Source organism: Rhizophagus irregularis, chromosome 14, assembly GCF_026210795.1.
Source record: "Rhizophagus irregularis chromosome 14, complete sequence".
Classification (NCBI taxonomy): domain Eukaryota; kingdom Fungi; phylum Glomeromycota; class Glomeromycetes; order Glomerales; family Glomeraceae; genus Rhizophagus; species Rhizophagus irregularis.
The window spans coordinates 1-69046 of record NC_089442.1 but is presented as its reverse complement, the minus strand read 5'-3'; the positions used below and the strand labels follow the sequence as shown (position 1 = coordinate 69046).

General features: G+C 30.7%; 17 protein-coding genes across 17 annotated transcripts; 8 read left to right on the top strand and 9 right to left on the bottom strand.

Annotated features, from left to right (window-relative positions):
* Nucleotides 1-830: 830 nt before the first annotated feature.
* OCT59_005731 (uncharacterized protein) lies at nucleotides 831-1121 on the top strand (the record flags this gene model as incomplete). The annotated part of the gene is made up of 1 exon (XM_025324585.2): nucleotides 831-1121. The coding sequence occupies one exon, from the start codon at nucleotides 831-833 to the stop codon at nucleotides 1119-1121; it is 291 nt and encodes a 96-aa protein (XP_025185291.2).
* Nucleotides 1122-13311: 12190 nt separating this feature from the next.
* On the top strand, nucleotides 13312-13962 carry OCT59_005730 (uncharacterized protein; the record flags this gene model as incomplete). The annotated part of the gene is made up of 1 exon (XM_025314310.2): nucleotides 13312-13962. One exon carries the CDS (start codon nucleotides 13312-13314, stop codon nucleotides 13960-13962), a length of 651 nt encoding a protein of 216 aa, XP_025185292.2.
* An 8288-nt stretch (nucleotides 13963-22250) lies between these two features.
* Nucleotides 22251-23271, top strand: OCT59_005729 (uncharacterized protein; the record flags this gene model as incomplete). Its single annotated transcript, XM_025310163.1, has 3 exons — nucleotides 22251-22464; nucleotides 22531-22886; nucleotides 23008-23271. 3 exons carry the CDS (start codon nucleotides 22251-22253, stop codon nucleotides 23269-23271), a joined length of 834 nt encoding a protein of 277 aa, XP_025185293.1.
* Nucleotides 23272-35573: 12302 nt separating this feature from the next.
* On the top strand, nucleotides 35574-36031 carry OCT59_005728 (uncharacterized protein; the record flags this gene model as incomplete). The annotated part of the gene is made up of 2 exons (XM_025324586.2): nucleotides 35574-35667; nucleotides 35871-36031. The coding sequence occupies 2 exons, from the start codon at nucleotides 35574-35576 to the stop codon at nucleotides 36029-36031; spliced, it is 255 nt and encodes an 84-aa protein (XP_025185294.2).
* Nucleotides 36032-36400: 369 nt separating this feature from the next.
* OCT59_005727 (uncharacterized protein) lies at nucleotides 36401-36634 on the top strand (the record flags this gene model as incomplete). The annotated part of the gene is made up of 1 exon (XM_066140800.1): nucleotides 36401-36634. The coding sequence occupies one exon, from the start codon at nucleotides 36401-36403 to the stop codon at nucleotides 36632-36634; it is 234 nt and encodes a 77-aa protein (XP_065997650.1).
* Nucleotides 36635-38247: 1613 nt separating this feature from the next.
* Nucleotides 38248-39171, bottom strand: OCT59_005726 (uncharacterized protein; the record flags this gene model as incomplete). The annotated part of the gene is made up of 2 exons (XM_066140799.1): nucleotides 38248-38387; nucleotides 38589-39171. The coding sequence occupies 2 exons, from the start codon at nucleotides 39169-39171 to the stop codon at nucleotides 38248-38250; spliced, it is 723 nt and encodes a 240-aa protein (XP_065997649.1).
* A 1050-nt stretch (nucleotides 39172-40221) lies between these two features.
* OCT59_005725 (uncharacterized protein) lies at nucleotides 40222-40863 on the bottom strand (the record flags this gene model as incomplete). The annotated part of the gene is made up of 3 exons (XM_066140798.1): nucleotides 40222-40343; nucleotides 40419-40533; nucleotides 40636-40863. The coding sequence occupies 3 exons, from the start codon at nucleotides 40861-40863 to the stop codon at nucleotides 40222-40224; spliced, it is 465 nt and encodes a 154-aa protein (XP_065997648.1).
* A 1852-nt stretch (nucleotides 40864-42715) lies between these two features.
* Nucleotides 42716-44192, bottom strand: OCT59_005724 (uncharacterized protein; the record flags this gene model as incomplete). Its single annotated transcript, XM_066140797.1, has 4 exons — nucleotides 42716-42949; nucleotides 43024-43431; nucleotides 43499-43735; nucleotides 43827-44192. 4 exons carry the CDS (start codon nucleotides 44190-44192, stop codon nucleotides 42716-42718), a joined length of 1245 nt encoding a protein of 414 aa, XP_065997647.1.
* A 2903-nt stretch (nucleotides 44193-47095) lies between these two features.
* Nucleotides 47096-48526, top strand: OCT59_005723 (uncharacterized protein; the record flags this gene model as incomplete). Its single annotated transcript, XM_066140796.1, has 6 exons — nucleotides 47096-47245; nucleotides 47335-47359; nucleotides 47425-47573; nucleotides 47653-48068; nucleotides 48167-48395; nucleotides 48467-48526. 6 exons carry the CDS (start codon nucleotides 47096-47098, stop codon nucleotides 48524-48526), a joined length of 1029 nt encoding a protein of 342 aa, XP_065997646.1.
* Nucleotides 48527-48560: 34 nt separating this feature from the next.
* On the top strand, nucleotides 48561-49354 carry OCT59_005722 (uncharacterized protein; the record flags this gene model as incomplete). Its single annotated transcript, XM_066140794.1, has 3 exons — nucleotides 48561-48650; nucleotides 48726-49109; nucleotides 49181-49354. 3 exons carry the CDS (start codon nucleotides 48561-48563, stop codon nucleotides 49352-49354), a joined length of 648 nt encoding a protein of 215 aa, XP_065997645.1.
* A 1488-nt stretch (nucleotides 49355-50842) lies between these two features.
* Nucleotides 50843-51538, bottom strand: OCT59_005721 (uncharacterized protein; the record flags this gene model as incomplete). The annotated part of the gene is made up of 3 exons (XM_025328955.2): nucleotides 50843-51109; nucleotides 51237-51431; nucleotides 51497-51538. 3 exons carry the CDS (start codon nucleotides 51536-51538, stop codon nucleotides 50843-50845), a joined length of 504 nt encoding a protein of 167 aa, XP_025164544.2.
* Nucleotides 51539-52255: 717 nt separating this feature from the next.
* Nucleotides 52256-52823, bottom strand: OCT59_005720 (uncharacterized protein; the record flags this gene model as incomplete). Its single annotated transcript, XM_025328954.2, has 2 exons — nucleotides 52256-52620; nucleotides 52715-52823. The coding sequence occupies 2 exons, from the start codon at nucleotides 52821-52823 to the stop codon at nucleotides 52256-52258; spliced, it is 474 nt and encodes a 157-aa protein (XP_025164543.2).
* Nucleotides 52824-57848: 5025 nt separating this feature from the next.
* OCT59_005719 (uncharacterized protein) lies at nucleotides 57849-58514 on the bottom strand (the record flags this gene model as incomplete). The annotated part of the gene is made up of 3 exons (XM_066140793.1): nucleotides 57849-58043; nucleotides 58105-58408; nucleotides 58483-58514. 3 exons carry the CDS (start codon nucleotides 58512-58514, stop codon nucleotides 57849-57851), a joined length of 531 nt encoding a protein of 176 aa, XP_065997644.1.
* Nucleotides 58515-59406: 892 nt separating this feature from the next.
* On the bottom strand, nucleotides 59407-60025 carry OCT59_005718 (uncharacterized protein; the record flags this gene model as incomplete). Its single annotated transcript, XM_066140792.1, has 2 exons — nucleotides 59407-59835; nucleotides 59942-60025. 2 exons carry the CDS (start codon nucleotides 60023-60025, stop codon nucleotides 59407-59409), a joined length of 513 nt encoding a protein of 170 aa, XP_065997643.1.
* A 517-nt stretch (nucleotides 60026-60542) lies between these two features.
* Nucleotides 60543-61106, bottom strand: OCT59_005717 (uncharacterized protein; the record flags this gene model as incomplete). Its single annotated transcript, XM_066140791.1, has 2 exons — nucleotides 60543-60904; nucleotides 60968-61106. The coding sequence occupies 2 exons, from the start codon at nucleotides 61104-61106 to the stop codon at nucleotides 60543-60545; spliced, it is 501 nt and encodes a 166-aa protein (XP_065997642.1).
* Nucleotides 61107-62232: 1126 nt separating this feature from the next.
* OCT59_005716 (uncharacterized protein) lies at nucleotides 62233-63063 on the top strand (the record flags this gene model as incomplete). Its single annotated transcript, XM_066140790.1, has 1 exon — nucleotides 62233-63063. The coding sequence occupies one exon, from the start codon at nucleotides 62233-62235 to the stop codon at nucleotides 63061-63063; it is 831 nt and encodes a 276-aa protein (XP_065997641.1).
* Nucleotides 63064-63561: 498 nt separating this feature from the next.
* OCT59_005715 (uncharacterized protein) lies at nucleotides 63562-64096 on the bottom strand (the record flags this gene model as incomplete). Its single annotated transcript, XM_066140789.1, has 2 exons — nucleotides 63562-63659; nucleotides 63733-64096. 2 exons carry the CDS (start codon nucleotides 64094-64096, stop codon nucleotides 63562-63564), a joined length of 462 nt encoding a protein of 153 aa, XP_065997640.1.
* Nucleotides 64097-69046: the final 4950 nt, after the last annotated feature.

Below are 69046 nucleotides of genomic sequence, written 5' to 3'. Positions count from 1 at the left end.
AATTATGAAAATCAATTTAATAACTCCTTTTAATGCAGAGTAAACAAATCAGTCCATATGCTAAAATGATTGTAGAAAGCGTAAGTTTTTAAGAGATAACTCTATTAAAACAGGATCACATTGATGATTATGGCTATTGTTAAACTTTGTAAAATGTATATCAGCAGCACGTTTGCTAAAATAGAAATTAGCTTGCCAAGGATAGTTTGTTTTAGTTGAACTACTCTCATGATATAATGTAATATTTAAGGTTGCTTGTCTAAACCTCTTCAAAATTCTACGATTAGTTTTATCAAAATTTTACTATAAATTTATTATAGTTTTGGCAGAATTTTGGCAGTTTCAGCATTTATAATAAGTTTTGGCAGTTTCACCTTTTTCCAAAGTTTTGCCAGTTTTTTAATATAACTTTAATATAGTTTCAGCAGAATTTCGCTTTTCGGCGAAATGCCATCTTGCCTAAACCCCTAAGTTTTGGCAAGTAACCTTAGTAATATCCTTTACTTTTTTTGGATTATTAATTCCAGCTTTCTAATATTGATAAATACGATGACGAGTAATAGTTTTATCAATAATATTAAGATCTTTATGAAATTTAATAGCAACAAAACCATTGTATTTGGCAAACATATTAACAGCAATTTTAACTGCATCCTAATCATTGAAGGTATCATTAATATTTAATATTTCAGTCGTAATTGTTGTATCATTAATATCATCAGTTATATGATTATTATCATTCGTATTATTTTGTTCACAATCAGGTTCAGTAATTATATCTAAAGATATCACTACTTGCTTCCCTTTATTTTTTGGATGAAATTGGTCAGATGGTTGGCCTTGATATTGATAATATTCGTAGTCCATCAATTGAAGATAAGACGACAATTGGCCTTAGTTTTAATATTCATAATCTATCAGCTGAAGACCAGATGATAATTGGCCTTGATTTTGATATTCGTAATCTATCAGTTGATGATCAGATGATGGTTGGCCTTGAGTTTGATATTTGTAATCCATCAGTTAAAGATAAAACGATAGTTGGCCCTGATTTTGATATTCATAATCCATCAATTGATCAGATGATGGTTGGCCTTGGTCTTGATATTTATAATCCATAAGTTGAGGGTTAAATAGTCAGTTTTGATATTCGTTATTCATAATTAATATTCGTAATTTATAGCTTGATTATTAATATTATGGTGGCTGATATCTAACTTTAAAGTTGTTTATGAGACTAGTCGTGAAGACAATTAAAAAAGAAGCTTAAAAGAACCTAAAAAATTGGAAAGAGTATTTGTGGGAAAAATCAAGTTAGTTACTCTTTGTAAAATAAAGTAAGTATTAGTTCTATAAAATGTACTAACTTGTTAAACTTTTGATATCCTAACTTCAAATTTTTTTTTAAATGCTAACTATGAAGCTTAAAGAAAAGACGTATCTAAGAAAGAAGTGTTTATAGGAAACACGTTTGTGAAAAGTTTTGTAAAAAAAGAGTAATTTAACAAAACAAACAATGATGAAATAAGTCACGTGATAAAGCGAACTATATCTTTAGTAGTAAGATTACGCAAAAGTAGTTACCAGTGATGATCACTGGTAAATAAAGTTAAAATTTAATTATATAATATCGGTGATGATCACCACAGGTGATATGTAGCAATTTTCATTTTAAATATATTTAAATATATTTAAAATATACTTAATTGCAATTTAAATATAATTTAAATATAATTTAAGTGTAAATTTTACATTTTAAATATACTTAAAATTGCAAGTTTAAATATATTTTAAGTACATTTTAAAGAAATTTTTTTTTATAGAGAATATAAATAAAAACAAAAGATCAGTTATGTTTAAAAAATTTTAAAAAACTGCTTATAACTTAAAATTTTATCTATAAAACTATCTTAAGTACATTAAGTAAAAGTTTTTCAAATTAAATTTTACATATAAAAATTAGAGCTCCGAACAGGTCAGCCAAATTCAGGTAACCTGACCTGACCTGACCTGAAATTCAGGTCAGGTATGAGATTTTTAAAAAAAATTCAGGTCAGGTATGAAGATTGACCTGACCTGATTGACCTGTTGACCTGAAACTATTGATTCTACTATATAATAAAAGTGAGTTGCAGTATTGCGATTCACTTTTTTATATTGATTTTATATAATAAAAGTGAGTTGCGGTATTGCAATTCACTTTTTTATATTGATTTTGTATAAAAAAAGTAAGTTGCGGTATTGCGATTCACTTTTCTATATTGATTTTATATAAAAAAAGTGAATCGCAATACCGCAACTCACTTTTTTCATATAAAATCTATATAGAAAAGTGAATCGCAATACCGCAACTCACTTTTTTTATATAGAATCTATATAAAAAAGTGAATCGCAATACCGCAACTCACTTTTTTTATACAAAATCAATATAAAAATGTTGAATCGCAATATTTTGAGAAAAAACGTTGCGAAAATGTTTTTTCATAATATTATATTAAAAAAATGTTTTGTAACGTTTTTTTTTGATATTTCAATAATAACGTTGCGAAAACATTTTTTTCATAATGTTATATTAAAAAAAACGTTTTGCAATATTTTTTTTCAATATTTTAATAAAAAAACATTGCAAAAATGTTTTTTTTCATAATATTATATTAAAAAAAAAAAGTTTTGTACCGTTTTTTTTCAATACTTTAATAAAAATTTTTCAGGTTTCAGGTCAGGTCAGGTCAAACAGACAACCTGATATAACCTGACCTGACCTGACCCATTCGGAGTTCTAATAAAAATCTTATTTATAAAATGTATACTAAATTTATTATTAAAAAAATAAAAAAGAAAGTTATAAATAAAATAAGTAATACATAAATACAGTATATTATACATTTATTCTTAATAAAAAATAACATAAAAATGCAATGCTTATTAAAAAATATTCATTATTGTTTATGTTTAATAAATTATGAGATCTACTAATTAGTAAAAATATTATTTAATTATATAAAAAAAAATTTTTGCTAAAATTATAAAATCAAATTAAAATTATAATATATGATGGGTTTAAAATTTAAACACATTTGTGTTTAAACACACCCCATAATATAAGTCAAAAATGAAGTTTTAAACCCCTTTTGTCATAGTAAGTAAAGTTGTAGAAGAGGCAAAAATATATATATAATGTAAATTTATTTATAGATGTATAAAGTATAAATTGTGTTTATTCAAAAAAATCAGAAATTCACCAGTATTATGTGATAAAATGATCTGCATTTTTATTATATAAAAATTTCCAAAAAAGGGGTGCATTTAAAACGCAGGTGCGTTTAAATTTTAATCCTATATATGATATATAAAATGAGTTAAATGACAAATAGAATTTTTATACTAAAAAATTCTAAATTTCTAAAATATATAGTAAAATAAAAATAAGAAACATGTAATATAATATAACAAATTACTATAGTAACTGTTACTTATAAACTACACTAATATTATATAACTTTAAATTTTTATAAATTGTAAATTAAATAGTAAAAAAAAAAAATTAAACTGATAAAATAATAGAGTAATATGTACTGAATATTTCTATTAGATTATTTTATAAAATTTAATAAGAATTTTAATTAATATTATGGATTAAAGTTGGATAATTTTATTAAATAGTAATAATAAAAATATAAAATTTTGGACTAGTTTTCATGTAATTTTTATGGATTTTACAAAAATTTCATGAAAATTCACAAGAATTCCATATAATATGACAAAAAAAAAATTTGCCACTTACATAATAATTAATATTTTAATAAAGTACTAATATTTTTGCAATATTTTTATTAATAAATATTATAAGAATAAATGTATTTATAATATATCTTATTTGTAACATTCTTTTTTTTATTTTTTTTTAATAATAAATTTAGTATGTGTTTTACAAATAAAATTTTTATATGCAAAATTTAATTTGGAAAACTTTACTTAATGTACTTAAGACAGTTTCATAGACAAGATTTTAAGTTATAAGCAGTTTTTTGAAATTTTTTAAAAAATTCTTTTGTCTTAGTTATACAACTGATCTTTTGTTTTTGTTTACATTACGCCTGATCTTAAATTTTAATTGGATAAAATTGGAGGTTATTACAAATAAGATGCATAACATGCTGTTACAATTAGATTTATCCATATTATAAAACTAAAAAATATTTTTGCAACATTATTTTTTTTTTATTAATTTTTTATTATTAACTAATTAATAAATCAGTTATATTTTAAAAGTTTAAAACTTTTACTAGCTATACACCCCCTTAAAATGGCAAATGATAAACATAAAAATATATATAAATTTGTAATGCAGGGTGCAGTGAATACATTATTTCTTTATTAATAATATATATAAGGGCGATGACATTTATTACGTAATATTTTAGGGGGTGGGGGGTCACGAAAAATCTTACGTTAATATGGATCACGTGATATCATTAAAAGTATATAACCGATTTAGTGGCTTAAAATTTATTAGTCATTTGTGTTACTATGGTTTCTCACATTAACAAAATAAAATTTGTTTTTAGGTCACTATTAATGGAAAAATTTTTCCTAGTTGTAATTGCGAATGCATTGATATTTTTCGTTTAATTACAATATTAATAAAGAGTTATTAAAAAAAAAAAATTTTGTTTTATATCCATGCATTGTATCTGAGAAACAGTAAGCTATATACAATCATTCATTATCTGACATATATTCCCTTAAACACATTTCGTTTTGTTGTGAAGTAAGAAGAGAGGAATCATCAAGAGAATTTGAATTATTCTTGGATTTTCCCTTAAGTCGTCCCCGGCTTGCTGGATGCATTGCTTTTTTATGTTTTGTCAAATAAGCAAGAGTTGGAAAGTATTTGTTGCACACTGAGCAACAAAGGCGCGAATAGGTTGTTTGATCAAGCGACGGGCAATGTGAATCATACCCAGCAATTCTCAAGAGGTCATAATACTCAAGGAGATGTATGGGATTTGTGAAATGTCCGTCTTTAGCTTTCGTAATTGGGGGCAAAAAACCATTATTCAAGAGAAGAAGTTCTGTAGCTTCTTTTGCACGAGATGGCCCACAACAACTTGCATTTGTACAACGTTTAATATCGAGAGAATACTGACATAAATTACAATGGTTTTCGATCCATGACCATGGAACAAAACATTCCGGTATGTCATTTTCATTTTCTTGTTTCTTTTTTTGTTGTTTTCGCTCTTCTTCTTTTTCTTTGACTGTTCCCTCAAACTCTAGGTTTTCAAATAGATTAGTAAGCTCTTCAACATACTGTGCATCAACGCTTTTTCCAAAAATCAGATCTTTACGCTAAATATCGCAAAGTGATTCTCCAGCGTATCGAAAGTTTTGAAGAGCCAACTCCGAATCGATTACTTTGCCTTGTGTATTTAAGTGTGATTCAAAATGATCAACCAGTAGCGTGATACCAGCCAACTTTCCGGATAGTGTTGCCATGCCTCTTTCAACCGGATTATACTTGGACTGACCTGGAGCATATGTTCGCACAGTTAGGTAATCTAAGTCGAATTTTCGAAAAAGTTGGCAGTAGTTTTTAATGTTTTTTAGATGTCTTGGATCTTCGTCCGGACCTCCATTCACCAATAACACCCAAATAGGTCGAACCTCCCCATTTGTTTTCAACACATCACTATATTTAGGATTCAAAGCAAGGTTTTTGAGGTCTTGCATATGTGAAAGCGAGGATGTACCAAGGGACCATTGACGACGTACAAAGATGGCAAGTTGTCCCGTTCGTAACTCATCATTCGATTCATTTGGTTTCATCATAAGGTAAACTGATGGAACTAATTTCTGCCCACTTCCTAGAGGAAAATCATAGTCGGCCACACCAACCGGCCATGCGTACGATTGTGCGAAATGTCCTGACCTACAGCGGGTACTCCAAGACCTATCTTCGCCTTATCATCTTGCGAAATAATAACGGCTTTGTCAGCAAAAACGGTGGCAAATTGTCTTGCGCTTTTAACAGATGCAAGGCAATAATGACCATCAGGATGATCCCGTATTTCGGTACGTGAGACACCAGCTACTGTGACCCATGCTGGATGATGATGCGCTCTTGCAGCGATGGAGTTGGATTGCCGAGGCAACAAGTAATTATTCAATGTGGTTCTCGCCATATAAATGTGATAATTTTCTTCAAGGGTTTTGCGCAAATTTTCAATGATCCGGACTTTGACAACTTCTCTTCGTCATTTTTCGTCAGCCGCTCCAAATTTGATCAAATCATGGATATGATCATGTAAATTCGGATGTTCAAAAAGAAGTGAAGGACGACCAGGTTTGTCATATTGTATTACTTCCTGATTTTCGTTAAGTATTTTTCTTTTTTTTTCTCTGCACTTTTGAGAATAACTAGCATTTCTCTTTAATTTAATGATTCTTTCCTTATTAGATCTGATTTCATCTCAAAGATCTCCTATTTTTTTATAAGTATCAAGCCGAAATTGAAAATCGGTTGTGATGTTGTAGATCTGCTCAAACTCGGTAAGCTTTTTTTCAGCTATTTGTATATCGTTTACTGCCTTTTTTTGAGCTGATGCATTAATAGAGATTTCCTGAACAGGATCCACTGTATGAAACGTGGGAAGATTTGGAAGGGATTCTTCTCTAGACCTGGATGATTTTGACCTTACTGTTTGTATATCACATAGATTATATGGCGTGGCCAGGTAACCTCAAATAATGTCATAAATTTCCAGTTTATCCTTTCTTTTAATATAGTTCCATTTTTTAGTTGCTGATTCACAAAGTTCAGCGCGGTTAGGGTCACCGTTTCCAGTCTTAACCATAATACTATATACGTAAGCATTGGTGAATTCCTGGTACTTATTTGTTTGTAAATTATAAATCGGTTTCTTATTAAACTTGGGGCTAAGAAAGAAGGTTTGACGGTTCATTTTAAGCTGTAACTACTCAAGTTTCTTGTATTTTAATGTTAATAAAGAAAACAGCTTGCAAAGTTTTGGGAATATAAAATGGGAAAAGATTTATTGACGTGTTGAGAGTTTAAAACCTAAATATAACTGGATGAAGTTTTGCGGCAAATTCAATTTCTCCTTTTGTAATGAGAAAATGCGAATCGCAACTACAAACAGTAATAGGTGTCGCAATCGCTATACTATATATTTCATGGAATATCATTGATTCATTTGTGATTAATGTCATATTTTGATTATACGGACGTTTAAGATTTTTGGACTTGTTATTTTAGAATTTAAGAATGTGGGGAATTGAGAATTTTATATATATAAACTTGTGAATATAAATAAAATGGTTATATCAAACATTGTTTCATATCATTTTTATTTATCGTGTTTTATAGTATTAAAAATAATGAAATTGAATTTTAAACCGATTATTTTTTTTTTAAAAAAAAACCGATGAAATACTGATGAAATACTGATGAAATATTGATGCACGATTCTATAAAAGGAAAGTGATCTACAGTCACGTGATCACAATATCTTACCTGAGGGTGGGGTAAGCGTCTATAATAAAATGATATTACGTAATATATGTCGCCTGCAGGAAATAATAATTTTACGCAGGGAGGCGTTGCAGTAAATTTGTCGATTATTTATGATTACATTATAATCAGCAAATTTACTATTTAATGATTTCCAAAAAAGGGTAATGTGTTCAAATGCAGGTGATTCAAATTTTAAACCATATATATAATGCTAATTTTATATTATTTTTAATTAGTAAATTTTAAAAAAAAACTTTTGAAAAACTATATAAATTAAAGAAAATTTCTTAAAATACACTAGTGTGTGAAATACGGGTTACATGACTTTAATTTGTCACCCATGTCACACCCTTCTAGTTTTCCATTTTTACTATTTATTCTAGGAACTTAGAATTTTTTCAGTAAAAAAAACCTTATTTGTTACATATTATATGTCGCTCACTATAATTTTGGCTAAATTTATAATTCCAGCCAAAATTTACCTGAATTTCCATTTTTGGAAACTGGAGTAACGTTACATGACCCAAAAAGGAAATTTTTATGTAGATCACCAGAAAGTATGATAAACACGTCGCATACTAGTGTACAAATAGAAAAAGTCTAAATTAAAATTTAAATTAATTTTAATTTAAAATTTATCTAAAAATTATTTTTTATTTTAATTAGTATTTAATTACTTTAGTAAATTAATTTTATTATATTTTACTTACTATCTAATACTGCATATAATATTTTCTTTAAAATATTATATTAGAATCCTACTTACTTATAAGATAGGTTCTATCTCAATTATAAAATTATAATTAGAATGTTGCTAATTTGCATCGGGGTGAAATCACCTAAAGGTGATTTCACCCAGGTCACGATTAATTTATTAAATTTATTAAATTTGATTAGTGTAAATTTAATATTTCTCACTTCATAATTTGGCATATAAATCCCCTATAAATTTTTTAAAATTTTTTGATTGGCTAAATTTTTTTAAATATACTGCATATGGGCCGATTCTTGGAATCTAATTTTTTTACACAAAAATAATTTTATTAAAGCAAATATAAATTATTATTTATATAAGAATAATAAATTTATACTAGATAATGCAAAAAAAAACTAATTAATTATATAATTTTTAATTTTTTTTTAATATAAGATATCATTAAAATTTAAAGGATCAAATATAACTCACATGACAAAATCATTGATAATTCTTTGTAGAAATAAGCTATACAAATAAATTTACATTCATTTGAAAGAGAAAATCGAGATCTATCCAATGAATCTAAAATCAAGTGAATTGAATTACTAGTTGTTCAGTAGTCACATTCAGTATATTTATTGAATTTTATCTAAATTTGATCATTAATTACTTTACATGTAGTGATTCAATTTGAATGATCTTTGCTCCCTATGGTGATGCCAACCTTTATCTTTAAAATAAATTTAAAATAATTCGTTTAATATATGTAAATGTTTAGGAATCATCAATTATATTATTAATATAAAATTTTATAAGTTTGATAAAATCTGATATAAAAAAAATTATTAAATACCTGTAGATGCAAGCTACACGAATGAAATTATATTCATTTAAAAGAGAAAATTGAGGTCTATCTAATAAGCCTAAAATCGAATGAATTGAATCACTGGATTGTGAATAATTACGTCTAATATATTTATTTTTAATTTTTAAATTTGATTTGACTTTGATCGTTAATTACGTCTCATCCAGTGATTCAATTTTCCTGATCTTTGATTCTTATGATAGAGCAAATTCTCAGCTTTCAAATGAATGTAAAATGATGACGTTAGCATATCTCCAGGAATAATAATGCACGATTTTGTCACCTGCATAAAGTCCGATCTGAAAATTTTATTTTTACCAAAAAATGCTTTCATAAGAGAATTCCAAATTTTTTTACTTTATTTAAAAGATTTTATTTGCTATTTAAGGATTTTAGTAGAATAAATCTAATAAAATAATTTTAAAAGATAAAAAACAAATATATAATTAGTTATTTTGAAAAAAAAAAAATATCTTATTATTCATTTTACAACTATTTTACATCATAATTATTTTTTATTTGCATGTATTTTTTACAAAAAAAAAACAATAAATTAAAGCTAAAAATTATGAAAAAATATGTCTTATTTATGTATATAAAATATTAAGTTTTTTCTTTTACGTACCACTTAAAAATAACTGCTATATTTGCTTATAAACTTTTTTGTCATATTTAATAAAAGTAAATAGAAAAATAATGGAAAAGTGATGGGCAGTGATGGAGAAAAAGAAGTGGTTATTACCGTTATTTTTGAATATTGATTAAAAAAATTTTTCTTATTTTTTATTAAATCTGAGTTACGTAAATATGTAACACAAATTTAATTTAGATTTGTGTAATGTTAATCTTACTAAAATATTAAATTTTTATAAAAATCTTAATTTAGACTAATTCCAAAAATTGGCACATATGGTATAATAAACGTGCTTAAAATACTTTCGCACTAAAAGTTTATAACAATTTATTAATTTTTAATAGATTACATGATTTAGGGGCGTGCCAGAAATTATGTGATTTAGTCCTGCAATCAGGTGTCACAATATACCTTTTATGGTAATAGTATATCTTTTATAGTAAATAATATATAATTTGTTTAATAAGAAGCTTTTTTTGCAATTATCTCACCATTTAAAAGTCCAATTTTAATGAATTTTTTTTTGTTTTATAAAGTATAAAGAGAGCTACAAAATAAAAAAAAGTTTATGCAAATTGAATTATTGGATAGTAAAATAATTGTATTATAATATATATGTAATATATAGTATGTAATTTATTTATTAAAAAGCTTTTTTGCAATTAACTTACTATATAGCAGTTCAATTTTAATGAATTTTTTTTATTTTATAAAGCATAAATGGAGCTACAAAATAAAAAAAAGTTTATGCAAATTGGATTATTAGATAGCAAACTAATTGTATTATAATATATATATTAATATAATATATTATATATTACATTGTATGTATTTTTTTAGCCAATCAGAATTCAATCACATGGTGGGTAGGAGGAATCAGGTCTCTAATTGAGCATAATCACGTGATTTCTGGCATGCCCCTTATTGATTGAAAAAACAAACTCATACTATTCAAAATTCTAAATTTTTTGATAGGAATGAAAAAAAAATGAGTTACAACGATAAAGAAAAGAGAATATATGAATGAAAAAGGGAAAAAAGAATGAGGGTAAATGAAAAAAATAGGAAGAGTAAAAGGGAATGAAAGAAATGAAGGAAAGTGAAGGAGAAATGAAATGGAGTAAAGGGAGAGTGAAAGAACGAAAGGAACGAAAAAGATAAAGTGGAAATGAAAAAAAATGAAAAGAATGAAGGGGGACAAAATGGAGCAAAGGGGAAATAAAAAAATGAAAGGAATAAAGGGTAGTGTGAAGAAATGGAAAGGATGAAATAGGAATGGAAAAAAAATGAAAATAATAAAGGATAGTGTAAATGAACAAAAAAGATTAAGTAGGAATGAAAAAAAATGAAAATAATGAAGGGCAGTATAAAGGAACGAAAAAGATGAAGTGGGAATGAAATAAAAACAAATGAGAGGTAGTGTAAATGAATGAAAAAGAAGAAATAGGAACAAAAAAAAAAGAAAAGAATGAAAAAAACAAAGTGGAAACAAAAAAAAAAGTGGAAACAAAAAAAAAATGAAAGGACCGAAAAGGAAATAAAAATAACAGAAAAAATGAAGGAAGAGAAGAACAAAAAGAGTAAAAGAAATGAAGAGACGAAAAGAGAGCAAAAAATGGAGAAGGGACAAAATGAGATAAACAGGGGACCAAGTAACAATCAAACCCATAAAATAAAAGAAGAAATAAAGTTAGTAGGAAGCGGAGATTATATGTAATAAATAAATGAAAACAAAAAAATAAAAACATACCTAGTAGTTGCAGAGAAGAACTGAAAGGCTTAAAAAGAACGAAATATAAAATGTAAGAAATGAAATACAAGAATGAAATAAAAAATAAGAAGAAATGGCCATGTAGTGCTGGATATACTTAATTGCAAAACCGAAAAAGCCAAAGGACCTAAAAAAATGAAATAAAGTTAGTAGGAAACAAAATGCAAGAAGCAAAAATGAAAAAAAAGAAGGGTGCCATGCAAAGGAGTGAAAGGACCTAAAGAAAAAAAGATTATCTGAGTACATTTAAAAAAAAATAAACAAACATAAGTCAGAAATGATCAGCACATTAATTAGCCAATAAAATTTAATAGAATGCACGTATACAAATTTAATAATAAGGTGATATCACCGGGTAAATTATCTGTTATATAAAATTATCAGGTTAAATCACTCTAAGTGAAAATAATTAAAATCACCTTGAGTGTAAATTAATTATATTCTTATAATTATATATAAAATTCTTGGCAGATTTTACTATAAAAAAATTTTTTATGTTATATTATTATAATTTTTTCTTTTTAGCTAATTAGCTAATAGAATTTAAAATAAAAATAAAATAAAAATTATAGTAAAAAGTCAATTTTCTATAGTAATTTTTATTATAAGTAAACAGAATTCTATCATATTTTACTTTATAAGATTTAGATATTTTACTAAATACTAGAAAATGGAAACTATTAATTTATTATTATTTTTTTTTTTAAATATTATCTTTTGTATCTTTTAAGATTAACTAAATAAAATAAAAAAATAATTAAGTTTAAATTATATTCTTATGAAAAAATATTAAAAATATCTCTTTAAAGTTAAATAAATAAAAAAATCCATTCTTTTCAATTTATCTTTAAATTAATGTATATAAAATCCTAACATTTTTTAAAAAATAAGAAATGAAACATTAAAAATATAAAAAAAAAAACTCCTGTACCGTTTACGTCCATTTTTTACATAAGAAATATTATGCTTTTTTATCGTTAAATTACTAGAAAAATAGCTCTTTAGTATTAAGACAAAAGTGTTCCTTGGTTTAACCAACACATTTTTTATTATCACTCTTTTCAGTTCGAACAAGATCACAAGAGCTTAATAGTTCTTTAAAGACATAAAAGTTTGTTTTCTTGCAAAATTTTTTCAAAAGAAGGCATAAATACAGTGCACCAATTAGATAAAGGATGTCAAATAAAGAAATTTTTATCAGCTATACTTTTTTCCGTCTAGAAAAAGTGAAATGGTACACAGGAGCTGATACGCTATATTCCACCAGAAAAGGAAAGTCCTATATCCTTTTACATGTGGATTCATTATAGAAAGAGAAAGATATGTTGACGATTGTTACTAATAATAGACATATAATAAAGAAATATAAAAGGCCTTTTTTGATTAATTCAGATTAGCCTATGATGAATACTAAATACAGGATTTCAAAATACTTGATGAGTGTATTTTGTGGATTACCTATTGACATAGAAACTAGAAACAAGTATTTTTTAAGAATATGCCAATTATTATTGGATAAACTTGTTGTTATTGAAAATAGATTGAAGAAACAAGAAAAGAACAGACAAACTACAACTTATATTAAATTTGGTCATGGTAGATGAATATAGTATTTGGGGTTTTATATCCCATGCTCGTTCTGTAGTAACGTCTATGCTTATGTTATGTCAAGAAATAGAAAAGTTTGTCAAAATTGTCGTTCGAAGGTGATAGCAACTCTTATACCTCCACCACAAAATGTGTTTGAGAATTTTAGTCAAGTTAAATAAGTAAACGCGTAGGCGTGTCTTATACAAAAAAAGTTTCGATGGATGGTAAAGCAAGTAAATATGCAGTTACGTATTCAAATTTACGTGTAAACAAGCAATTTAAAACGTTGAAAGAACAAGAAAAGTATAAAAAGAGGTTTAAAAACAGTCTCAAAAGTAATAAGAATAAATGGCAGTTTACAAATAATGGATTTGAATCAAAGGTATTCATTTCTAAACATAGGTTAAAACATAGATTTGATATTCTTAAGAAACATTATATATCAGAAAAAGAAATGGAGTTTCTGGTAGATCAAGTTACAAGTAAAAAAGGATACAATATGTTAAAAGATGATATTTTTATAAATCATTCTTTTAATGAAGAACATTTTTTTGAATTAAGAAAGAAAAAAGAAGCTTCTTCAGAACAGTTGAGTAGTGCTGGTCAAAGTGCTATGATAGACAATATTATTACAGACCTTCAGGAAATGGAAATTAGTAGACAGGATAATGTCGCTCCTTGGCAAGAAATACTCAGAAGACGAGAATCTATTACAAGGGCAGAATTTCATCAGGGTTTGAATAGTATTAGAGATAAACGTCTTTTAACGACATATTGTAATGGGGTTAAAAGAAAGAGGTGTGCACGTGGTGTTACTTATGACTACGTGGTTAATCAGTGTGCAATTAAAGCTCGTAAATTAGAGTAAGGTATGTTATATTAAGTGGACATAAGTATATAATTAGTTATTCTTGTTTTGTTTTTCTATTTTCTTTTGTGAGATGGCTAATTATTAAGAAACAAATTATCAAAAGGGAAAAAATGAATAATTATTTTAGGATTTTAGATCATTCCTTATCTGATAATATTTACATAAGGCTATTTGGTTAGAAAGAAAAATATATAGTCAGATTGTCTATTGAATTTATTTTTTTGTTTCACACCATTCCATATTTGATTATATTTACATATGGCAAATTTTATTTGAAAGAAAAATATATAGACTTCTTCAGTAGTTTTAACGAATTATTTAGAAAATTTTTTTTCGTTTATTTCATCATTCTGTATTCGATAGTATGTACATACAGCTTTTTTAATAAAGAAAGAATCATACATGCATGTTATTTATAATGTGTGGTAAAGGAAGAAAAGCGGTGCGGTATTAGCGGTAAAGATAAAAAAGCTAAGTCACATAGTAAACGCATTGAAGTGGGTGTCAAAGATGTTGACTGTAATATGTTAGAAAGTAATTAGAATAAATGGAATGATTTGGCATTCCCTCGTGATGGTCATTGGGCAAATTTTTAGGTAGATCATGACAGTCACCTTTGAATTTGAGGTCGCATCATAGTTTTTAACAATGATGTGATCGTTTAGGTGACAGGTCGACTTGTTCTTTATGAAAAGTAGTCTTGTTTCATAATGCTTAATTCTTATATGTATTTGTTTATCTTATATTTGTAAGTTTATATATGTAAGTAAGCGTGATTATAATAAGACATAATCGCATCTATAATAAAGTTTTTTTTTAAAAAAAAAAAAAATATAAAAAAAAATAAAATAAAATTAAACAAATAAAAAAAACTCCTTTTCTTTTTAATTTATCTTTAAAGCCTAATATATATAAAAAATCCAGAAACCTTAGAAAAGAAATAAGAAATAAAACATCAGAAATATTTCTTTAAAATTAAACAAATAAAAAAAAACCTTTCTTTTCTATTTATCTTTAAAATCTAGTATATATAAAAAATCAGTATCTTTAAAAAAAAAAAAATATTAGAAATGTTTTTTTAAAGTTAAATAAATAAAAAACTCTACTTTTTCTCAATTTAATTTTAAAGTTTAGTATATACAAAAAATCTGGAAACTTTTTTTTTAAAAAAAAGTAAAATATTAAAAATATTTCTTTAAAGTTAAATAAATAAAAAAAGCCTTTTTTTTTATTTACTTTTAAAGTCTGGCATGTACAAAAAACTAGCATTTCTAAAAAAAAAAATAAAATATAAATAAAATTGCTACGAATCACCAGCATCACCGGTATTACGTGATTTTTAAAATTTTGGCCGGAATTAGGTGATCTACATAAAAAATTCCTTTTTTGGAATCTTGTGTAATGCATTTCTCATTTTTTATGAGAAACAAAATTGCCTTTAGATTGTGTAACGTTACTCAAACTCCATAAAAGGAAATTTATATGTCAATTCCTTAATTCCGACCAAATTTTATAAAATCACGTGATACCAGCGATGATCACCACCAGCGATAAATAGCAAACTCCAAATATAAAATATTAAAATGTTTTCAAAAAACTAGTATTTCTAAAAAAAATAAAAAATAAAAAATAAAGTATTAAAAATGTTTTTTTAAAGTTAAATAAATAAAAAAAAAAACTTTTTTTTTTCTAATTTACAGTCACACCTCTATAAATGCATTATTCTTTATAAGTGCATTTCTTTCCTATATGTATGTCATAGCTTGGTTCTAAGTTAGAAACTTAGAGCTAAATGCATATCCTCTATATTTTACATATATATGTAATTCTAAATTCTAGGTATATTAGAAAAATGCATTCATGTGATAATTATATAATATTGACCAATTATCAATAGCTGTTTAGTTTTTTAAAATAGATAAATTTGATGATTTACATTTTTTTGAATATTATTTTACATCACAGATTATTTTTGTATATGCAATTTTTTATTCTTTCATTAAAATGAAAATATAAAATAAAAGTAAATTCAAATAAATGGAGTCTTTGCAATAGAAAGATATGAAACTCAAAAAAAAAATTTTAATTTTACTTTATATACTAATTATGTTTTTTTTACTGAAATAAATGCAAATTTAGTATTAATTCAATTTTTGATATTTTTTGAGTTTCGTATCTTTCTATTGCAAAAACCCCAAATATTCTTTCTAATTACTAATATTAATTTTTCTATTGTCTGTTCTTTAAGTACACATTCTTCTTAACTGCATATTCATGGCTAAACTTCAGGTGTATGCACTTATGGAGGTATGACTGTACTTTTAAAATCTAATCTATATAAAAAATTTGGAAACTTAGAAAAAAATAAAAAATAAAATATTAGAAACATTTTTTTAAAATTAAATAAATAAGAAAAGCCTTTTTTTTTTATTTATTTTTAAAGTTTAATATATACAAAAAATTCAGTATTTTTAGAAAAAAAATAAAAATAAAATGTTAAAAATGTTTCTTTAAAGTTAAATAAATAAAAAAACCCTACTTTGTTCTAATTTATTTTTAAAGTCTAGTATATACAAAAAATCCATAAATTTTTTTTTAAAAAAAAATAAAAAATATTTTTAATTATATTACCATTATTTTATTATATAAATTATTATATTAATTAAATTTTAATAAAGTAAATTTAATGCTTTTATATTAATACTTTTTAAAACTATAAGAAAATTTAAAAATTTCATTAAATATTTGAGATTTTTTTTTCTTATTTTTTATATTTTGCAATTTATGATATATTATAGTAAAATTTTTTGAATACTAATTTTTAGTTAAATATACTTTTAGTAATTTTATTAATAAATTTTATTTAAAATTCTACAGATAATAAAATTTTAATATTAAAAAATTTATTTAAGATTCAATCCGCGTATGATTGACAGAAAATTACTATATAAATTCAGGGGAAATTTTATTGCAAAAAATAAACTAAATAGGCAAAATTTTGCCAATCAAAATTATTACAAATCATGTTGTAGTACCAAGTCATGTGATGAAACTTAAAAATACCAAAAAAAATATTGAGAAAAATATTTTCAAATAGAAACTCGCAATAAATGCTAAAATCTGGCACCTATCGTGTCTTAAATATTCATTATTCAGTAAAAATTGCTTCATGCATGAAAATTACTCAAATATTATTGTTAAAGGAATGGTTTTTTGGCTAAAAATAAGCGTAACTAACGTACAAATAGAAAAGATCTAAAAATGAAAAATTCAACCTAAAATAACCTATCTGCTATATAAATCCTTCTAAAGGCCATTATTACCTATTGTTCTGGTAATTGTATGTTATTTTTTTTATATTATTGTTACTAAGGTTGCTTGCCGAAACCTGTTTGGCCTAATGCCGAAAGGTGAAACCTCTTATATAGTGCCGAAACGCCGAAACGCCAAAACTGCGAAATCTGTCAAAATTGCGAAACTGCCGAAACATGCCGAAACCTCTATAATAGGTTTTTCTGTAGTTTCAGCATAGTTGATCATAAGATTTGCATATAGTTACGCCAAGTTACACCAATTAATAATATAATTTAGATGATCAAATAATCTACAGATAAAAGATTAAACTTCAATATTTTACCGTCGTCTTAGTTCTTTTAAGCTTTATCTAGTGTTAGAATTTTCATTTCTAACTCCCATATTAATATTATGATATTACACGTTTTTACAGTTTTTTTTTAAAGGGCTTATATTCATTAAAGGAAAATGCGTAACATGCATTTAATAAACCCAATACCGTCATCTCCTTTAACACTGAACTAAAGTTTCTTTTACTTTCTTCCGTTTTCTTAATAATAATATTAATAATAAACTGTTTCAAATGACTGATCACATAGAAGATTCATCCATTAAAATGAAAAATAGAGGAGGTCGGCCACCTAATAGCATTTGGGAAGATATTAATAAAGGAGAAGCTGTTGGTTCTGGCAAATTTGCCGCCTCCTGCAAGTACTGTAAGAATACATGGTCACGCGGTGAAGTTTCAAAGCTCAAAGAGCATCTTTCAAACCATTGTCCAGATGCGCCAGCAGCAGTTGTTAGAAGGTATATGACTAAAGTAATGGAACGGCAAGATAAGTCCAAGTCATCCAAAAAAGAAAATACTCTGAAGGTCAAAGTAACATGGATGATTACCATGATTCAACAGAGCTTAACGAACAAAGATGTACACGAATTAATCGTGCATTAGTTAAATTTTTTATTGTGTGCGGAATTGCGTTTAGAGTAGTGGAACATCCCTTTTTCATCAATTTTATAAAAGAGCTTAATGCCGGGTACAATACACCAACAAGGGAAGTATTAGTAAATCAACTACTTGAACGTGAATTAGCTCAAGTGAACTTCAAAGTTAATTCTGAGCTTGAAAAGGAAACGAATTTAACGTTAGGTTTGTTAAATTAAATAGGCTATCATACGTCATTTTTATTTAATCTTACTTACTATATAATATTAATTTATAATTTAGCCTTTGATGGTTGGACGTCTGGTACACATCATTCAATTTGGAACTTCATTGTAATGACTCCGTCGCGTAAAGAATATCTTTATCAACTTTCTGATTTGTCTGAAAATTCGCACACTGCAGAATATCTAGTTACGGTAATTGAAAAAGTTATAGAAGGTATTGGAGAAGATCGAATATGTGCTGTAGTTTCCAATAATGCGGCCAATGTTCGTAATACACGAAAAATTATACATGAGAATCATCCAAAGATTGAGAATGTGCGATGTGTTGCACATTCTATCAATTTAATTGCATGCGACATCGTCAAGGAGAAGTTTGGGGAACGTTTATTAAAACGTGTTAATATTTTGACAACCTTTTTTAGAAGTTCTCATCAGGCTAATGCAAAACTTGCTCAAATAATTAAAGAAAAAGGAATTAGTGGAGGAGGATTAAAATTATATTGCAAGACACGCTGGACTACTGCTAGTGAATCCGTAAATTCAGTAATAAATTTGGAATCAGCACTAGAAGAAATGGCCAGCGATCACGATAAAGTGCTAACAAATGATAAAATAAAACCGATTATTCAATCGAGAAATTTTTTTTCAAATTTACGAGTTCTTGGATTTGTTCTGGATCCTCTAAGAAAAGCGGTACTTTCATTAGAATCGAGAAGAGCTACACTTGCAGATTGTTTCCCGAGCTTGGCAAGACTTGCATCTACATTAAAAAAGTTACCCAAATCATTAAATCCTGCATTCCGAAGTCATTGTATCAAAGTAATAAATGAAAGATTTGATGAATTCGATGATGATAAGTATATTACTTGTTTTTTTATGGATCCCAGATTTAGAAATGCGCCACTTAAAAAATGCGTCCTTATGAGAATTATCAAATGTGCAGCTTCAATCGGGAAAATTTAGGTTTCGACCGTTATGAAGCTGAAACTTTATGTGATCAAATACAGAAATATATTAATGAGCAAGAGCCATTTGACCTAGATATCGGTTTTGCTAAAGATAATCCCGTGAATTGGTAGAAATATATTAATACCGAACCAGAACCAGATGTCCTGCCAAGAATTGCAAGTTATCTATTTGCAATATGTCCTAACTCAGCAACTTGCGAACGTGGATTTTCGACTTTAGGATGGCTATTTCATAAACGTCGCTTAAATCTTAATGTGGATAAACTAGAATCCATGTGCAAATTAATTTTGTATTAGAAATCCAATTCAAAAACTGAACTTGGATTTTATGGAATTGATCAAAAAAAGAATACTCGTCTTAGTGATGATGAGATCAATATACGTATTGCAGAAGCTTTTGCAGAAGATGACGATGAGGAATATAATGAGGAGCAAGCTTCTACTCAGAGATTAACTACAAGCGGCGAAACAATACCCGAAGACAATTGCCGTGTAGTAATCGAAAGTCTATGGATTGATCAATTTGTTAATTTATCGCATGATTCAATTACTAGTGAAATCAGCGATATTCCAAGAGATATATTGGATGATTCAGATGAAAATAATGCGGAAGATGATGAAGTTGATGATAGTGGTAATAACAAGAGACCCGGAGAAGGTGACTATGATTATGATATAGATGATGTATTAGGTATGGATGACGGTGATAATAATAACGATAATTATGATGATAATGAGAAATAATAATAATGAGAAATAATTACAATAGTTAATCCAATGAGAATTAATTCTAATATCATGTGATTTAAATAATGATACTATTTAGGAAATAAATGATGTAATTATGCAGGGCAAAATATTCGCGATCAAAGTCCAGTTAACATATAATTATGCAGGCAATGCAGGCAATTGTAATTTTATATTATATTTTAAAACATTGCAATTTAATTAAGGAATAAGGATAAGCATATTATATTTTAAAAATAGTGCAATTTAATTAAGGAATAAGGATAAGCATATTATATTTTAAAAATAGTGCAATTTAATTAAGGAATAAGGATAAGCATATTATATTAGAATCAATAAGTTTTAAGGACTTCGTTAATTAAATTTATTACATTAGATCAATAAATTTTAAGAACTGCGTTACAAAAAAAAATTTAGAACTGCGTTAATTAAATTTATTACATTAGAATCAAAACTGTGTTTATTTTGTTACAAATACTTTAATTATATAGAATGTTATTATGTTCATCAGTTCATGTTTTAAACATTATAACGAATTTTAAAATTATTATAAATATTATGAAATTTGAATTTTTTTTTCGCAATTCAAAACCAAATTGTATTTTAATTTTCAAATTGTATTTAATTTTCAAATTTCAAGTTACGAAAAAATCATAAAAATAAAAAATGGCAGCATTAGTACCTTTGTCCCACCGCCACCACCAGTATTCCAATGGACGATTAACGCAGCTAGGCAATTAATCGCGGAGCGGAGAAACTTACATCAGCAATTCGAAAGAATTGCAAACCGTCATCATGTAAATGCATGGACAATAATAGCAAATAGGGTGTTCGTTGCAATGGGATTTGCAGCGACACCCAGGCAATGCCAAACAAAATGGAATGCCCTCAAACGAGGTTATGAAAACCTCAGTAGGATAATAAATAATAATGATGACGACATTCCTATTATAAGCCCAAATAGTTTCGATAGAGCGTGTTTTGCTGATATGAACGATGAATTCTGGTTACAAACCGGTAATTATTATTAATTATTATTTTAAATTAATTTTATTTAGGCAATTCATTCAATTCATTAATATTTTTATTGGATTTTAGATCTGTTTAGACGAGAGTATCGATGGCAGCATGCTGCGCATGATCAACGTCGATATGAATATAGATTGCGAAGGAAAAGAAGAAGGTCACGATCTAGGTCTTGATCAAGAAGTAGATCAAGAAGTAGAGATAGAAGACGAGATAGAAGTAGAGATAGAAGACGAGATAGAAGTAGAGATAGAAGACGGGACAGAAGTAGAGATAGAAGAAGAGGTAGAAGCAGGTCCCCACATAGAAGATAAAGATATTATTAAATTTTAATTTTTATTATATTTTTAATCATGTATTTTATTAGTTTAATATTAAATATTATAAAATAAATATTTACATACAAAAAATCATATTGTCTTTATTCTTATAAATTGTTTAAATGCTGAAACTCTAATTAAATCATATAGAAAGTATTGCCGAAATGCCGAAACAGTTTCGGCAAGTTACGGCAGTTTCACGATTTTGATAGGTTTCACAGTTTCGGCATTTCTTGATGATTTCGCGAAACTAGTTTTGGCAGTTTCACATACGCCATTCTGCCGAAACCCTCTAGTTTCGGCAAGCAACCTTAATTATACTAATATGATTAATCAATCAATTGTCCTTTTTCCATTGCAATTATCTGCAAAAACCTTTTCATTACCATTTGTATAAGTTCCATATGTCTATATGATTCATCAACTATGTAAAGTTCAAGAAATTTCTCTAGCTAAACTAATAAAGCAATTTTCTAAGGTTATAATAATTAAACTGATACTTATAATTGAATACTTATGAGTCAAAAGTACTAATAATACTAAAAGTAGTTAATTAATATAAATAACTAATAAAACTAAAATATATTATAAGAAATGTTTCATATTGTAATTAATTCAGCCATAATCATAGAATTTCTGTGTACTACATCATGTATCTTCAATTATTTTTATGAATAACCTTAACAATAATCTTTAATTAATTCTATCTTAAGCAAAAATTATAGTAACACTAACATACAAACCATCCATAGGTATTAAAATGTCTGAAAACTTATCTGAAACAAGTCATTGGCATGAAGAACTTGTTGTGAAAGAAAATAGTGTATCTAATTCCCAAATGTCTGATACAAATTTCACCTCAAAACCTGAAATGATGAATAATAATACTGTTGAAAGTCCAGATCTCGAAAGCTACGCTAAAAAATTAGGCTTTAATTTTGCAAATAATAAAGATGATTTGAAAAAATTTTATGGTATATATAATATATAACAAATTTATTTCAGCTTGATTACATTTTTACTGACATATCTTTGTTTAGACTTTGCTGGCCCTGACTTCATTTGGCCATCTACAATGACTGAATATGATTGCCATGATATTTTTTATTATATTACTGATTCTGAATGGGACCCAGTTGGAGAAGAGGTCGCGACAAATACTATCGCATATCATCGTTTAATCGAATCTGAAGCTTTTAGAGATAAGCCAGAAGGAATGCATGTATTAATTGTTCATGGAAAAGTTTTAAATTATTATGAAAAAGATGTATCATGGGAAGAATATGAAGAACTTGAGAAGAAATATCCAGGAAAGTATTTTGCACCCATCACTGAAAAGACTGTTTTATTGCGCAGATTCTTTGCCAATGATGATACAATTAGGAAAGAATGGCAGGTGAGTTTATAACTTATACACAATAGGTCACTGACAGATATTGTTTGGATATGCTTTATATTGAATAATGTCTGCCAATGATCTAAAAATGGGTATTACTTTGCCAAAATAAATATATTAGGTAAACATCTGTCTTCAGAGTACAGTAAATGTATTAAATGAGGCAAGAATGGCAAGTATCGATAACGGGTTTTGTATGGTTATTGATATGGGAGCATCAATGACAACCATACCATTCTTTTTAAGACAAATGTTACAAAGCTTCTATAAGGGTTGGAAGACAGAACATATCACAGCAACTGGATACAGTAAAGGTATAAGACTTTTTCAAGCTTCAAGACCATGGTTAGTCTGCATTGGCAACAGAAATAACTGGTCAAACTGATTTTGAATACAGGAGATTTTTTCATGGTAAAGAGATATCTTAAACAATATAGACTGTGGTTTGATGGATTACGAAATTTTCAATAACATTCCACATTATAAACCTATTAGAAGTCCCTACATCTTTCTGAATGATAACAGTATTTTTAATTGATTACAAGAGTTTGAATAACTATTTTTTCTTTAAATATATCTGATTAAGTTCTGTACTAAGAAATCAGGCTCTCAATACCTTTATCCTAATGATTAAGTTGGATTTTTAGAGCCTTATATCTGATTTATATAAAAAAAAGTTCTTTTGTTTGTTATTTATACTATTATGGGAAATTACTTGTAATATATATCAACATTAGAACATCTGCAAAGTGATGTACTATATATATATGTTAATAAAGTATTATTTGATGGTTTGCATACACCAGACTTTTGCAAATACAGTCAACTCTCTTTATAGTCACACATTTGGGACAGTCCATATTTGGTGATTATAAAGAGATGTGACTATATAAAAACTTTCTTATATTAGTATATCATAATTCCGGCCAAAAATTAACATAATTTTGGCCAAAATTATACTTAAAACTTTATTGTATCGTAACTCCTCCAATATTAATCGTAGAGAGATGATCTTACCGCCATTCGATTCGTCTTGATGAGACGGTTCTAATGGTATAAAATAAATCGAAATCCAATCACTAGATTAATTTCCGAAATTAAAAAAATATTAATGGTTTTTGTGTAATAACTCTGCCAATATTGATCCTAGAGAGACGATCTTACTACCATTCGATTCGCCTTGATGCGACGAATCTAATGGTATAAAATACATCGAAATCCAATCACTAGATCAATTTCCGAAATTAAAAAATATTAAATAGTTTTTAAGTAGTAACTCCGTCAATATTGATCATAGAGAGATGATCTTACTACCATTCGATTCGTCTTGATGAGGCGATTCCAACGAGCTATTAATCGTCGTTTTACAATCACTAGGTACCGAGATATTTAGCAAAATGTTAAATGGCGCAGTAAACGTAAATCAAGGAATATAATAATGCCGATGCTTAACATTTTGTTGAATAACTCATCAGCCAGTGATCATAAAAGGATAAAACTCACACTGGCCTTCGGGTAAAGTTGGGGTATGCGATTCTGTAATAGTTCAGTTTTTCTTTGCTTTAATTTTATTTTAGTTTAGATTTCTTTACTTGTATGAGTCGTGAAGCTACTCTTTTTTATTTTTTATTAGTTTATTTTCTTATTTTTGTAATATTGTTCGATTATTTTTCGAAGTTCAAAGTATAAATAAAAGATAAAGTCATAAGACTGTTTGCACAGCATAAAAGGATAAAACTAAAACTAACTCTCTCCCGTTCTGCTCACTTGACAATATTTACGAAAAAATAAAAAATTTTTTCGGAGTTTTTTATTACTTTTTCTTTATATTTTCTTTATTTTAGATAACTACGACACTCTATAAGATGACTACAGACAACAAGAAGAAAAATAAAAAGTCTAACAACGATACTACTTCTAAACGTCCTGCCTCTAGCTCTCCAACTGGCAACGTTTCTGGTCAAGGTTCCTCTATGTCTAGCCCTTCGAACACTCCACCTTCGACCACCTCTACTAATAAACGTACCAGAGTCAGTGCTGATGACTCTGTCATGGATGTTGATAAACCTCTCACGCCTTCTGGCCCTGTTGAGACAACTTCCGCTGAGATACCTTCTCAACCTGCTACCTCCTCTCTTGACGCTTCTCAGCACGCACCTGCTAATAATAACGATAAAGGCAAAAGCCCTGAAATTACTCCCGCAGTCTCTTTCCCTGAACGTGCTGCCTCTCCGGACGCGTCCCAAGCTGCAGTACAATCTCAACCTACTCTTTTCTACGCCTCGGCCGCTCTTAATGATGTCGATGGCTTTTGGACTCACTTCGCTTCGAACCGCGACGCGTGCGACGCGGTTGATCGACAACTTTCCTTGTTCTCCTCTTATGGTAGTCGTGCCACGTGTAGTGGATCCAACGATTTGAAGAGGATCATCGTTCACTTCCGAAAAAAGGAAGATCTTGTCAAAGCCACAGCCTCCCCTATGGATTCTTTGTTTGGCTTGCATTTTCATGCATATGACCCCCAGGCTATTAAAGCTGATGAACACGCGCGTACCCTGGTGGTTACCGATATCCCCCTTTTTCTAACTGACGCTCTTTTGCGTGGTACCTTTTCTCGTTACGGCAATATTACTCGTTGCCATACCCGTTTGTCTAAACTTTATCGTACTGCATACATTACCTTTGAATCTCCTGGTGCTTTACAGAACCTCGACTCTACCTGGGGCGTCCTTTGTGGAGGACATTGTTTACGAATTTGCCCCGCTTCTTTCTCTCCTGAACAACGCGCTGAAAGACGCGCTTATGTTGCTTTACTTGCCGGTCTCCCGCGTGGTACTATAGCGGTCGATCTTGCTGAAATTGCCGATGAAGTTTCCGCTAAATCTATCAATGTTCCCTTCTCTATGAATTCATACAATCCCAAACCCTACGCCTATTGCCATTTTGCCTCTGAAACTGCTATGGAAAATGCTAAATCTATCTCATGTGCCCTTAAGAAAGTTGGCCTTACCTGGCATTCTCCGGATGAAGTCACTTCTCTTTGTCATCGATGTGGTCGCCCTAATTGTAACCCTGATCAATGTGGTTCTTCATCTAGACCTAATCGCTCTTCTCGCCCTTGGCAATCTAACGATAAACTACGTGCTTTATATAATAAGCATCTACCTCCTTCTCATCCTGCTAAACGACATAACCGTTTTGCCCGCCCTGATAACAATAATGATGAACAAAGCCGTACCAATGCTTCTCGCCATCGTTCTAAATCCAGACCTAATAACCGACAACAATCTCGTTCTCGTTCTCAACATCGACCATGGAATCGCGCTAATGTTAATAACAACAATAATAATCAACGTCATCGTATTCCTGACGCAAATGAACTTGATTACTATATTGATGGCATGGACGTTACATACCCTGCTCCTCCTACTGTGCTTACTGATTGGAAATCTATTGGTGCTGCTCTTGAAAAAGTAGTTGAAGAATTAGCCCTTCTTACCACACAATTTGCTTCTATGAACAGCCGCATCACTAATTTGGAATCCGCTATGGCTGCTCGTACTCCTATTCCTGGACCTTTTGTCGCTAAACCTGCTTCCTACATCCCTTCCTCTATGCAAGGATGGGATGATACAGTGAATCGAACTGATAATAATATCCTTGTTGATGTTAATTCTCCCCCTTTGCAATCAACAAGTGGTTTTTCCCCGATTCCTCATTTTGCTCCCATTCCACCTTCCAACGTCGCTCCTTCCTCCCCTATTGATATGGAACAGCGTCTCTCCTCTCTTTCCGATACTGTTGCCTCTTTGGCTGGCTCGATTAAAGAAGGAATCCAACAAAACAACCTCATCTTAGCTCGGCAACAAAGCCAAGCTAATCAATAATTGTTCTCTTTTTCCCCCTTCTTTATTACCGATTTATCAGTGTGTAATAATGACGGACAACAATAAACATAATTTTTCCCCTCACCCCTCTCCCCTTATTAAATTTGGTCAATTGAATGTTAATGGCTTATGTTCTCCAGTTCGACAACAACATTTACTTAATTTTTTTCTTCACTCTTCCTTTGGTGCTCTATCTGTTAATGATACGCGTCTTTCCCCTTCAAATGCTAAATTTATTTTCAAAAATGAACACTCCCAACATCATTTTAAGTCTTATTGGGCTTGTTCATCTTCTTCTCGCCCTCATGATGGTGTTGGTATTTTGCTACGTAATCCTCTTCATAAGCATGTCCAAACAATTGATCCTTGGAAAGGTCGACTTCTTAAATTAGATTTGTTCTTTCATCAAACCAAAATCTCTATTATTTCTATATATTACCCTCCTTCTGGTTCTATTCATCAATCTATTTGTAATGATCTTATTACTAAACTCCTCTCCTGGCTTGATTATGCCAGAAATAATAATTATTTTGTAATTATTCTTGGCGACTTTAATATTGATGAAGTCGCTCATTCCCATTACACATCTAATCATTTTAAGCTTCTTCGCTTGCTTTCTTCTCGGTTTTTTACCGATCATCAAGCTCATTCTTCTACAAATGGTCCTGATCCCACCTTCTTTCATGATAATGGGTCTTCTAGACTGGATTATATTTGGTCTTCACCTGGTTTTCCTGCCCCTGGTTTTTTTTCGCAAGTGGTTACTTGCCCGAATCTCCTTGATCGTCCTTTTACAGATCACAAAGTTCTTACAACTATCTTTGACTTCAGTTCTTGCCTGGCTGTTTTGGCTAAATCTCGTCTCAAACAAAAAAAAGAAATGCGTACCATTTTCTCTTACGCTTCCACTTCAGTTAAACAATGGAATAATTTTACTACTGAAGTAGATGATTCTCTTGGAGTTTATTTAGATAGACAATATCACCCTAATTTTGATTTCTCCTCTCTTTCTCTTGATCGTATGTGGCATGCATTGAAAGCCGCCGTAATTAGTGCTGCAATTGAAACTTTACCCTTTCAAAAAGTCTCCAATACACACTGACATTCGTACTCTCCTGAATTAACTAAACTTATCGCTATTAACAAGTTTTTAGATCGATTTTTATATCGCCTTACTACTCGTCGTTCTAATCGGCCTACTCAGATTGCGCAAATGACTGCCGCTTTGCCCTCCCATCTTGATAATCTTGCATCCTTACTCCCTGACTATTCAGTTCCTACCTATTCTACTACCCCTGCATCTGTATTTAAATCGTTCTTACGATCACAGAAGAATTTAGTTTCTGCCTTTTTATCTACTAAATTTGCCCAACACCTTACGGACTCCGTGGAATATTATACTGCACTACGTGACGAACACTTTTCGAACTCGCTTGGCACCTTTATAGATTCTGCCCTATCAGTAGAAAAACGCTCGATTGTTCTTGACCGTGTTCTGGTCGTTTTGGACTCAACTCCTACTTTACTAACGGATCCTTCGGATATTAAACATGCAGCTGTCTCTCATTTTCGATCTATTGTTTCTCCTCCGTTGACCCGCTACTCTTCCATCATTTCATTTCCCGCCCGATGGCAACGAGCTTACACTCCTCTTGCTAATGTGTCTGCTTCACTATATGATCCTGTTTTGGCGCCTATTTCACTACAAGAATGGTCTACTGTGATTTCCTCCATGCCAAATAACAAAGCTCCCGGTCCTTCAAAAATTTCTTATGAAATGATTAAACATCTGTCCGGTGAAGCCTTGGATTTCTCTCTTTTACTGGCCAATACCTGCCTTTCTCGCGATGATATTCCTGCTGACTGGCGTGAAGCTGTGGTTTATCCTATTCCTAAACCTCACGAATTTGATGCTCAACTCAAGAACACTCGACCTATTACTCTTTTGGAAACAGTTCGTAAATGTGTAGTTAAGGTCGTCACGAATCGTCTCTCCAACATTCTTGCTGATAATAAAATCCTCCAAGGTGGTAATTTTGCTGGCTTACCTGGTGGTTCTACTGATGTCCCTATCAAAATGCTTGATGCGATTATCCATCAACATAAACATGACTCTACTGATGATCAGGAACTATGGATCGTTTCTCAAGATATCTCTAAAGCTTTTGATTCTATGGATTTAAATATGCTTAAATTAGCTTTAGATAGGTTACATATCCCTGCACTTTTAGTGCGATTTATTTTAAATCTTTTTACACGACGAAATAATAAGATAATCACTTGTCATGGCGATACAGCTGCTTATAGAGTACGTGTTGGTATCGATCAAGGAGAAATCATTTCCCCTCTTCTTTGGGTTATTTATTTGGATCCCTTACTTACTGTCTTGAATCAAGAAGCACGAGATCCTTTTATTTTAAAATCTTCAGCTCTTTTACATTATTCTCCACTTGAATTTGAACAACATTCTTTACCAGTTTCACATTTAACGTTTATGGATGATTCTACACTTATTGCCTCTTCCAAATCTGGAATAGAAGACCGTCTTTCAATTACTGCTGAATTTTATACTTTAAATAATGTTCAAGCTAATTCAGCAAAATATGTTCTTCTTTCATCCTCTTCGCCTTCTTCAAAGATTATTTTTGAATTTTTGCCTTCTTCTTTAGTTTCCGATACTTCTCTTTCCCTTTCCTCTTTATCTCTTAATACTTCATTTCGCTTTTTAGGAGTTTGGTTTTCCTTGTCCGCCTCTTCCGCCTTTGTTTTGAAACAAGCGCGCTCCATGGTTAAAGATATGGCCGCTCTTCTGGGCCCTAAGAAATTATTAGCTCAACATGTGGCCTATCTCTATAATGCTGTCCTTCTTCCGCGATTGGAATTTCGTCTTCAAACTACCCTTTTCTCTGAAAGTACTATTCAATCAATTGTTAAACCTATGTTTTCAGTACTTCGCAGAAAAGCTGGGCTTGCTACGACTACTCCGTTGGCTTTGTTATTTCTTAAACTTCCCTTTTCGATTCAGAATGCTTTTTATCGATTCCTTTCCTCCCATATCGCATCTTGGCAAAAAATTTTCACTCATCCTGATTTCAAAGATTTTGCCCTTTATGCTATCTCCTATCTTCAAGGATATTTGGGTGCTGAAAGTTGCCCGACTACTATTAACTTAGAACCATGGTCACAGATCGTTTCTTTGCGAACGCACACTTTGTTTAATTCGTTATTGTTTTCTTCGCGTTTGAACATCACGTGGTCTTTTTCCTTCCGGCCTCCGAGGCATGATCTACAACCTGCTCTGCCACTCCGATCTATTCTACCTCATTCCATTTTTCAATCGAGTTGGAAACTTTGGAAAAACTTGAATATATTTGTGCTTGCTCAGTTGGTTTCTCCTTGTGGACGTTATCTTATGAATTGGCCTGACCTTCGTTATCTTGGCATTGTTAGTCGTAAAGGACGGATCCCTAATTGGTTTACTTTTATCAATAATAATTTTCTCTCTTCTTCTTCTTCTACTTTACTTTTACCTTCATATTTTATTAATTCTTCTTTTACTTTAGCTTCTCCTTGTTTATTAGATCATACTGTTAAAGATTATTCCTTTTATCCTCAATGGGCTATTAATTTTGACTCTGCTACTCAAACTTTATCTGTTGGTCGTGTGTGTATCACTTATAAGAAACAAAACTCGGCTATTATGTCTCATTGGCTTCCTGTTTCTACCTCGGCTGATGAACGATCCTATGACCCTTGTCCCGGTTGTGCTTTTAACATTCCCGCCTTATCCATGAAATCTGCCATCAGACAACGCTGTAATAGCGAGAAATGTTTTTTTAACGTCACCTTATCGGATACTGTGGGCTATCCTACCAGAAATGCCAAAGTTTTCGCGGCTTACCTTCCCATTACTCTATCTACTTCATGGAGTTATGCGACTTCCTTGGCTCTTGTTCATTTTTCAAACGCGTTTCCCGCTTTTTCTCCTTTCTTTAAGGATAGTATCGATAGAATTGAAGATAATATTCTGCCGCTTTCTGTGCAATCTTTGTACACAGATGGTTCGTTCCATCCTACCAATGATTCTTCGCCCTCTTTCATGACTTCTGCTTGGATTGCTTTTGATGATGTTGGACTTGTTCTGGAATCTTCTTCCATGCATCTCCCTTCTTACTTTCCTTCAGCTTTGCGTTCCGAAATTTCTGCTGTACTTTTAGGATTGAACGCCCTTTCCCGTGATTCATCAATCTCTATTCATACTGATTGTAGTCAGTTAATTTCACTGTGGACACGGTTTGTTGATGCTCCCTTTTCACCGAAGTTGCTCCGAGAACCTAATCATCTTCTTTGGCTTTCTATTCGACAACTTATCATGGAGCGTAATCTTCATGTCGATTTGATTAAAGTTCCTGCTCATGGCGATGATATCTACAATATACAAGCAGATTCTTTGGCAAAAGATGCTCATTCGTCTTTACAACCCACTGCTATACCTTCAGCATTTTGTTATGCCCCATGCTTGTTGACTTTTAACTCCTTGCCTATTGACGTGAATATCCGACATTTTCTCCGCTCTATTGCAGATGCTCGTGCTCTTTTATCTTTATGTTCACTAGCGCGTTTTACTGCTCTTGGTTCTCCTTCACTTTTTGATTGGGCTGGTATATATTTTTGCCTTTCACAAATTAAAGGTTTTGCTTCACATAGGAATGGTCGTCCTGAATTTTGGATCTTCCGCATTAAACTTCTTTTGGATATGTTGCCTACCTTAACTACCCTTCAACAACGCAAACCTTACTTATATTCTCCTGACTGGCTCTGTCCGCAGTGTAATACTGCTCCTGAAGATTTGAATCATCTTTGGACTTGTCCTTATATTTTACCGGAATTAAATCCTTGTTTAACACACCGGTCTGAAGTCATTAAATTTAGAGATTCTTGTTTATCTTCTTTTCTATCCTTGAAATCTTTGGATATTTCTTTTCAAACTGAATTTTCTGCTTTGGATTGCTGGAATTACGAAGTTCCTTCTTCATCCTGTCTTTGGCTTACTCGAGGATTGTTGTCTGCGCATTTAACGGCATTTTTGAATCGACACTTTCCTCTCTCTGTTATATACAAGATTATTTCTCCCCTTCTTAATGACTTCCAAGTCGAATTATATGGTGAAATTTGGCTGTGTCGGAATGTTCTTTTCCATGCTTGGGAAGAGTCGCAGGGTATCTCGGCTGCTTCTAAATTACGTGGCCCATCTACAAATTCTTCTCCTAATACTACTTCTCCACATCAACACAACTCTTCTTTGGCGTCAGTCTCTCAGGATTCCTGGATTTCTTGGATATCCTCTTCTATAATTCGGGGTGGATCTTGGATCTCGCACTTGGATTTTCTGCGCCGCTTAACAGTTCAACCTCTTAGGATTTCTTTCTGGTAACGGACTGGATTTTTGGATGTTGGATAGTTGACTCACACTGGCCTTCGGGTAAAGTTGGGGTATGCGATTCTGTAATAGTCTAGTTTTTCTTTGCTTTAATTTTATTTTAGTTTAGATTTCTTTACTTGTATGAGTCGTGAAGCTACTCTTTTTATTTTTATTAGTTTATTTTCTTATTTTGTAATATTGTTCGTTTAAATTCTCAATGTTTAAATATAAATAAAAATAAAGTCACAAGACTGTTTGCACAATAAAAGGATAAAACTACCACCATTCGATTCGTCTCAGTGAGACGATTCTAACAAGCTATGGTACGTCTTTGTACGATTATTAGATGCCAAGTTATTTAATATATTCTTTATATAACTGTGATTATAAACGGTTCTTTTTAATATAAGATTTTTGAGGATAGGTGTGATAGTGACTATAGATAGATTGTGACTATATAGGATAGATTTTAATAATAAAGTGTTTTGAACATTCAACTGGTGTGTCTATATAGTAGAATGTGACTATAACGGGAGTGACTATAGAGGGAGTTGACTGTAGCTGTAACAGTAATGCATGTGTAATCGTGTATCAGAAAAATATCAATTAATCGTCATGCAATTAATTCTCAAATGTATATATTGAAAATAATAATATACGAGAAAGTAAATACTATGACCGACCAGATAAAAAATGATTTCACATAAATGATTTTTTATTTGATTTTGTTATCATATGGATCATAAAAATAAATATTCTTTTTCATTTGACGTAACATACTATGGATTGAATAACCCTCCTTTTAACTATATATGAACTTCTTGAACTTAGATTATTTGGAAATAAAAAAGCACTTAAATGTACTTTTAATGTGAAGCGTCTAAACGTGACAATCTTTGGTTTAAGATTACTAAGTTTAAGACTGAAAAACTGAACTTAAAAATGGAATAAGTAAAGTTGCTGGAGAAACTAGGAGTTTTGGCAAGTTGGCGAAATGCCAAAATAGCGAAACTTTGCCAAAACTATATGAAAGTCTTATTAAAAAGTTGGCAAAACTCTGGAGAAAAGCAAAATCTGACGAAATTTATTATAAATGCTGAAACTGCCAAAATCTTATCGAAACTATCATCAGTAATATTTTAAGGGTCGTAATTGAGGTTGCGAATGAAACCACATAGTAAACGTGAAACTTGACAAAACTATATTAAAATATTAATAAAAATTTGGTGAAATTTGACTATAAAAATCATATGAAATGACAAAACTATAATAAACTCTTATAAAAAAATTAACGAAACTGAGGTTTAAACATTTTGCCAAATTCAAAAACCAGTTTAGCCTGCAACCTTAGTTAAGATCTACATGGATTCTGTAAATTTTTATAGAATCTCAAAAGATCTGTGATTTTATGGATTCTTTAAAAATCCTTGTAGACTATTGAAAGATTTTTAAAGGATCTACAAAATCATAGATCTTTAAAAATTCTTAAAACACAAAACCTTAAAGAATTTTTAAAAGATATTAAGCTTTTATTGTTTTTTGCATGTGGGCACAGTAAAATGAATCACAAATCTAATCGAAAAATCTACTATTTTGGTTAATTGTATTATGTTAATAAAACTATATTTAACAATTTTCTGTTTAATGAACCTTTTATTTATTTAATTTCTTTAACTAAACGAAACCTCTATTTATTTTAATTTATTTAATGAACTTCATTAATTTTATTTTATTTATTTAATTTATTTGATAAACCTCTATTTATTTAATTTATTTAACAAACTTCTCTCTATTTAATGAAACCTTATTTATTTAATGAAATTGCATTCTTTATTTCATTAATTACATTTTTTCTTTAGAGTAAGTTATTTTTTTTTGTGTGTTTATATTGTTTTTATTTTATTACTAATAATATACTTTTTTTAGTAAATATGTAGGATTATGAGTGGGTACTATTTGTGGAAAATTTTTCATTATTTCAGTTGAGTAAAGTCAACTATTTGGTTTTTTCTTTTTTTAGAGAAAGTTCACTATGATAGGTGATATTTATAAATCTGAAGCCAGAAATTATTTTTTTCAAAAAAAAAAACTAACTATTTTTTTTAGAAACGACTTAAACTCTCCATTCTAAACATATAGAAAGAGTATAATAGGACTATGGTGAGTGTTTGTAAAACTGAAACTTACTTTTTCAAAAAAACTAACACATATTTTCTATTTTTTTATTTGTGAAGTGCGACACATACTACCGGCCCGACGACATTGTTGCTGTTGGCATCCACCAAGAGAATATTAATTTTTTTCTAAAAGCTCGTCTAAATAATGACATAATACATTCATATTCTCAATCATTAAGAATTGTCACTTGAGCACGATACTCAATTGTAGGGATAATAAGAGCGTTGAATATATATTGCAATTGCTTATTTGTAATTCTCTTATGTTAAATATTTTTGATCAACTTTTTAACTTCTAATTTAGCTTGACTAAGCACGAAATTTTTATCATCGTTGACATTGAATTAAACACCTAATATTCTAATAAATTCACTAGGATCTTTAGGTTTAATATTAATGTATTCCGATCCAAATCTAATCATTAAACTATTTGAATAATTAAATGATTTATCTATTTTTTTCAATAATAATTCAGACTTGTCTTTATTAATTTTAATATCATTCAAATTATAAAATTCATTCGCAATATTCAACATTGTTTCCAATTGAAGTTGATCTTTTGCCAATAATGTGGTGTTATCCATGTATGCTTTTCCTGGAAATATAATTGATTCTTTAATATAATCGGAATAAATATCTTTTTTATATTTTGCTGTAATTTTGTAACCATGACTTTCTTGTTGTAATTAGCAGAGTAAAGGATCATAATATATACACCAGAGAAGCAGTGAAATAATTTCTCCCTGGTCGATTCCTATTAAAATATTATAAGGATTAGTTTTACCAACTGCGGTAAAAACTTGATTTTTTCAGTCTAAGAATAAATCACAAATAATTGAAATAAAGTTATCTGGTAATTTTAATCTTTTTATTGCTTTTTTTAACATATGAATGTTGACTCTATCATACGCTTTTGCAATATCAAGAGCTAAAATCCATAGTTTTTTTTTATTTTTAATTGCATCTTGGTTAAACTTAGATTCTACTTAATACGTGATGATCGAAGATTAAAAGAAAATTCAGGCCCATAGACTATTTTACATTATTTGGTTATATATGTTTTAAAACCAAAAGGTTTTGTTTATATTATCAACAACCAGATTTTTCACAATCTGAAGATGAAAAACAATTTTATCAACTTACTTTATCTAATGAGTTTTGGCTACGAAATGGCAAAAATTTTGGTCAAAAATATATCAGAATGGATTCAAAATATGATTTAAATAATGATAGGGCTCCAGTATTAGTATTTGTTGCTGAAAATAACAGTGGTTCTGGAACACCACTTGCTTTTGGTAAAAAAATTATTTTATGCAATTTAATGAATTAAAATATAAATAACAATAAATGTATTTACTTATTTATTATTTAGGAATAAGCAATAAAGAAAACTAATGGATGATAAAATTATCTATAAAAGCGATAAAAAAAAATATTCCATGTGATTAAAATGGTTGTGAACATATATGGAGTTATATTGATTTACCAAATGGTAAAGGATTTAAAAGGATTAGAGAATGCAATTCTTCTAATTGGAATTCTTTAGTTATGATCGATAAGCATAGACCATCAAAAATTGCCATAGACAATAATTTACGTGGAGCTATATTATGTTGGTTCCATATTATGCATACGATTGGAGAAGATTATAATCAATGAAGTATTTCATGGCTATTGCGGTAAGTATACATATTATTTTCACATAAATTTTTTTATTTGGTATTGCCTTTTTTTATAAAATTCAAATAATAAATTTATAATACAATTAGAAAATTATTTAATTAATTAAATTTAAATTTATAATTACAGGTATTCTTTAGCATTAGCATTTAAAATAATTGGACGAAATAGAACTGAATATGATGCTAAAGAACTTGGTTTACTTTATTAAGATTTTGTTAATTCACTAAAATTATCAGAAAACGTTAAATAAAAGTTAATAACTGATTTAAATTAAAATTGGTTATGCAATGAATGGTGACTATCTTTATTGATGCTGGACGCATATTACCAAACTTCGAATGTATTATGACTACAAATAATTTTACAGAAAAATTAAATAGAACAATAGAAGTAAATTATAGTGGAGTTCAAACTGTTGTAAATTTTGTAGAATGTTTATATGGAGTGAAGTTAAAAAGAGAAAATATAACTGAAAATACTGGAAAATTGCAATTTGAAGCTGGGTTAGCAATATTATTTGATATGAAGTCAATTGAAGAAGTAAGTATTACAGGTGTCTTTGTTTTTAATTGTTTATAGCTTTATATTTATAAATTAACTATAATAATAAACAATATAATTAAAAAAAATTGTTCTAAAAAATTATCATCTGATAAACTTCGAAGACTTAATTATGGAAGGCTTTATTTTTTATTGGAATTTGTTGAGCCTTTAAATCATAATAATTATTTTTATGTTCGAAGTCTGATAATGTTTAAATATTAGAATCATCATTTGATGGTAAATTTATCAAATTAGATAAAGAAGCAAAATAATTTAAACTTTTTATTTAAAAAGCTGGAATAAAAACATCTGGATAAGGCTTTATATCGATGTAAACGGTCGAATATCAAGCATGAAAAGATGATAAAATTCAACCACCAAATGTAATTGCCAAATATTAAGAACGAACAAATTAATTATGAATTGGCGTAGATGGATAAATAATTAGCCGAAAAGGATAAACATTTAGGAAAAGTAATGATCTACATGATGTAATATTTATCGAATAATTGACAAAGAACCAATAGGATAATTAGAGTCAATCAATTATCAAGCATGAAAAGATGATAAAATTCAACCACCAAATGTAATTGCCAAATATTAAGAATGAACAAATTAATTATGAATTGGCGTAGATGGATAAATAATTAGCTGAAAAGGATAAACATTTAGGAAAAGTAATGATCTACATGATGTAATATTTATCGAATAATTGACAAAGAACCAATAGGATAATTAGAGTCGATCAATTGTGGCTTAGCAATCTTTAACAATAAGAACAATTAGAAAGAATAATTATAAGCCACAAAAGATAGATTATAAGCAAAACACATAAAGCGAATTAAAAGAACATATAAAATAATGTCAGAAAGATTAAAGAACATAAAATAATATAAAAGATAATATAAAAAGATAGTATAAAGATGGAATATAAAAGATAACATATTAAAAAAAACATATATAAAAGATAGCATATTAAAAGATAGCATATTTAAAATATAGATAGCATATTAGAAAGATAGTTCAAAGATAATATGTAAAAAGAACATAAAAGATAGTATATAAGTAGAATAGAAAGTAGCATAAAATTTGTATAAATAGAGAGCGGAATTCAAAGTAATTCCATAGTTCTCATTCACAGAACTCAATAAAAATATAAGTTTCATTTAATTATTTGTTAGTGAAGTTTAATGTTAATTAAAGGTAATAGGTTCGCCCTAAACTTTAATTAATGTTCGCTTAATTAATTTTAATTGAATAAAATGGAAATTTCAAGATGAATTAAATATACGTTTTTGAAAAGTAATAATTCGTAGCGAGAGCTATCGAAGTTTGAAATTAAAGGTAAAAGTGAATATAATTTGGGAAAAATTTAAAGAAGTTAATTTTATTTTATATCGGTTGATGTTTTATATTACTAACGCTATTTATGTGATGAACCAAGAATGTTGTTGTATGTTGCTTGTTGATTATGTTGTTTGATAATTATGTTGTTGATTATTTGTTTGTTTGTTTATTTGTTCGTTCATTCGATTATTCGTTCATTCGACCATGAGAATGCCCGTTCGATGTGGCAACTCTGTAAATTGATGACAGAGGGAATTGGGGAATCTCATCGAGAAATGTTATGGTTATGGTTATGGTTATGGTTATGGTCCCTCTTCTATAACTTTGGAATCCTGAGATATTTCAGAGGATAATTCTTCGATAAGTTTTTTTAGCGTACCCGATACTTTCTTCTCACCTGCCTTTTTCACTTTCTTGCTAGACGATTTTTCAGTTGATTCGCCTGAATCATTAGGTCATTTTTTTAGCACATCACTCGAACCCGGGATTCTCAAATCATCAGTTTCCATATCATCGGCTGAAGTACAGATAGGGTATCTTTTGCGTAGATCGTTAATGCAATCTAAATACACAGCATGATTGCAGGATAAAAAGATGGTGTCTTTCAAAAACTTTATGGAAATTTCTTCGGAGCATTTCTCACATATAGGGCGTTGGATTTGTCCGCTAGAGAGTTCCTTCGAAATCAAGTCATCCAAATTTTCGGGATTACCAGGTGTAGTGCTAACAACCTCAATAGGGCTAGTTGCCTGGTCAGAAGTTTCTTTAATGATCTGAATAGAGCTTGATGTCTTGTCGGTAGTCTTGGACGAACTTTGTTCCTCTTCGCCTAATAATCCTAGTTCGTCCATTAGTGTTACATCATCATTCACGGGAGTTTGATTTCTCGAATCCACTGGCTTAGTGACATCTGCAGTTGAGGATGTAGGTTTGCCCGTTTCCTTAAAAAGATCCGGAGAGAGAAAAGTTTCAATATCTCTATTACAATTCTTATTCGGGCATCGCGCTTCTTTATTCACCAGATACTTTTTGAGACACTTCTGGTGAAAGATGTGTCCACACGAAGCTAGGGTGAATTCTTGGTATGACAGGTTTGATGCGAGTGAATAAATCTCTTTTCCACATAATGAGCATGAATTCACATCCGGGATACCAATATGCGTAGTAAGGGTGCTAGTAAAACGGAAGATATTTTTTGCGAGCACTACGATGTGTGTTCTATCCATACCGTCTTTGTGTATGAGTGAAGAGTCTTGAGCAAAAAAAATGATCATTCTCTTTTATATCACTTGTAAATTTCGCAGGAGAAAACATTCACCGGATTTTCACCAGCAATTACGCACTGCATTTCGTCATTCCGTTAATCCCCGCAAATTGATAAAAATGACTTCATGATTAGCATAGATGTCCCCAATCTCATATGCGAAATAATGATTGCCAGAAAAAATATCCATATCCGAATATTGTTTTAATATGATTATATATATTTTTTCGCGATACTTGGCCAGAGGCGCTTACACATGATGCATGTAATAAGTTTTTTATTACTACGTTCTCCAACTGCTTCTCTTCCAGTTTTGCAAGTCTTTCTATAAGCTCAGCATTCCTTGCCTCAAGCTCAGCTTTCTCGAACGAGCTGGCTCACCCAGTTATCTTGACCATAAGTCTGGCATTTTCTTCTCTAAGTAAGTCAAACTCGGATTCCATAACACTTTTTATGCAAGCGAAAAAAAATAATGCGAGATATATATGCGATTTACACATCACACAGCTCTGGCAAGAATTTTCTCAGTATCGTACTGCGCATTTCAGGTGATCAATCTCACATGACTGGGTCTATGCAAGATCTTTTGTATATCTAAACATACAACTTATGTGATAAGATCTTTGTCCGAAGCTTTTAGTAACTCCTATCAAACTTGCGGTATATTGGAATTTTTTCATAACGTTTAGGCTTAAAAAAGAATAAAGTATAAAGTATAATTTATAAAAAGCTATTTTATTGGATGATTACACCATCATCGCGTGATTTAAGAGTACACATCACTCAAATATTTTATGATTTACATAGAGGATTATTTGGAAAGGTAAAAATTGATGGACAGATAACAATAATCTTCATTAATGAATTAATTACATGTACTCAAAAACTGGGTGAGCTTTTCTTCATCTGTACTATCTAAAAATTTTATTGGACGGTTCAGTTCGTGTGCGTATGCAAGTTGGTCGGTAATATCATTATCGATGAATGCATGCTCTACTTCATCACCAGATTTTTAATCCCAGACTGTAATCTTTGCTGGGACCCATTTTGTCCAATTACGTCTATCGCTGAGACGGACTTCAAATATTTTATTTGCATGGATTTCAGCTACGCCATCTCCATAACCTGAGCCTGCTATAGGTCTCAAATTCCATCCCTCATCTCCAAGTGTTCTTTTAATTTAAAATGAAAAGATCGTTGAAGGTGTACCTGTGTCTATGATGCATTCATATTTTTTATGATTATCATAACGATCATCATATAAGTTATAATTGATCAGAGCAACTAGTTCAGGTTCTTCAGGTCTTCTAACGCCAACTCTGGCCTTTATTTGAAAAAAATTAAACTGTTTTGAGGACTACATGTACTAAAACTTATAATTAAAGTTTTAAACCCCAATTTTTTAATTTTAATTTACAATTCAAACCTTGTAATCACACCCATTATCAATGACATGCTTAGTAGTTACCATCTTTCTTTTTTTACTGTGTGGCAGACTTTTCTGATTAACTGGAAGTTGTATGGCACCAGGCATCTCTTTGAAAATGTGGTTCAATTCATCGTCGCTATACTCTTTTCCATATGCCTTTATTTCCTGGTTGTATACGGTCACCCAATCATTTTCGTGACCTAAGAATTCCTCTTTCAAGTGCATTGTAAAAGAATATAATGTCACGCCCACTTTGAACATCAATATTAGACCCGGTACCAGTGATCTGATGGAAACAATATCTTCTCATATATTCTGGCATTGAGGGGGGCCAGCTAAAGTTATTGTTCGTATAAGCTATAAATAGATCAAGAAAATAAATATCAAGACACTACTATATATATATATTGCCATTATGCTATTCAAGAAATAAAAGTTTTATTACCAAGAAACGTTTTCATTTGGCCAGGCCTATCCTCATACTTTGAGAGAGTTTGAGACGTTTCAGGTAGATTTTGAACTGGCTTAAGAGATCCCATTACTCGAGATAAAATAAAAAGTTTAAAAAGGCTGGCTATTCTAAAATCAATTGACAGGATTACTCAAGATATAGCCGACACCCAACAGACGTTAAGTGATCTTAGTATGAATGCTTTTGACAATACAGTACGTGTTTATTATATATTTATTTGGAAAAGATTTATATTTAGCAAACGAGACTGTAAACAGAAGCCAAATTGGAACAAGTGCAATAATTGTGCAATTTACAAAAAGAAAACAAAGAATACGAGAGGAAGTAATATAATAAACAAGAAAGCAATTTTTTTAGGATCAACAGGAATAGGCATGACGAATTTGATATATATCTTATAATTTTTTTTTGTACATACTACGGACGATAGTAACACCACCAATTTTTTACATATTTATATAAAATCTATTGTCACACAGATTAATTTAGTGGTGGACACTGGGGTAAAAATATGAATCTTGACCTGTCACATGGATTAATCTTGACTCACTGCATGCACGTTATCGATTACATATATTTTACAATACACCATAAATAGGATCAACAACGTGCATGCAGGTGGGTCAAGTTTCACATACGTGACAGGTCAAAATTCATATATTTGCGACACTGGGACTGATTTATAAAAAAAATAAAATATACCATTTTTTCAGGTGATCAGTCTCACATGATTGGCCTATGCTACGAATGTGAACTTAAATTTATCGCTTGAATTGTTGCAGGTAAGACAATATTCTGTTCCATTTCTATGCCATTCGCCATGTAATACATAATTTCCATGCTTTTCATCGCAAATAGGGCATGGTGAACTCCACAGCTGAAATGATGTAAAATCATAATTATCAATCCCTCTGAAACTATTTCTGAATTTCAAGTATGGGAAGTGCTCTAAGACAGATTTGATAATTAATTCTGGATCGGGTCTGATTTCAAAAGTTATAGGCCCTTTTTCTTCACATTGCTCAGAAGAAGATAAATAGGATCATCAGCAAGTTTGAAAAGTGTTGATTCACACCAGTATACGCGTTGATCAACACCAGCTAGTTGTTCAACGCGTTTTACAATATTAATCAACACCCGTATACTGGAGTATATCAACGCTTAATGTTAATATACGCGTCATTCAACTCTAATGTGTAGTTCAACACATTATGCATTGTTGTTCAACGCACTGTATATTAACACAACTATATATATAATATATTAATTAAATTATATTTATTTTGCTCACCTTAGGAACTGAACCGATTACCTCAATTACACTATTAATACGTCAAATCTCACGACCTAACCATTGTACCATTTAATTTAAGTATATATATACATATATTATAATTAATATTTAAAAAAAAATTTTATTGCATCACGTGTTTTATGTAATGTAAGCTTAATACGCGTTTTTCACTGCCAGTGAACGCGAAGTATAATTATACTATAATTATCATATCATTTTAACTTTACTAAACAACATATTAATTATCTCTACTAACTAAATACTTGCAAGTATAATATACTGTATTTATTGTTTTACGCAATTTATCGAAATTAAAACATAAATGTATTAACAAAATATTCATTTTGTCGTTCGGCACGTTGAACTACTTGTACCAATTCTATAATTGATTCAATAGGCACAAAGTTATACGTGTTTATAATCTTCAACCAAGGACAATCATATTTGTATAATTGTCTTGAATTACAAAAATCGTACCATTGTACAAGGGCAAGATCAAACGACAAATCTTTTTCGATAATTTTAACGTTAATCAACATAAGAACCTAAATATAAAATAAGTAAGTTATTGCTTGGATTATCATTCGTTAGTAGTTCAATATTAAATAAAATTCTGTACCTTGCCAAAACATGCACCACCTTCGGCTGTATTATAATCTTCAGACTCTTCCTCGCTCATGCTGATTGACACATCACTAAATGATGGTTCGTTATAATACAAGCTTTTTGCTCTAATGTAATCCCCGCTTGAAGAAATATTAGCATAACTATACCAACTAATATTAATAGTTTCATTATCGGTTAACCCTTCACATAAATCTAAAAACTCGTTTAACGATTCCAGAAAATATTCTAGAGCCGTTAGAGCTTCACCGGCCAAGCTATTGTTTGATCGGTAATTATTGAAAAACGCATCAAAATCTTGCAAATTAAATGTGCCTAACAAACTATTCATTAGAGTTTTTTGTTTGCGTCTATTAACATTTGTACGCTGAAGTAAGTATTTAATTATTTTTTTTCGGTAAACCTATATATAATATAACAATATTAATTTGTGATAATGCATTGAATATCGTACTAGCTGTAATACCAACCGATTTAATCATTTGATCTGTTGGGTCACGCTTATTACTAGACCTATAGGGTATTTTTACGGCTTCTTTATGTAAAAATTCATACGTTTCCGTCGTAAACCCGTTGATTGCTCCATATTCTCTAATTGTCTTAATGATATGATAGCACCAATTATGCAGCTTTGGTAATCGAAGTTCTGATAGAGAATATTCTTTAAATAGTTTTATAAAGCTCTTTGCCCATTGTTTGATTAGATTCTTTAAACAAAATAAAATATAATCATGTTAATTGCAATATTCATAAAAAACTAATCATCATATTATCTCGCTATCATACATCAAAAATCACCAGCTCTGATTCCTTAAAATACTCCCGTCGGCTGTATAAATACATCTTATTCCAATAATAATACACGTTAACCAATGCTTCATCAGATCGTTTGGCTCGGGATGTACTTATCGATGATTTGTGGTGGTTTATGACTATTCCTTCTATGACGAAAACAAATACCTTCATCATATTCCGAAATTCATTGGCAGTAAACCGCTTAATATTTTCCAGGCCATTCTTGAATATCTTAAGGCCAGGAAATCGTGGGATTTTATCCAAACGATTATCAAGTTCGTCAACCGCTATTTGACCACACAATTCTTTTAACAACACCCTTGTGTAGGTCACTTGATAATTAAACAATCCCAAGTCGAGATGATGCATTCGGTCAGGTATTGTTGACAAATAAATATTTAACTGACTATCGTTTATTTTCGAGTAAATATATTAGAAAATAATTGGCAAAATAAACACACTTTCTTTAAAAATCACGTGATACGTACGGATAATTCCAAAAGATGTTTTTCATATCGTGTAGAGAATATTGTTATGCAGAATTTTGTTCAACAAGACATCTCATATTTTCTGGTGTTCTTAAGATAATTTGATCGTTTGTTAACTCCACATTGTTCAGCTTCTCACGCTCCACCAAACATTTATGACAAGGGTGGTGACAATTAACAGAGTTAAATGTTAAAGTTACCGCAGCATTTTCTGGTAAATCTCCTAACATTACGGAAATAAACGGAAAACACCACTTTATACCATTATCTGTTTGAAGATCAAATCCACCATTATAGTCAAGTAACGATCGTGTCAATATATTTAAAGCATATTGATAAAGGACTCGCTTGGCTAACCGAAAACTCTTTGACCTCTTTTGTGAAATATCTTTTGCCTTTAGGATCGGCAGATAACCCAAAAGTATTTTGGCATCAGGCCTATTTCTGCGCCAACTAACTATATTACCAAGTGTCAAATAAATGGGATGTTCGCTGGTCTTTCCTAAGTGATCACGTGTCGTAGCATCCGAATATAAAATTACTGACAATACATTTGCACCATTAGGAAGTGATTTTTGGACTCTTTCCCACCATTGTCCATTATATTGTTCGTTATATATTCTTTCTCCGTTATGATTTAATAGTGTAAATTTAAAAGTACAATGGGCAAATATATCCTTATTGCTCAACAATTCCTTTATAACGTCAAAAATCGGACGATAATGAAGATAATACGTTTCTTGTTTATATGTCATGATAGGCGCTTTTTTAAAAGAAATATGTGGTACAACAATTTGATCCAACAATTGACGACCTTTTTTTACCGACGTAGGTAAAATTACATTATCGCGGCAAATCTTTTTTGAAAATTTAAGTATATCGTTACTACATGCATCAGACAAATTCCATTTAGTAAGCAACTCCATAAAATTTCCAAACTCTTCGCTTGGAAATTCTGGTATATTTGTTACTCTAATATCAAGAGATTCGAAGGTTAGGATTGGTTCAACGTCAATTAGCGAATATTCGATTTCAATGTCTCTTGATTCGTCAATCACTTCCTATATATGGATGTTAATAGACAATAAATACTTGATAAATATGTCGATCGCTTTCTATATATAGACATATATAGACGCACACAAAAGTATAAATTATTTTAATTTTATTTAACGTTGATTTCTCACCTCCTCTTCCTCTTCCTCTTCCTCTTCATAGCTCACCTCTTCTAGTTGTTCATTATTATCGCTCCCTTCCTCTTCTTCTTCCCCTTCGTCTTCCCCTTCCCCTTCGTAGTTCACATCCTCTAGTACTTCATCATTATCTTCCCTTTCTTCTTCGTAGTTCACATCCTCTAGTACTTCATCATTATCTTCACTTTCTTCTTCGTAGCTCACCTCCTCTTGTACTTCATCATTATTAGTACTCCCCCTCTCTTCCTCTCCCTCTTCGTAGCTCGCCTCCTCAAGTCGTTCGTCGTCACCCACTTCCTCTTGTTCATGTTCTACTTCTTCAGCAATTTCTAAGAACTTTATCAATTATATCATCGTGAGTTTTCACATGATTTCGTAGAGAAGCACGACGACTGAAGACTCTTTCACAATGTGGACACGAGTATATAGCCATTTTTTGAAGTTGATTTATGGTGAATAAGTTTTTTATTTGACGCTAGCAAAGTAGGTTAATTTATATAAAAACATTAAGGTTTTTTACATGTTGATTTATTATATTAACTTGTTTAACAATAATTTGACTATGTGCTTCAATAATATTAACAATACTTAACAATACAGTATTGCTTGACGTATTGCACGGTTTACACAATGTTAACAGTTAGTGTTACTGATTACGATCAATCAAGAAATACATACATTAAATTAATCAATCATCGTGTCGTTTAAATATTTAGGTGAGGATATCAAATGATACCATCAGTTAACTGCGTAATGATACTGATGAAAATATTCACATTTAAGGTGTCAACAAACACAACAAACATCATAGAAATTAACGCATAATTATTATTATTAGTACTTTTACGACGAATAAAATAAAGGATTAATTAATACAGTAAACTGGAACGTCCAAAAGCAAAACCGAGCGTTGGATGAAGGTAATTATATTTTGTTGGAAATTTCACTTGTTTTAATTTACATCCTCGATATTTACAATTTCCCGTTAAAATTTTCTCTCTTCTTCAGATTTAATCTCTTCCTTCTCTTTATTGCTCACCTCTACTACTAGTTGTTCTGTTCATCGTTAAACGCTTTCATTTCTAGCTGTCCATAGTTACTCATCACGTCTACTTCATCAGCAGAAATTCAATTTGAAACATCACATGATTTCGTAAGGATGAACAACGATTAACAATGTGATGAACAACGACTAATACTTTTTTGCAATGTGGGCGTTGAAATTCGAAGTGAAGAAATGAATCAGATTTGTCGTTGCAACACGTGACATGACTAATACTTTTTTGCGATGTGGGCGTTGAAATTCGAATGAATCGTTGTAACACGTGACATTGCGCCGCAATTTAGTCTTAAAGTAACATCTAGTTAAGTAATTACATTAATTATGTTTGTTACAAGTTACACTGGACACTAAGTAAGTATACTAATCATTAGTATACTTGAGTATACTTACGTATAGGTAAATCAAGTAGATCATCACACATAAGAGTTAAAAAATGATTGCTTTTTTTCTCACATTCTAATATTTTTTTTTCTCATTCTCACATTCTAATAATCAATTAATTCTCTCTTGTCAGTCATCTTTTTATCAATGGATAACGACGACAACAAAAATAATAATAATAAAACCAGCGGCAAACGCTCTTTAGATTTTAATAATTTAAAACGCCCAAAACCTACTACTAGATCTAGTACTAGGTCTACTAGATCTACTAGATCGTCAACGAGTATGAATATAGAAGTAATTATTTTAACTTTAAATTATTATATATATTTGGTTGTAAATTATTATGATTGTATAAATATACTTATATAATTAATATCTTTTAGATCAACGAACAAAATAATTTGAAAGGTTTTATTTTAGTTTTTTTTTGAACTTGTGTGAACGAATATCTAAAAATACATTATAATTAACAGATACCGAAGCCAATCATCAAACAATTTCAGACGCTTCGCAAATAGAGACTCCAAAAAAGACGAAAATTGTAAGGTTAGATTTGTTTCGTGATAGAGATATTGATGAGATTATTATCGGTACCAATAAAACTACCAAAGGATCTTCTCAAGTAATATCAGTTATCAATTTTGTTATTGTTTATATTATTCATTATTAGTTTATTAAATACATTTTATTGTTTTCATCAGGCAATAAATGAATCATCAACAATATCCTCTTATATCCCTTCGGTGGTAATTTCTCCTCCTTCCTTCTCTCCTCCTTCCTCTATTAAAACAACGATATCTGATAAAGCAGCATCTGGTGGTAAAGCAGCATCTGATAAAGCAGCATCTGGTGGTAAAGCAGCGTCTGATAAAGCAGCATCTGGTGGTAAAGCAGCGTCTGGTAAAGCAGCGTCTGGTAAAGCAGCATCTGGTGGTAAAGCAGCGTCTGGTAAAGCAGCATCTGGTGGTAAAGCAGCGTCTGGTAAAGCAGCATCTGGTGGTAAAGCAGCATCCGGTTCTAGTAAATCATCATCATCCAGCGTTAAGGCAGTGATTAGTAAAGAATCGCCATCAAATAATAATGCGACAACATCATCATCTAAAGTAACGGATCGAAGGTTAGATACGATATATACTGTTTGTTCATTGTTGTTTTGTTAATAAATTATCAAATTGGTTTTTATTATTCTTATTAACGATAATTTATCGCAGTTAGTTCTGGTGAATTTGCCAAATTAATACAAATTAATCAAAAAACAGCATCAAAACTCAACACGATTATTAATAATCAAGAAAGGTTTGAAGCTATGTTAAACGAACAAAAAGACCAGATTTCAAATATAATGTCGGTATTAGATTCTCATCGCAACGTTGAAACTGAAGTCGAGGTTAAAAAAAAGGGTAAAACGAAAAAGAAAGACAAAAACTCAGATGAATTTTATCACGTAAATATATGGTTTAAAGTTATGTATTTCTTTATATTATTTACTAAATATAACAATTTGTATGTATTAAGGATGCGATTAAAGATCTTTCTTATGAATTATTTCATGAGCATCGACGAGTAACCGACTGACAAATGAAAAATCGCCTTAAAGAAAAATTAGAAAATGATGAAACATCCGCCAAAATACTCAGCGAAGTTGTCCAGAAAAGGAGTTTCGTTCGATTATTTGTGGGATGATAGAATGCATTCACAAGTAAGTAGTATTTGTATTATATATTAGTCATTAATTGCCAAATTTATAACAACTTGTTTATTTTATTAAATATAGTTACTTGCTGCAAATCGCGTTAAAAAAGGTTACTACATTAGAAAATTGAAAGAAAGTTTGTGGAGTACTTTCGGTATTAATAGAATAACGCCATTCAAAGATAATTTCAGCAAACAACAGATGCGAACATGGAAAGCAAGTAAAAACATTCAACAGGTCCATGAAGATTTATACAAACCGAGCGACTCAGATGATCCGTCGTCTGATACTTATATTTCGTTAATAATTAAATCGGTTTTTGCATCTGATAAAGAGCGTACAAATGAAAACGCCATTTGGGTTCAGTCAGTATTAGAAGTTATATTTGACGAGGAACACCTTTCGTCAAAAATCGATGCAGACATTGTCGATTCATGGACTGGAAATATAACAGATACAGACGTGGTAAGTACTCAACTGAATTGTATGTAATGTTTTAAATTAAATTACTAGTAATATTGTATTTCTTTATTTAGGATTCTGAAGAATGTGAATGTGAGTCTTCGCCCAAAACACCTATAACACCTATTGACGATGATGATGAAATCATTGGAGTTGATAATCGTGTTGATGATGTTTATGATGAGCATACGACGGACGATAATCAAGCAGCTGATTTAGAAGTTGCTGATTTAGAAGAAGAGCAATAAAAGTTCACGTGACTTTTATAATTTGATATTATTCGTTGTTGTCATTTTTTGTCTTCTAATCTATATGTATTATTCTAGTATGCATTATATTATGTATCAATTGCAATTTAGCAATATCATTCAGTTAATAATATTAATATAATTATCGCGTTTCAGTTTGTAGAAAGATCAATCAAGTGATTCAGTTGTACAAATCACATTCCCACCTTGTTATGGTTGTGTCACCAGGGGCGCTATGTCAACGGAAATTTAGTACGTTGATCGCTTAAAAATCCGCGGCAATCCAATTATAACAAGAGGAATTTACATTAGATAATGTATTTGAATTGATACGTATTTTATCATAAATAAATTTACATATTTTATATAATATATATATTAATAATATACAATAAAATCATTGCTTTACGCATTTTTAATATCAATATACGCGTTTTTATACATTGTATACACGTTTTTAAACTATCGTTGTTTTACTGTATGTTGTTTTACATTTAAATTGGTGTTGTTTTACGCGTTTTTCAACGTTTTTAGGTGGCGTTGATTGACAAAGGGTTCGTTTCCCTACGTTTTTTAGCGTTGAGCAACACATGGCGTTTTTCAACACTTTATACGCCTGTTTAAAACTTGCTGATGATACTTTGTATTCTGGCTTCAAATTTATGAGAAGGCGATTTTCTGATAATTGCCATGGCACTAGTCAAAATTGTCCAAATCAGATAGAAATTGATCATCTGATTTTAATCTGATTTATAACTCAATTTTGACCGATTTTTTAAAAAGGCAATATTCCGTTTGGGTTCCAAGTGGTTGCCACTCAGATATAATTCAGAATAAGAAATCGGATATAAATCGGATATAAATCAACAAATACTACTAAATTCGACACTATTAATTAGACATAAATCAACTAAATTTATTATATAAATCGGATATAAATCAGATATAATTCAATTACAATTCAATTTATAAATTCAGATATACTATAAAATATATTATAATACGCAAAACTAAAAAAATAGAGTAAAATAAATTTATATATGCTATAAAATATAATATATAATACGCAAAACTAAAAAAAAAGTAAAATTAATTCAGATATGTAAAGTACCCCGGATATCTAATATAAAGGTCATAATGGACTTTTGGCCAAAAACACCCCTTTTTGCTGAAACTCAAAAAATCGTTTTTTGTAAATATCTCAGCATCCAGTAATTCAATTTTAATGAACTTATTTTTATTTTGTAGCCCTTATTTAGCTCTACAATTTAAAAAAAAGTTCATCAAAATTGGACCACTGGATGCCGAGATATTTACAAAAAACGATTTTTTGAGCTCCTGAAAAATGGGCCAATCTGCCGAAAGTGTGACTTATGACCTGTTTTGGAGATATCCGGGGTCCTATATGTAATAAAACATACTATAATATGCAAAAATAAAAAAAAAAGAGTAAATTAGTAATAAAATAGAATTCTGAAATTCCAACCATTAATCTTGTTGTATAAAACTTTCAGATTTATCCGCTTTATCTTCCAAAATTGCGTCTAAATCTTCATCATCAATATTTAAATTGTCTGTATATTCTGTGTCATATACCATATCCGGTTGATCAACATATGACCAATCAGGAGCATCATCCGGTGGTACTTTATCATAGCATTGTATTTCGTCATCATAGTTCCGAGGTCGCAATTGCTGCGCCGTTTGTCCCACTCTTACATGTTTATCGAGAACATTTCTTAATAAAAGTCTCAACTAAAATGTAAAAATAAATAAAATCGGAAAATGTAAAAATAAGTAAAATCAGAATTAGTGAAAATAAGTAAAATCGGAATTAGTGAAAATTTATAGCAAAATAAATTATCAAGATAAAATAAGTAACCTCTTCTGAGCGCCACGATAGATCATAAACATTAATGACTGATTTTGAACCTTCATCTTCGGTTTCACTCACTTCTGGTGAATGATATGCACGATTTGCCAGAATTTTTAACAGATCCCGTTTTCTATAACTCATAATTCGGCTATCCTTTTTATTAAAGAGATCTTTCGCAGCCTTTATCCTTCGCAATTTTTTCTGATTGATAAATTTAAAATGAGTTAATATGGATTATTAATTTGCCGCTAGATTACATTACATACATCATTTAATCTATTATTGGCATGAACTCGTCGATTGTCCATGCTTTCTTTGCCGGATATCCTCAAACTCAACTTAGATCGTCGAGATTTATGTAGGCTATTTAACCACCTTGTTACCTGGTTAAAGGATGGTCAATAATTCGGAGCAAGTGATTTTCAGATTTTGGGAATTAATTTACGTCGAATTTTAATGTTTTTTGCACTATTAAACGTTTCATTGTAGTTTAAGTTATATTTCTCATTAAGTGTTTTTAAGATTGATTTCATTTCGATCTAATTGATATTTAGAAAAAGAAAAATTAAAGAAAGTATTATAAAATAATAAAATTAGCAACAAACAGATATGTTAGTAGAAAATTCAGTATAAATTTGTGGAGCCAAAAACGTTAGTTATTGAAATTAATAAAAAATTGGTAGTTCGTAAAAGTTAGTATACGAATTTGTGTTGAAATTAGTAAAAATTAGTAATTGTAAAGTTAGTATACGAATTTGCGTTAAATTAGTAAAAAATTAGTAATTCGTAAAAGTTAGTATATGAATCGCGTTAAATTAATAAAAATTTGTAAAAAATTAGTAATTCGTAAAAGTTAGTATATGAATCGCGTTAAATTAATAAAAATTTGTAAAAAATTAGTAATTCGTAAAAGTTAGTAGTATATGAATTGTGTTAAATTAATAAAAATTTGTAAATTGTCGTAAAAGATGAAATTAGTATTGAAATCAGTTGCAAAAATTAGTATTGAATATGATTGTTAAAACTCAACAAACCCTTGCTTCTCTTTCGTTAGGCTCTTCGGGTGATTCTTCAGTTGCATTCGATTTGGAATCCATCAAGTCGTTATCAACATCTTCGTCTTTATCGTCATCATCACTTATTTGGACTACGCTTCTTTTGCCCTTGGCTTTTTTGGAAAGATGCTTGGATTCGATATCATCGATCTCACTTGTTCTGATTTTTCTTTTTAATTCTTTATTTTCTGTACCGAATGCATCGTTAATTTCCATAAGCGTACTGAAATCCTCTTTTAAGCTTTTTAATTCCTTAAAAATATCTACGTTTGTTTTCTCCAACTTCGTGTTTTTATTACGCAAATCGGCTATTGTCGCACGTAATTTATGATTTTCTAAAATTTATTAACCAAATTCGGAAACAAACAAACTTTCAATGTAAAGCAACCAAAACAGCAACCAATTTTAGCAATTTTATTACAATTATACCAGTTTCCAAAGATGGATTATCATCATCAAGGTCTAAATTATGGCGAAGTTCCTTTTGCTTTTCTAAATAGGAATCTGGAACCTTAAAATTTTTATATTGTTCTTTCATATGCTGAACTTTTGATTTTGAAGTAACGGTCGATTTGCTAGTGGTAGCAGGCGCAGGAGTAGTTTCGTTGCTAGTTGTGGCATCAGGAGGAATTTCAGAAGCGCTTTTGCTAGTGGTGGCTGCGGTGGCAGCAGGAGTAATTTCAGACGGATATTTATAAACTTTGGTAATTTTTTTTTTTCTTGTTGGGACATGGTGAAAGTAAAAAATTAAGAGAAAGAGAAAGAAAAGAGAGATGAGAGAGAAAAAATTCAAAATTTAAACTTTTATAGTTTAAAATCAGTCGAATTAAGCTTTTTTCTTATAAGCTTAATCACAATCAAATTATCATGATATTGTATTTACCGTCGATTCCTTAAAAATTTTTAACAATTAAATTTATCCCTTAAATGATTAAATGATCTTTTTTATTCTTTTGATTATACGACGAATTTCTTATATTATTCTTTAAAAAAGGATCTAATTTAACTCCTATGTATTACTTTGATTATATGGCAAATTTTTTATATTGTTCTTTAAAAAATGATCTTAATTGAATAATTGAAAACATATTATGGCAATTTATAATGTGAAATTGAATTTGTTCGATTTGTAGCGCAGCAGGAATTTACTTTTTAAAAAGAATTAAATTGACATTATTTAAAAATATATTGAGATAAATACTGCAAATTTTTTATTTCATAAAATGAGTAGACGAAAGAGATCAGTTTCTGCTTTACTTAGCAATGATGAAGAATCAATTACAGCTCGCTCTTCTCGTAAAAGTAGAGCGATCTCTAGAGCAATTGATGAAGAATCTGAAGAATCAACTTCGATTATACATATACATGACAGAAGAATGGTTCCTTGCAATTGTTCTGAATGTAACGGAAAAATAGTAGATGTTCGTACAAAATTGAACCATAAGGCTGATCGAGATTCGGATGATGACCAAGATTCGGAAGTCGTTCAAGATTATAGTAATTCTTTACCATCATCATTTGAAGATTATAGTAATCCTTTACTATCATCATCTGAAGATTATGGTAATCCTTTACCAGAAGATAACCCAGTATCGTCTGACGAAGATTCAGATAATAATCGGAACGTAATTCAACGAATGGAAATAGAGGAAATAGACGACTTATCAACTGATTTACTTCATCGACAACATTCGAGAAGATACGCAAATCAACAAGCAACAATTACCGAAGAAGAAATTCCTCCAGAATTATTCATAACTGATGAAGAATCAAGCGAAACTGACGAAGAATCAAATGAAAGTGAAATCAATAATGGCAATAATAATGATTATGAGTATACTGAAATTTTTGAGAATTATGCTCCACCTGTTTATGAGCAATTTCAAGATCGAATTAGTCCAGACACAAATGCCAATAGACAATTTTTGTGGATTTTGCTGTGGATAATGAGCTTTCGCAAAAGATTTAATATTCCAGAAACAGCAACAGAAGTGCTTATTCAATTCATAAAGCTGTTATTGATAGAAATCGGCGGTTCTAATTTTGAAGAATTTCCTGGTTCTTTATACTTAGCAAGAAATGTTCTTGGGCTAAAAGATCAACATCATAACTTTGCGGCATGTCTGAAATGCCACAAATTATATAATAAAAAGGAAGTTGAAGAATTTCAGCAAAATGGAAATCTTACAGTTATGAAGTGTAGTCATGTCGAATTTCCTAATTCGACATCCAGGAGATTAAAACAATGCCAGACGCCTTTAGCAGAAAGATCAACGTTATTACATGGCCGTATTAAAATTCGATCTGAGAAGATATTTCCATTTGCTAGTATCAGAAATCAATTAGCATCAATGTATTGCCGACTGGGATTCGAAAGAAATTTACGTCACTGGTCTGAACGCAAACGATTTGACAATATTTTAACTGATATCTATGACAGTCAGGTCTGGAAAAATTTTAAAGAAACAAGCGATGAAAATTCGGCGAAATTTTTTCGACCTGAAGTGGCTGATTCTAATCTTGGTTTAATGTTGAATCTTGACTGGTTTCAACCATATAATGGTGTTATCCATAGTACCGGAGTAATATATGCCGCAATTTGTAATCTACCACAGGATATGCGGTTTAAACGTGAAAATATGTTGGTTCTTGGTTTGTTGCCGGGCCCAAACGAAGTGAGTCTCCACCAAATTAACCATTATTTGGCGCCAATTGTCAACAAATTAGTGTTACTTTGGGACGGAGTGACGTTTGATAACACTTTTGAGTACCAAGAACCAAGAAAAATTTGAGCAGCACTGATACTCATTTCGTGCGACATTCCCGCGGCAAGAAAAATATGTGGGCATATTTCAGCCCTTTCATCGTGTTATAGATGTGAGAAGAAAGCAAATTACGAAAATCATAAACATAATTTCGCTGGAATGGATAATATGAGCGAATAGTTCATCAATCGAGATTCAGCACAATTTCGCAAGAATGCCCTTGGATGGTGTCGCTGCAATTCAAATGCTGCAAGGAATCGCTTTGTAAAAACTACTGGCGTAAGGTGGTCTGAATTGCTGAGATTGCCATATTTCGACCCAATTCGGTTTTTATCAATTGATCCAATGCACTGCCTATTCTTATGCATTGCAAAGTGGATTGTTAAGCAGATTTGGGTTGATGAAAATATATTAAAACTGGAAACTCTAAAAGAAATTCAAAAGAAAATGAATCAATTCCAAGTACCAGATGACATAGGTAGGATCCCGGGAAAGGTGGAATGTGGCGAAGGTTTTGCGAATTTTACGGCTGATCAGTGGTGAATATTTTTTAACATTTATGCCACGGTGTCACTTTGGAAACACCTTCCTGGCATAGATAAGAAGATTCTTATACGCTTTGTAAGAATTTGCTCGATTTTGGTAGAACGAATTGTTCAATCCAATTTAATGGATGAAGCTCACCAAAAATTAGTTGAAATCGTAAAAATAATTGAGCAAAATTACGGTCAAGATATGATAACTCCGAACCTTCACCTTTCGTTCCATTTATACGAATGTGCAAAAGATTTTGGGCCTCTTTACGCTTTTTGGTGTTTTTCGTTCGAGCGCATGAATGGCGTGCTAGGTAAGATGCTGACTTCTAAAAATATCCTTTTTCTTCTAAAATTAATTTTAAATTCCATTCCTTTATTTATTTTTTAGGTTCTTTGCCTAATAGCCATCAGAAAATTGAACCAGAGCTCATGCGCTGAATTATGAACGATAAACAAATTAATAATATTGTTAGTTCTGGAATAGTTGATACAAAAAGTCTCGATATACTTGATACCAGACCTTCAGTCGGTTCAATTTCAGAACCTGACGAATTTACTTCAGTTGAAATGGAGCGATATTTGCTATACTCGCAAAATATTAAAGAATCTCCGATTGCTGGATGCGAAGCATTTTCAGGAGAAATGCTAGGCCCTTCCTCGGAAAAAGTTATAATGTCAAGTGAAATGCTTGACATAATGGTAGATTATTATAATGTGACCTACCCAGCAAATAACTTCCGAAAACCATTTGGAGAAGGACCCGAAGATTCAATTATTATTCGCGTCAGAATGAATCAATTCGGAAGATGCAGAATTGGTTCTGAAATATTCGGCTCAAAAATATCGTCTCGTCATGTGAAAAGTTCATTTGTTACAGCAAAATTTATAACGATTGATGATGATGTTGACGTTTACCCTGGTCAAGTTCAATATTATTTTACTCATACAGTTGACCTTCCGAATGGTCCTGCTGAGCATTTTTTGGCTTATGTCCGATGGTATAAACATGCAGGCTCTAGAAATATTCGATATTATTTCAGTAGTGATAATAACATTAATACTTGTAATGTTGAGCTATGGTGCGCCGAATTTTATCAAGAGTCACGTGATTGTATTATTCCGGTTCATCATATTCTTAGTCAATTTATTCCAATAAATTACCGAATTTCAGACCAAAGGAATGCAAGAGAGTATTTAGCTGTAAATCAAATAAATAGAAAATACCATATTCGCTAATAAATTCTTATTTGTCAATTTATAGATTAAAACTGGATTTATTATGATTTATCCAGATTTATTAGTATTTGATCGAGTTTGGGAGGATAAGAATTAACTTTAACAATTTTATCATATGCTAATTTTAAATTAAATGTCAAATTTATTATGATTTATTATATTTATTATGAATTATTATATTTATTATGATTTATCCGGATTTATTGGATTTGGGAGGATAAGAATTAACTTTAATTAAAGTTCAAATGCCAAAAATGCTGAAATTAGGCTGAAACTCGGTCTTAATTTTGGCCAAAATTAAAATTTGGCCGAAATTAATGATTTTATCATATGCTAATTTTAAATTAAATGTCAAATTTTTATTACCATAAATCGGAAATGCCGAATTGTGTAAATTGTCTGATTGTTATAAATTCGGAAATGCCGAATTGTGTAAATTTTCTGATTGTTATAAATCGGAAATGCCGAATTGTGTAAATTTTCTGAATTTTAGCTGAATTTAGTTTGATTTTCAGCTGATTTATCACTAAGGTTGCTTGTTTAAACCTCTTCAAAATCCTACGATTAGTTTCATCAAAATTTTACTATAGATTTATTATAGTTTCGGCAGAATTTCGCTTTTCGGCGAAACGCCATCTTGCCTAAACCTCTAGGTTTCGGCAAGCAACCTTATTTATCATATGTCCGATTTGCCTTATTTCGACTAGTGTGGTTCATATTCAATTTCTTTTTTATATTTTTTGTATAAATTGGAACGAATCTTATCTGTCAAAATACTTGGCAAACCAGTTAATTTGGCGATATTTGGGAGTTAATATTTTATCGGACTTGGCCATGTTGCCTTTTTCTATAATTGCAAATCAATCTAATTAGGTAATAGTTGACAGGTGTAAAAAAATAATAATAAAGCAAATGTAGTCACAAAGTGACCTGACTATGCAACTATTTCAATTTCACGCTGTTCACATTTAATAAAATAAGATCCAGTTTTATATGTATCCTCTATAATTTCTTCATCATCATGCTTTAACCTGTATAATGGGCATGATGTCTATCGGTAATACCATAATAATCAAAATTTTCGCTACTAAATTCTCTATATAAATTTGGATATTGATTTAATGTCTTGTTGCAAAAATAGGATCGGTCATAAGTTGGCTTAGATTGATTGGAGGAAAATATAGATAATACATTTGCTGATGTACTTAATCTGATCATTCCCTGAGGGAATGGTTTTTATTAAAGTCATATGACTCTGATGATCACTAGTATATTTTTTTACTTGATCTATGACATTTTGGATTTGTGCATTAGTTAGTTTCAAAATCTTAGTTGCACTATATGAGACTAGCTTAATTTTATCTAGTCCAATCCCATTTTTCCCAAATAACATAAGATGCTTTCTAGCCCTATGAGTTTTCTTGCGCAAGTTAGCTTGTGTGATTTTAGTAGGAAGAAATGGTTTCATTTCTTTATAAATCGTTGATCTTGCCGTTTTATCTTTAATTCTACTATCAGCTATAAGAGCATCAACCTTGCTCTCAAATTCAAAGAAATAATTGTGCCAGTTTAATATTTCCTGCTGACTGGATTTTATTGCTGTTTCAAATAAATAAGATAAGTGCTGGGTAGAATCCAAAATCAAATTCTCTAAACTAACGCAAGAGCTAATGATTTCGGTAGAGCTGACATTATCTTTAGGTGATAAGGATAAACATAATTCATGTATTAGGTCTTGTTATACAATTTGATTTTCATCAAGCGATTCCTTTGGAATCATGTCATTGTCTTGCTTCGTTCACAGATACTTCAGTTTTCGAAGTCACATGACTTTGATCATTCTCTGAGGGAACGGTTTTATATTGTGAGAAATAAGTGAGTTCTGAGCAATTGATTCATGATGAAGTTTCTCTTCCCGCTTTCTCTTTCTAATCTTATCATTAATTTTTTTCTTATGCACCTTATTCAAGAAATCATCCGTTTCCTTATCTTCTAATGACTCGGTGTTGAAATTATTACTAGGTGCGTCATCAGAGGTAACTGCTCGTCCTACTTTATTTTTAGCTGGTCTACTACAGAATTGGATATCTGAATATTGCCAAAAGGTGCTTTACTAGTATTTGAATTCATTGTGTTAGTGTTCGAATCTATAGTATCACTAGTCGAACGATGTCAAATTGGGGACCAATCAGATGACCGAATTCCACCCAATTGGTCCCTATTTTTTAAAAAATTTTCATCAATCGGTAAACCCGATTGCTGCCAAAAGATGGCGCAAAAGGAGGATACTCGGGTACCAATCGGGATATTCAATAGAGTACAATCGGGTATTAATAGTTACCAATAGAATATTTACTATTTGACATATCAGTATACCGATTTATAGCTTTTTGATAAATTTATAACAATAAGAAATCTTCCGATTGCCATACATTTTTATTTAAAAATTTACGAAAATTTACGATTTTATTTAAAAATTTACGATTTTATTTAAAATATTTAAAATATTTAATATACTAAAAAATCGGTTTTATTGAAATACCGATATTGCTAAAATTGTTATTTATATAATTTGACTACTCCACTATTTGCTGCTGATACTATCATATTCAGAAGAAACAACACTAACACCTCTTTTATTTTTATTTTGATCCTCTTCTTCGTCTTTCTGATTTTCTTCGTCTTCTTGATTTTCTTTAACTTCTTCTTGATTTTTGTCAACTTCTTCTTGATTTTCGTCAACAACTTCTTGATTTTCATCTTCTCCGGCCTGATCATCTTCTTCCGGTAGATCCTGGTTTTCGTCAGCTTCTTCCGGAGAAGAGCATTTATTTTCACTATATTTCTCGATAAGCTGTTTTAGAGATCCATTGTAGCCATCTTTAGTCCATCGTGGGGCGTTAATTGGTGCATCGATTTCATTAGTTGCGTAATTACCATACTCCCAATTTCTTACACGTCGAGACTTTGATGAAGCCGCACTATCGACATAATTTCGAAGAAATGTACATAGCTATACAAATAAAAATAGTATTAAATTAAGATACACCGATTGGTAAAAATTACTCGAATACTTACAGAAGACGATCTCCATTTGAGATCCCGGATGATGATCTTACGTTTGTTTGGGTTGTCTTTATCGATCTCCGATTCCTCCGGACTGTGGTATCGATTTTCGGTCTGAACAGGTCAGAGCTCATCATCGTAGAATTTATCTACCAATCGGTCCTTTAACGTGGTTAGTTTGTCGATGATTTTTGATCTTCTTTCACGTTTCTAAATAAATAATAGGAAATATTTATTAATAAGAAAAAGTAATATCAAACAAAATAATTTAATATTTACATCACTTCGTCAGGAATTTACGTGCTGCCTTCTTTTATCATTTTCTATCTAATTTGCACCTCGTCTTGCATTAAGAAGTTTCTCCCGTTGGTGCCGATGACGTTCATGAATGACATGTTTAATGACGCCATCGGTCACTGGGAAGAACTTCTTATTAATTGATTTTTGAACAACCGGGATGATATTATTCACTTTTTTTCGTTGACTTTCAAAGGTTTTTTTTATATTTAGACTTTTATCGTCTGGAAGTCAGTCCATTATTCTGACTATTTCGCCCTAATCGTGAGATTATCATAATTGATTAGCAGCAATTCGGATGATTAAAACAAATTAAAATAAAATACGGTACTCTTAAAGCATTTCTCTGATCTCTATTCATTTCTTCGTAATGAAGAAATGATGATGAATTTGAGGATAGCGCTGAATTTGAGGATGGTGCCGATTTTGAGGATGGTGAGGATGAAGTTGATGAAGATGAAGAGGAAGAGGATGGGATGGGGATGGAGATGGTCTACTTCGCACGCTTTTTGACGATTCTGGTATACCATATTTTTGCACATATTTAGGCTTATTCAATGACCTGGTCACGTACTGGTTCTTTCGGCTCTTTGGACCTTGAGTTTCCAGATCCACGTTGGACCAGTCAATAATATTTTCTTTTGGATCAGTTACCTTCTGCTTTCCTTTCGTAACAGTCTTAAGCAGGCGAGTCAACTCCTCAACCTGCATCTGTAAAGCTACAAAAGGAAATCGGGTTAAAACTAAATCGATTTGTGATAGTTTTTCATATAACTACATACCGGATTCATTGGAATCATTATTTCTCTCATTCTGTTGAGTCGATTGGTCATTATTTCTCTCATTCTGTTGAATCGTATCATCATTTCCTTCGTCGTCTTCGTTAACTAAATCAATAAAAATAGGCTTTTTGCCTTTCATTATTTCACATCCTTTAGATTCGTGATATATTGAATTCAATCGCGCATGATTAACGTAAATTTTCAAAATATACCACTGTTTCCCTTGTCCTGAACAATGTTAATTAAAGCGGGCTTTTATTTTTTCGTAGGTTCTGATCGTCGTCTTTTTGTACGTCTTAACTCAGGATCACTTTCATTAGATATCGATTGTGAAGAATAAGTAATATATTGAGAAATTAAAGAATTTGATAAAAATCAACCAAATTAAATTACCCTTGTTTGGTACTACTCTGCTTATCAGATTTTCTATCCGAATCACTATCCGAATGGTGACGTTTTTTAGATTTTTTTGACTTTTTGTCTTTTTTATTTTTATTAGTCATATTTGAATGTATTTACAATTTCGGTAAATTTTTATGTATAGAATAATATAGGATTTTTTTTACAAAAATCGGTAACGAGCGAGAGAGAAAAAAAAAAGTCTGTCTAAAAATTAGACTTATATATATATATTTATTTAATAGTTTAAAATAAACTTTTACGAACCATTGATATTTATGATTAAACTTAAATAAATCAATTTCATCAATTTTCACCAATTAATAAATAGTATAATACAAAAATAAATTGTATCAAATTTTCGCAAGATTAATAAATTATATACTATTGATATATTTAAAAAATAAATTGTATCAAATTTTCTCAGGATAAATTATATACTATTGATATATTTAAAAAATAAATTGTATCAAATTTTCGCAAGATTAATAAATTATATACTATTGATATATTTAAAAAATAAATTGTATCAAATTTTCTCAGGATAAATTATATACTATTGATATATTTAAAAAATAAATTGTATCAAATTTTCGCAAGATTAATAAATTATATACTATTGATATATTTAAAAATAAAAAAATAAATCAATTGATATATTTAGAAATAAATTGTATCAATTTTCGCAATCTCTTTATTAACCGATTAAAATAAATAGTTTAATTTATCTAATTGTGGTAATATTCGCACAATTCAATTCTGATGTATACAATAATTAATCGCAAAGCCAATTGATCAAATTCTCTTGCGAACTAACTGATTGATGTATTTTGAGAAAATTTTGATTACAAATTGACGGATTGAAGATGACAAAATCAAAGAAAAATCGCATTAATAAAGATCGTACAAAAGTTACTGATAGTGCACCTAAAACTAGAAAATTTGTCGAATGCAATTGTTTGTTGTATTGTGGTGGTGGTAAATTAGTGGATCCCAGAACATTCAGAAGACATCAAGAAGAAGTTAACCGACTTCAAACAATTGCTTCTGGATCTCAGAGTTCTTCAAAACTAAAAGGTACCAGGAACGAACTGTATAGTGTAGAATCATCTCCAGATGAAAAAGGAAAAAAAAGAATTAGAGTGGTAGAGAATACATCAGATGATGATGTTGGCGATGATGATGATGATGGTGATGATGGTGATGAATCTCCCGATGAAAGAGGAAAAAGAAGAATTAGAGCGGTAGAATATTCATCAGATGATGATGATGAATCACCTCTAAGCGATAATGAACCAATGTTAGAGAGACCAGGAAGACGAAAGCGTACCAATAAGATTGACGATATAATTCCTGATGACGACGATAGTGATGGTTCTTTGACCGACAGGTCTTTAACAGAAAGTGACAATAACGAATCCTTGACAGAAGATGATGATGAGGCTTCTGAGGTATCTGGAGATGATGACCGTGGTTTAAGTGAAGATGAAGTTCTGATCGAACAATTTACAGCTCCCGATTTTGATGACTATGATTATGAATCAGATCTTAGAAATCTTGACATAAACATTGACTTTAACGATTCGTGGATACTTTTGTGGATATTCAAATATCAGGCGAGATTTCATCTTCCTGATGTCGCCATCGATAAACTTATTAAATTTTTTAAGATAGTTTTATCAGATGCTGATAAATGACGATTTGAAAGATTCCCTACATCATCTTATTTGGCGAAAAAACTTTTAAAGATCATTAAGCAAGAAAAGACATACGCAGTATGTCCAGATTGTAATACTTTGTATAAAGTTTCAGAAATTTTGACACAAAATCAAAATGTAGAGTTCAGATGTACCCATGTGGAGTTTCTGAATCATCCAAAGCACAGCAAAAGACAAGCTTGCGAAGCAAAATTAACAAATAAGGTCCTGATAGTTAAGGGATTTGCAGTAGTATGAAAACCCCAATTCTGGCTCACCTACTTATCTCATAATCTAAACCGTTTATTAATATTTTCACCTACTTATATGCTACATATTTTATAACCTAAATCACCTTTTTTATATTTTTACCTATTTATCTCATAATCTAAACCGTTTATTAATATTTTCACCTACTTATATCCTACTTATTTCATAATCTAAATCATTTATTAATATTTTCACCTACTTACCCCCAACCGAACAAGAAATAGGATTTCAAAGCCAACGGAGCCCAAAAAAGGTAAGGAATATTAACCCATCCAGGAAACCAGCCATAGAGTCAATAGAGCGGAATAGCAAGGCAAGAAATTTCCCTTATACCGAGAAAAAATGTAATTGAATAAAAGATTCACATATAAAAGACTTACAAGATGTCACAATACAGACCATTACTAAGACGTATACTAGGCCAGTTTGAACTCAACATAGAAGAATGGGTAAAGGAAATAATGTGGTATTTAGATATAGCATATTTAAAAGCTTTAGATTCCGAATTTAGCAAAGAAAGTATGTTAGTATCTGGATTAGAAGAGCTAGTAGAAATATTTGATGAGATGTTAGAAGGTGATGATATATGAATACATCCATCACTTTTATCACGAATAAGATATTCTATTCTACCAGATGAGATGGCAATATATGAAAGATTTTCAGATATCATTAAGAACTTCTCAGAGGATAAAGAATTAGCATATGCATTATTAGACTTAGTAGAAATATTATCAAAAAAGAAACCTACAACATTCAACATTATAGATTACAATATACAAAGAATATTCACAAATCCTAATGATGAATATAGAAATGAATTCAGCATCTACCATATTAAAGGAGATGAAGATATGGACGAAGACACAGATGAAGACATAGATGAAGTAGAGCAGAATGAATTCAATGAATACTATCAGAATCTTGCACCGACCACCGAGAGTCAGCTGGATAGACTAAAAAATGAGTTGGCTATAACTCTATGTGACGAATGTCTTATGCCAACAAGAAGTCAGGAATGCGATTGCTGGATTTTACAAATAGAGGGTTTTTAGTTCTCAGTGAAACCATTTTTTTTACCTCTCACAATCTGGAATAGGTGCATCACAAATAAAATCCCCAAAATCATTCGGATTAGAAAACAACTTCTGTAAGAACTTATAAACCATATCGGCATCCAATTCAGTCTTAGTGCCAAATATATTAACCTTACCAGATTTAGGCCAGATATGTACCCGAATCTTTGAAGTAAAGATTATAGCAATTTTAGAATGAATATCACCTGCATCATTCTTAATATACTTTATCGGAAAGGGAAGAATCTCACGAATACCATCTATAGATTCTAAAGCATATGCTAAGGTAGAAAGATTAATAAACTTATCACCCCCAATATTAATCACAAATTTATAATTGCGCAGGAGAGCCTTATTTCCACCCACAAGTTCTACAGAAGAAAATTCAGGTAGGGAACATTCAGAAAGGTAACGTAAGAAGATAGCAACAGGATCAAAAGACCGAAAACTTGTATACTACCAGATTTAGGAAAATAACGAATAGTATGTACAGTATCAGCTAAGATGATAACAAACTCAATGCATGCATTAAAAGTGCTACCATCCCCTGTACGTCGCCGTCTATTTAATGGATTGTCAGGTGTACTTCGTCTGCATCGCCTCTCACCTTTTGGTTTATGACAAGTACTGTTCATAACCCTCAAAAGCTTTATGAATAAAGTTGCTATTAATGGCAATAACATCCTTAAGTAGGTTCAAGCTTATGACCAAGCACGGTGTAATCAAGCCCTTCAACATTGATCTTAAATTCAGTAACAGTAAGAGATGGAGTAAGTTCACTAAAAGTAAGCATGTTTGGTTTTTTCTATTGATAGAAAAGAAATGTTCAAATTATTTTATCCTAAGAAAAAATCTAATTAAATAAAACTTCTCCATCAATATCTCATATGAGATACCATGACAAACAATAGCTTATCTTTTGAACTTTTAGAAAAGATATTCAAAACTTCATATGAAGGTACTTACTCCCGTTGGCATTATCTTTGCAATTATGCATTAGTGTGTCGAAAATGGGCTGTAGTAGCAAACTCTCTCCTATGGGGTGAAGTAGACCTTTATAACCGCTATAATGTGAAGGAGTTCCAAATGTATAAACATCTTACAAAACCAGGAACAGTATGTGGAAAATATATCAGAAAGCTTAATATGGATGGGGTAAAATTATGGCCCATTTGTATTGTAAAAATGCTACAAGCTTCGTCCCAATATCCAGGAACTTAGCATAATAGATTATCAATACTATGGTGGAAAAGGTGACGTTAGAGATTTGCTAAGTGAAATCCTGCATATATTACCAAACCTTCAAAAGCTAGATATCAGATGTAGTCGATATTTTAAAAATAGAAATGCCATTGAAAAACTCATAGAAACCCGTAAAGACCTAGAAATCAGAAAGTAATATGGCAAATGTAATATTTGTAAAGGTTAATCACGCCAAAAATTTGGGCAGCTGCTCTATTACTGCCCGTCACTGCTGAAAAAATTCTAGGGCACTACCCGTTACTGCCCGTCAGCTGCTGAAAAAATTTGGGCACTCCGCCCTCATCGCCCGCACGCCCATGCATCGTTCCGCAGAAGTTTGGGAAACACATGGATTTTCCTAGCAAGATGACGCTTTAACTTCAGAGGGAAAGTCAAAACTTGCTCCACATAGATGACAGGTTAATCTTCCTCGAGAGTGTGAATTTTTTTTTAAGTCGATAGTATCCATCTGCAAGGAAGTCACGTTAGTTTTCCGTTTACGTAGAAAAATTGAATGGTAATTTTTTTACGTGATGATAGAGGATAGTCAGTTGCCGATTTTGGAAATCTAGAATGACATTAGCACGATCAATCCAAGGTACACCTAGCAATAAAAAGTCCTTATCACTCTTAACAACCATGAAGTCATCTTCAATTTTTTTAGAGCTCCCCCCATCATATACAAGAATACCAAGACCATATACTGTCCCAATAGTATCGATTTTGTTGCAACACCACTAAGATCAGGGAGCATTACTTCTATCAACGTCAAGATTTAGGCGCTTTACAATATTGTTAGATATCAGAGAACTATCAGAACCAGTATCGAAAATTGTCGTAGGAATAACTAAAGATTTTTCACTCTCAGGCAATGTACTACTTTGGTCTTAATGCTTACTACAATCACTAGCAGACTTGCGGTTAACAATTCCAATACCTGCTATAGAAGACCATAAGTCATTATTACATATAACATCATCATTTTTACGGATTAAATTTGCAGCCATACTATTAGTTACAACTGAAATCATAGGATGAAGGATAGATGTAAAAAGGTCCTTAACATTATCCCAAACTTTTTCACGTGTTTTTATCGAAGGTTCTCCTTTAAGCTGACTGAGTACTGGTTCTTTATAATTAATGAATTCAGCATTCAGAGCATTGTAAGCAGATATAACAGTCTCTTTTGGTACAGCATTAACGAAGGATTGAACCATAAGCTTTTAAGAGTTGTATAAAAACCTCAAAGATAATACGCTGCCTTTCAAGTTCGTGATTTTTTCTTATCAGTAGGCTTTTTATCTACACGTTTCCTTTCTGTAGCTTTTTTTTAATCCATAGAGGTACGATCCCGTGAGTCTGAATCACTATCAGAGGAGTCAGAGGACGAGGCGTAGAAGAGTTGAGGAATCAGAGGAGTCATGTGCATAATTTGTTTTCCTCTTTCCCTTCTTAGATTTTGACAGGAACTCTTGAGATGCCACCAGATTTTCCACAACTTGAAGATTTCGATTTCTTTGGTTTGCGTGTATCCTGAACTTATACCAAATACCTGATTACCAGGCGGTAAATATGGTCAGATGGTAAATTTTTATTAAGTTCTGTATCAATAAATATTTCAAGATCACTAAGGGGATACTTTACTTATATCGATATCTCTTGGAAGACCTAATTTATATGCTAAAGCAAGTAATCTCTGAAATGATGTATCATTTTGAGGACTTGAAAATGGACTAGAAGATGGTACTGGTACTGCAGATGATCTAGCCGTAGTCATAGGAATTTTAGAATTTATAAGATTCTGTCATCAACTAAAAGTTCCGGACCCTGGTATGTAACTATAGGAGTAGGTGGCATATCTGTCCTGTATTTCTCAACTTCTTCCAATTTATTCAGAATAGATGCAACTGAATTTTCTAAACCAATACGTCGCGCATCCAACTTATTTTCACTGGAAAGACCATTTAAGAACTGTTGCCGTACTAATTCATTCTGATTTACCTCTGGAAGAGTTGGATATGCAAGTCTAACCATTCTTCGTAATTTAGAATAGAATCGGCTTACAGTATCACTACCCTGAACAATAGCATTAAATGCAAGCTTAGACTTTTCAGATGTTATAGTAGGGAAGTAATGCTTAAAACGATATATTAATTGTCCAATACGTATTCCAGGGACGCAATTGTACCTCCATTATTAGCATTAGGATTATTAACAGCTATATCAGTAGGACGACCTCGGCTATTGACCAATCTTCATCCCATACAGTATGATCAGGTATAAAATTAGCACCAGTAATAGTATTAACTGCAGCTGCTTGTCCATGTAATACACCAGCCCCTCCACGAAATTGATTCGCCGCTACAGCCTGTATAGCGCCATTATTCAAAGCATTAAAAGCAGCAAGATTGGCCACACCAGTATTATCCAGAAGATTTACACATTCCCAATTTTTTCCTTTGATATGTGTTTCATACCAATCTCTAGCGTCATGTTCAAGTAAAGTCTCAAAGACACTGAATCGCGAGTTCTGCGTTAGCAGCGGGATCAAGTCCAGCGTCGCACCGCCTTGCCTGAATTGAAGCCAAAGTTCTGGATCTTCACCAGATGCTCCTCTAAATTTTTTAGGTGCATATCCTGCCGTTATCGGTTGTTGTATTACCGGAGGGATTATTTTGTAATGCTAGAATCTGTTGATTCAAATTATTGACCTGATTTTGCAAATTTTGACCATGATTGCGACAGTTTAAAAATTGCCCTCTCCATCTCGAGCTTGCTGAATGATACCATTAGCCCGCCTTCTACTTTGTTCTGTTTCAGTATTATAGCGCTGTAATAATCTATGAGCATTTCTTCTACTCTCATCACGTTCTCTCTGGACGTTAGCTAGTTGGATTTGACTGTTAGCATATTGAGCCTGGATGTTAGCCAATTGGATCTGAGTATTTTGTGCAAGGACTTCCCAATGTTGGCGATGACGCACTTCGTTGCATATGCATCCTCATAAAGGTACGTCTTGTTCTCAGTATAGTAGCGACGTGTATTATTAAGTTCGTATGCAAGATATTAACTTGCGGTTATGTGCATCATCTAACAAACCTTCAAGTCTATCCTCCATATTATCTTGATCTTCTATAATATTTCGCAACTCATTAGCATATCGGATAATGGCATCAAGACTATCATTTGCAGTGTTAAATAAATGATTTATATGAGGGTGTGCTGCTATAGTTGTACGATCAAGGGTGAATACGAATACCAGCTACACTATTTGCTATAGTTGTCCGATTATTTAAAATTTCTGTAATAGGGTCAGGGAGGAATTGCTGCCATGTTTTTCCGTTGTCTATTAGCAAGTTCTTTTATTCGATCTTTGAGTTGAATATTTAGAGTAT